At 33.1% G+C, this 60,948-nt stretch overlaps 1 protein-coding gene, 2 long non-coding RNA genes and 1 pseudogene across 4 annotated transcripts; all 4 read right to left on the reverse strand.

The window, feature by feature from the left end:
* Positions 1 to 5,456: 5,456 nt before the first annotated feature.
* Positions 5,457 to 9,774, reverse strand: LOC142634409 (uncharacterized). The gene is made up of 2 exons (XR_012844148.1): positions 9,215 to 9,774; positions 5,457 to 5,916 (listed from the first exon to the last, which is right to left on the reverse strand). It is a non-coding gene; the product is annotated as an uncharacterized LOC142634409 (long non-coding RNA).
* An 8,960-nt stretch (positions 9,775 to 18,734) lies between these two features.
* Positions 18,735 to 23,945, reverse strand: LOC142634313 (G-type lectin S-receptor-like serine/threonine-protein kinase At1g11300). Of its 2 annotated transcripts, none has more exons than XM_075808605.1 (7): positions 22,685 to 23,945; positions 21,283 to 21,390; positions 20,990 to 21,198; positions 20,704 to 20,914; positions 20,188 to 20,425; positions 19,286 to 19,436; positions 18,735 to 19,186 (listed from the first exon to the last, which is right to left on the reverse strand). In XM_075808605.1, exons 1-7 carry the CDS (start codon positions 23,943 to 23,945, stop codon positions 18,878 to 18,880), a joined length of 2,487 nt encoding a protein of 828 aa, XP_075664720.1. In that variant the 3' UTR covers positions 18,735 to 18,877. The 2 variants fall into 2 exon arrangements, with proteins under 2 accessions (XP_075664720.1, XP_075664721.1); XM_075808606.1 differs by having other exon boundaries at positions 21,283 to 21,396; positions 22,685 to 23,620.
* An 18,165-nt stretch (positions 23,946 to 42,110) lies between these two features.
* On the reverse strand, positions 42,111 to 46,733 carry LOC142634355 (uncharacterized). Its single transcript, XR_012844124.1, has 3 exons — positions 46,279 to 46,733; positions 42,745 to 43,498; positions 42,111 to 42,649 (listed from the first exon to the last, which is right to left on the reverse strand). It is a non-coding gene; the product is annotated as an uncharacterized LOC142634355 (long non-coding RNA).
* Positions 46,734 to 55,362: 8,629 nt separating this feature from the next.
* On the reverse strand, positions 55,363 to 60,608 carry LOC142634394 (G-type lectin S-receptor-like serine/threonine-protein kinase At1g11300; annotated as a pseudogene).
* Between the last annotated feature and the right edge of the window lie 340 nt (positions 60,609 to 60,948).

Consider the following 60,948-nt stretch of genomic DNA (forward strand, 5'->3'; position numbering starts at 1 on the left):
ATTAATTATGTGTTACATTCAAAACTTTCTGGTGGGTTTTGTGTTTAAAGAAGAACCTACGATTGGGTTTTGTATACTTTTGCAGAAAATTAGTTTCTTTGATTTGATATTATCCGGAAATTGATATCCCATATGCTATCATTTTGACAAAACAAAAACCGTTGAATCATGAATGTTAGATCAGGCATGTGCGTTTGTTGTATCATCCATGATCAATCATTAAAACTTAGCTGGAGAAATTATGCTGTGTACGTACAATGTCCATGTCCACATAAATCTCTTATAATATAAAAATTCTTATTAATTTTATAAATTTTTTAAGGCAAATTTTTAACAAAATTGGATAGAAGGCCTGAATTGAATATAGGGTAATACTTTCTCTCTGTGGTCTCTATGGTCGAATAATACCAAAATTGGCATGTTGTGTTGATCTCTATAGCTTTGGCAACCATAGTCCAAGTCACATTGGTTATTTTGCAATATGAGATTATAACTACCCCTGAAAGTTGTGACATTGCTTGTGTGAGCACCCTTGCATATAAAACTTTGTTTTTAATCCAATAACACTAAAGCTTTATCCTGGAAGGTTTAGTCTCATCATTTTGCTCAGTTCCTAAAACCACTTGCCTACCTCGTGAGTGAACATTTGTGTAAAATTAAAAAAAAAAAAAAATGCACATATGTAATAAACAAATTTTTAAAAAAAAATTTATTTCTAATGTATACAAACATAGATTTATGTTTAATGTTATTGTTTTATTTTTTCGAAAAATAATTATTAGAGCATATTTAGGAAAATATATATTGTGTATAATATAGTAAGTACATAGATGGATATGGTTCCCACAACTTGATCACTCGCCCTCAACGAGGAAGAAGCATGTCACTTGACCAAGGATAAAAAGATATAAGTCCTTTCATTTTATTTTATTGGGAAAAATGCCCTCAAATCCATGAACTTTAAAGCAGTGTTCTTGACACCCTTTAAACTTTTAATTTAGGTAATTTAGTACTTGAACTTCACACATGTGCTTATGTTTTAGTAACGTGGCATGCGTGTGAACAAAACAAAAATAATTCCAAAGCCAATTACAAAGGATTGAGAGACAATTGAGAGCATAGAGAAACCTGGGCTGAATTTAGAAAGAGAAACCTAGGTGATTGAGGATTGGATTAGATGGCACCATTCATAGTCTTGTAGGAGCCGGAGGCCTGGAGGTCATGGTCTTGTCTACGATCAAGCCGTTCTTGGTCTCGCTGGAAGACTAGAGCTTGAGTTGTGGGTTCAGTTTTAGCTTTTTCGTACAAGAGAGAGAAACAATTTGATTTCTTGAAGCTTGTGTCTTCATGAGGAGTATGGAGTGGAGATGAACACGGAAGGAGGATCAGATGTTTAAGATTGTGTTTGTGTTTTGTGAATGAATAGGTGGGAGAGTGATTACGAAGAGATATAGAGGAAGTTTAGGGAGAAAGGGTATGGGTTTGTGGTATCAGAGATTGGGTTTTGGAACTTGAGTTGAGGATTGCGCTTTCTGCTTGGATTTTTTCTTTATGAATTGAAAGAGCTGACCAAACATCTATGTAAAGCTTCCAAGTGATCTAGTCACATCCTTTCTTGATATCCATGAAGATCAATTTCCCCAGACCAGGTCAATCATATATTACTCTTTTGTCAAACATACAAAAAAAAGGTTTATCCTAGAATAAACCTTAAATAAATTAAATTTCTAACTTCTTAAGTTTCAGGACATGCCAATACCAGTAATTGGCTAAAATAAAAATTTAAGGGGTGTCAAGGCCACTACCCCAAAGTTCAGGGGAGTGTGAGGCTATTTTTCCCTATTTTATTTAAGCGTTCCTTGCTGAAGTGGTCATGTTGGTTTACGCCACTACCTCCATGAGCTGCCACCTATTTTATTTAAGATCCTAACCATTTAATTAGAGTCATAAGCCTTTAAGAAAAATCTTAAAATTAAAGAAAGGGAAAAAAATTAAAGAGTTTTTACTGTCACTAGGCAAAAATATCGTTTTTTTAAAAGAGAATAAAATATTTTATTTCAATCCGTTTTCCAATGATAATAACTATTTTCTCATGTTTTCATCTTTTGTGTTTCATAGTTTTCAAACTAAGTCAAAATTATTACCCAAAAACTGAGTCATACGCAATCTCAAAGAAAGTAGTCAAGTTGCTTCTATAATCGGACGTAGCTTAGTTAATGCAATGACCCTCAATGCACTAGGTAAAAGAAAAGTCCTCTTTGTTGAGGTAGAACGGATTCATAACCTTTGTGGAAATGAAGTCATATCACAACATCGAAAGCATAATGCAAGCAATCGATGTAGCCTGTGATAAAATTAAGATATAATACTAAAATAAGTACAACAATTTTCACTAGTAATTAATCGAACAATTTATGTTCTTATCTGCATCAATGGTTTTTATAATTCACTCAGTTTTAATAATATTGACAAATGTTTTGAGACTTTTCTTGCACACTACATATAACCACAAAATGATTATTTGAAAGTACACTATATGCTAACTATAAGCTGGCGACCGTGATGTTACTTGCTTATATCTAGCAAATTCTTGGATTGAGCTCTTTATCCAGTAGGATGTTACTTGCCTTTAGATTTCTATGAATAATTCTTAATCTTGAATCCCAATGAAGGTACAATAGACCTTGACCAATTCCTTTAATAATGTTGAAGTCTTTTCTCCTATCTAACTGTTTTTCTTTGTGTGAATCTAATGAATTTAGACAAAAGAAACAAAAAAGTGAAAGTGAGGATTATAATTACAATGTGAATGAACATGAACTTTACAAAAGAAGTTCATTTAGTGGAAGTCATCAGAAAGCTTTGTTTCAATTGAAGTACCAAGACAAAGAAGATTGTTCCATTGTCTCCTAATACACTAATAATATCTCTATGAACAAAATAAAATAAAAAATGTGAAATAATTTTATTATAATTAAGAATTGGTAAGTCTTTTTACTCTAATATTTAGCCCATCTTAAAATTTTCTCTATAAACAAACATCCAATCATTGACTGGATAGATATTCAAATTATTAGACAAGAAACTCTAGAAGAGCAACCATGATTCTGTACACAGGACCAAATCTACCTTCCCCATGCTTGTTAAATTCATGGAAGTTGTTTGTTGCACTCACCAGCTTTTGAAAATCGAATAGCTTCCTGGACTTCAACCTGGTTCAGATAGTCTCCAAGCTGGTGGATATACAAAATCGTGACAAATGTCTCTTTATCAAAGCCCGAAAAATAAAATGTTTGATAACATCTAATAATTTTCAGACTAAATAAAAAAAAAAAAAAAAAAACCATGAAATGAAAAAGAACAGCCACACATTTGATGTCAAAAAAATAGAGGTGAAGAATCTGAACATTAAAAAAAAATGCCAAAATTAAACGACTATTTTTGGTTACAAACCTTTATTATTATTATTATTATTATTATTAATTTATTACTAGATTATTAATTATTATGCTATAAATGAATATTACAATAGCAAGTCATAAAAAACACTTATAACTCACAAAATGATTACCATTAGTATCTTATTAATTTTCCTAACCATTCCCATTCACTACAAAAAAAATGGCCTACTGCGGCGGGCCAAAACCGCCGCTAAAGCCCCAAAAACTGCCGCTATAGGCACATTTCACCTATTGTTGCAGTTCTACCCGCCAACCTTGTCACAACGCAGTATCTCTATTGCGGCGGTACAAAAACCTGCCGCTATAGGGGTCCGTTTGGATAGAGCTTATTGCTGAAAACTGAAAACACTGTAGCAAAATAATTTTTAAATGTGTGAATAGTACCGTGAGACCCATTTTTAATAAAAAAATTCTGTAAAGTGAAGTTTGTGGGTCCTATGAACAGTACACAGTACCCACAAATGTGCTGAAAGTCAGCAAAATGCGGCTACTGTTCATGCACAGTAACATGAACAGTAGCCTTGTCCCCCTGACCGGTGCTGCAGCAGCAGAAGAAGAAAAAAAAAAAACAAAAACAAAAAAACAAAAAACGCAGACGCAGACGCGGAAGAAGCTGTATCCAAACTTAGCCTAGATATGCCCTTTAGCGGCGGTTTTGGTCTATTGTGGCGGGCATAAAACCACCACCATACGACTTTTGAATTCGTGTCAATTGACTTTTAGCGGCGGATACACGACGCCGCTATATGTGTGTACCTTTAGCTGCGGGCTATAAGCGCCGCTATAGGATTTCATTTAATACATAAATGTGCACCTATTGCGGCACTTTTTGACCGCCACTATAGGTTTTTTTTTTTTTTTTTTTTTTTTTTTTTTCAGTGCACCCGTTACAAAGAACCTGTTTTGCATCAAATACATGGTTCAGACCTGTTACAAAGAACCTATAATAGTTTTAGCTAACTTGTTTTGCATCAAATACATGGTTCAGACCTGTTACAAAGAACTTATAATAGTTTTAGCATATATATATATATATATATATATCTACAAAAAAAAATTACTACAAATTATCACTAGAGAGTAGAGAGAGAAACAATAAGTCTACTTGCACAATAAAGTCCACAACTTTTTTCACAACAGTTGAGTTTGCAAGTTGTAATGTACAAATCATAATTTGCCACCTCAACTAGCTATGAATTTGGTTGTCTCTAGCCTTACTTAGAGCAAACTCAAGCCATATAACTATGCATGACAATAGTTGTCAATTTAAACACCATAAAAACAATAACCCAAGTAATGTTTTCAGTTGAATCAAATGGACGGTATATAACAACATAGATACATGATATTACACAATTGGAGTAAACCCAATTAAACATAATGATTCTCAACCAAACACCATAAAAACAAAGACCCAGACAACAAATCTTTCAACTGAGCCAATTTTTACAAATTGGGTACCAACCCAATAGCCAAAAACACAAACACGCACATAGAGTAACAAAGAGTATCTAGTAAAAGACACACACCATTGCAGTACTAAGACAACTGAGAACCAAAGGCCTGTTCAGAATTGCTGTTCTAGACCAAGCTTTGCCCTCAACCAATACCTGCAGAGAGAGACAGAGAGAGAGAGAGCTAGTGTGTGGGGGTTAAAGAAAGAGAATAGACTAAAGGGTATTCTTGAATGTTGAAACTGACTTGGTTGTCAAGTTCATCGGTAATATTAGTGTCCAAAAGAGAATAGAGAGCTCTTGTGTGGTATTGGTTGAGGATGCGAAGACTATGAATGCGAAGATTGTTGCGCCTCAGTAACAAGGTAGCCTTAAACCTCTGCATCATTTAGCCCACCCACTCTTTCAAATTCTGCCCCAACACAACTCAAGCTCTCTACTCTCTAGTGATAAATTGATAATAAAAAATTCTAAGGAAAAAATTAAAAAAATGAGAAGAAGAATAGGAGAAGAAGAAAAATGTTTATTGCTACAAAAAAACTAACACTACAAAAAAATATTTATTTTTTTAAGGTATATTGCTACAACACTTTCTTTGATCTCTAAACTCAAACCTACAAATTAAACACCTATGATGTGTATCAATTTCAATATTGAGATTACTTACTAAAAAAAGAGATTCAATATTGAAATCAAGGATACAAACAGTTAAGCAAAGTAACCCTTGAAGGTGTATTCAAATGAAATCTAAAATGAGTCTTTCATCACAGCCTATCATTTGAATATAAGAGGGGAAACACCATTTGGAGTACCTACAGATGAACAACATAACTTTGTTCACAGCAGTTGGAAGCACTAACATACTAATTATGCCCCCATTAGGCCAAACTAACGTATGCAAGAATCAATAGAAGATATCAGGGTGCATGGGAGCGCTGCATTTGGTTGGAGTTGCTTAGCTGAATCTGTTGTAGTTGCTAGGCCAATTCTTTAATCCTCGCCTAGAGAAAATCAAACAATGGACATCAGGCTAGAGAAAATTTAGAAAGAATATTATAGTTAATTTAAACATTGATCCAATCCAAATGACCAATGAAGGTAGATTAAATGCACAATTTTTTATGAATACAAAATTCTTTCAAGACCATTCCGCTGGTATGTTGCAAAAGAAGGGACCTAAAGTACGCAGAATTATATCTGACCACAATTTAGGAATCAAAACCTGAAACTATTGTGAGATTAAACAAAGATGAGCAATAAAGATAAAATTATTTGATAATTAAATATATATGGGCAACGTGTCTCCTCATCCAAGCTCTTAGACAGCCCTTAAATTCCTTACACCCACTCCCAATATCCTCTTAGGTATCACAAATGAAGAATGATAAAAAAAAATAAAAAAAGGAAAATAAAGAAACCAAGCCCATAGATTTTTCACCTTCAATGAATGGTGTGTACATATAGAATATAGATTAAGTAAATATTACATGCATTGGAACCTTTGGATCCTATTGTTACCGACGGAGAAAGAAAAGTTAACCGTTTAATTTATTAGTTTATATTTAGAAAACTATAAGGTTTCATAATTTGAAACCTCCTTGAAACTATATGGTTTTTTTTTAAAATTAATTTCACCTTAAATTTTACGACTTACGATGACCAAGGTGTGTTCCAAGCAATCAAGTTCAACAAGTTGTCTACCACAAAACTTCCAATTTAACAAATAAAAAAACATAATTGAGCACCCCCTTCACAACCCCACCACCACCCTCAAGACACACACACCCACATATAACAAATAAAAATATACATAAGGAGTCATTAATAAAGGATTAGCTCTGCAATACAAACAAAAAGAAAAAAAGTGGGGAAATGTGACAGATGTAAAACATGCAAGATGCATGATTTCTTGGTGCTATCACATTCACATGGCCGGTGTGGTACGCTCCCTCCAAACTTTCAACACACTGTTGGGCCTCACACTAAAGGAGGATGTATTTACACAAGTGTGGTGTGTTATCATTCTAATGTACCAGAAGGATCAAGCAATTTGTCATTGTTTTGTGCTTAAAAATATGCCAATCAATCATTTAGGTAGAAGAAACACTTGGAGATTTAGAAAACTGGGAAGCTAATCAATCTTGCTAGTTTGTATTTATAACCACTTACAAATAAAGTTTGTATTTTTCGTGGCCCTTTAATTTCTCCATCACATGCTTTACTAGATTGTCTTGAGAGTAGCTTTTCCTTTATTACCATCCATAGGGTGAAAGAATGTTGCGAGAATTACTAAGGAAAACCAATAGATATCCATGTAATTCACCATAGGTTTGTTACTGCTAACAGAATTCAATGTATCACTAGAGTTATAAACTGCACTTGGAGAAGAAAGTCGAGTAATAGTCATTTTTATTATTTGAGAAATAAATTGTGGGAATATCCCTACCATTTTTGAATCCTCTAGTCTCATTCTTTGTCACTTCCACAAATTAGAGTAAAACTTAGATACAATAACTTAGATACAAAACGACTTTTATTTTAAAAAATATACTCAGAATCATAGCAAAACCCGAAACTTATACAAATAAATTCAATAAACACAATTCAAAAACTATATAGAACCTTCTCAATCACTGCAGAAAATAACATTCAAATTCACTTTTCTGGGTTACCCAACTCAAATGCATGTCTTTATGGAATTCCATCACTCTCACGCATTAACAATCAATACAATTTAATAAAAAATTCACCCAGTAATAAACAAGAAAAATAACACGGGGGTTATCTTTAGATATGAAAAAGAAAATTTTTAAAAAATAATAATAATAATAGCAACAACATCGAAAGTTCTCATATATGAAAAGGGTAAATCCAACCTAGTTACTAGAAATCCAAGCCAAATACTAGAAAGCCAAGCCAATCAAGTCTCAAGTGCCACATCCATAAAGCAAAGCTAGAAAACCAAACCAGTAACGTCCCAAGTGGGACCTCCGTAAATCCAAGCTAGTTTTTTTTATTATTATTATTAAATTGAGAAAAACCAACCTACTAGAAAGAGATTCTTATGGCCAATTTCACATGTAAATAAACAAAAATCAAAACCCCACAACATTTCCTTCACGAACAGAAGAAGAAGGGAAAAAAACTATCTTTTGTCTAATCAATAAATAATGATCCATAATCAACCACCACTCTCACTTGAAAACCCAAGCCCATGGATCTACAAACAATCACACCCAGTCCTTTCATCTTTCAAGACACAAAATCTCTAACCTTAACGGAAATCTAACCTTAGAAACAAATTAAAGAGAAGGAACTCTTAGTCACAGATAAAATAAAATCAAATATAGAGAGAGGGAGGGAGCAAGGGGGAGAAGAATAGACCTGACGGCAAAGAAGATCGGAGTCGGTGCACTGGGATGGTTGGTGACTGAGGAAAAAGAAAATCCAATTACAGCTAGAGATAGGTTTATTCAATTAGGACAAGGCTTTCAACATATGGACATGTCCGTTTATGTTTCACTTTTTCAAGGCACAACCTAACCATTGCTTTTTACAGTAAGGAAGAACCAAGTTTATTAACAAGGTAGAGTCTACTAAATTAAGTAAGTACCATTGCATTACCTAAATTAATTTAATCAGTTAACCTCTCATTCATCTTCTTCATTCTTTTATTATAATATTAAAATAAAATAAAATAAATAGAGAGAAAGAAAATCGACTAAATTTATCACTTAATATATAGTCAATGCACGGTCAGTTAACTAAATTTATAGATTGTTGGTCCAATAAAAAAATACAAGTTAGAATAACAAATCCATTAGTATTACCAATAAATAAATAGACCGAGGAGAAAACTGGAGGCTATAATTGTAAATTGAATTCACTGATATTTTTTTTTTTTTTGAGCAAATGTTAATTTTGAAAGTAGACTGAGGAAAAAGAAAATCCAATTATAGCTAGAGATAGGTTTATTCAATTAGGACAAGGCTTTCAACATATGGACATGTCCGTTTATGTTTCACTTTTTCAAGGCACAACCTAACCTTTTCTTTCTACAGTAAGGAAGAACCTAGTCATAGCACATATGTTATATATATAAAAAAAAAATCGGAATAACATAAACCAGATACAATATGAAATTCTATAACTCCAAAAAAAAAAAACTCCAATGCAGATAATTTGCAAAACTCTAGCCAAACCTTAAGCATCAGTGCATTACTACATTTTTTGTGAGAGTATCTTAAAAAAAGAAGAAGAAGAAGAAGAAGAAGAAGAAGGAGAAGACAAGTGACTGACCTGCACATCCTGAGTGTTGACGTCGAGATGATCAACGATGAGGAACCAAAACCTAGAGGAGTCGAGGTTGGTACCCAACCCAATAACCCGATTCGAAGGGAAGCCAGATAGCTTCCATGCCACGTAAGTGAGCACATCAACGGGATTGGAAACTATAAGCAAAATGGTCTCCGGCGAGTAACGAGCCAGCGGAGGAATAATACTCCTAAACAGAGTCACATTCCTCTACAGTAGATTGAGCCTAGACTCGCCTAGGATCTGGCGAGCCCCAGTAGTGACGATACAGAGATTAGATCCAACGGTGAGTGCGTAGTCGACAGAAGCCTGGATTTTGAAGATCAAGCATCAGCGTCAGCTCTGGGCTCAGCTCGGCTTGTCGACGGCTGGTGGCTAGGTTGGCTAGCGGCTGGTGGTTGGTGGCTGGTGTGTGTGTGTGTGATTTTGATGGTGTGTGTGATTAGAGTCTCATTGAGGAAAAAAAAATTGGTGAGGGCGACGGCTCTGGTGGAAGAGAAAAAGAATTTGGGGAAGGGGGCGGCTGGAAGAAAAGTAAAGAAATATTTATAGAGAAATGATATGTCCACAATATTTTTACAACAAATCCTAAGTGGCAGGATGTTACTGGTTGTTATTGTTGGGGCAAAAAAGTAATCTTAGTGTTAGGTTCAAATTTGAACCAATAACAACTAACCACCTATGATTTGTTGTAAAAATATTGTAAAAATGTTGTGGACGTAGCACCTCTCATATTTATATGATGCTACTGCTAGGGTTTTAAAATCTGAAATAAGAGTTTTAAAATTTAAAATAAATTCTAAACAAAGCCAAGCCTCGAACTAGTGACCAGTTGGGCAAAACACGTGCTGCACACCACTAAGCTAGTGATGCAAGTACATATTCAAGTTACATATTAAAAAAATATATATATTTATTAATTATATATATATATATAATAAATATATTTTACTATATTATAATAAATTATATATTTTTAATTAATATTTAAATAAATATAATTAAAATATATAAATTATATCTATCTATATATATTAAGAGGATTCAAAAAGTTAGTTATTACTTTTTTTACCGTAAAAAATACCCCTAAATTAATTAACCAACAACTTAAAAATTGAGTTAAAATAGTAAATTGACAAAAGATAGTTAGTTATTACTTTTTTATAGTAAAAAATACCCCTACCTAAAACTTAAAAATGAGGTTAAAATAGTAAATTAACAAAAATGATAAATTCCTACTTCTACGTTGAAATGCCTTCCTACTTTTAATAAATTCCTACTTCTACTCAATAGCTTAAAAAACTCCTAACGTATTTATCTTCTCCACATTTTCTGAATAGAATTTCTCATAAAAAAAGAAACGTGTACAATAAAACTTCCCTACTTTTCTTCTAAAAAAAAGAACTTCCCACTACTCACGTTTGAAAGAAAATAACTACCCGTCCAATACAATAAGGAAAAACTATCCCACGTTTAAAAAAAAAAAAAAAAAGTGTCAGACTAAACTAATTGAAAAATGAATCCTATTCTCTTTGGGAAAAAAAATCCTATCTATTTTTTCAAATTGTGATGAAAGAAAAATTATAATACTAAACCCAAAAAAAAAAAGCCCCATCGCACACGCAAAACGCGTGTAATGATGCTAGTATATTATAATAACTTATATATATTATATATATATATAATAATTTATATAAATTACATATTTTTTTAATTTATATAAAATATAATAATAAATATATAAATTATAATAAATGATTATAGTAAATATAAATTAAAATGATTATAGTTTTGGTAATAAGGAGAGGAAAAAAAAAAAGCTCTTACTATAGGTCGAACTTGGGCTGTCTGGTGGAAATGTGCATCTTTGCCACTAGGAAACCAGGAACTTTCTTGAAATAATTTGTACAAATTAATATTTAATATATTTCGTGTCATTCTTAGATTTGAAATTTAACTGTTGGATTTGAAGAATGTAATGAAATGTTCACTCTGGTAAATTATACTCACAATTAGACGACTGGATTTAGAGAAAGGAGCAGTCAAAGTTTAGTTAAAGTTGGTCAAATCCGATCAAACTGAATAGATGATCCCGATACCACTAGGCTTGGTGAAATTCATATTCAAATCTTGATCATTAGGATTCAAGAGTAAGATGACATAATGGTGTTGGTAAAATTTGAGACCAATTGGATGGTCAGATTGAGAGAATATATATACCAATATAAGTACACAACACATTCCATCACATGCCATTATTAGATTTGAAATCTAATTGTAGGATTTGAAGAGTGTAATGAAAGGTTCATTCTGGTAAATTATGGTCACAATTAAACGGTTGAATTTAGAAAAAGACGCGGTCAATAACTTATTATTGAATGTTACACCAACCAATACCTTATTATTGAATTCTTATTTTGAAAATCCAACCGTTAAATTACATGTTCTATTTGTTTTTAATAGGCATGCCAATTTTCATGCCAATCGGATGTAATTTACCATTTGATTTCTAAACTCATCTTTTATACGTTACTTTAAACTACAAAAACTTGAATTCAAACAATTGATTGATGACATAGCTATTACTCTTTGATCACCTTGAAATTTTTTAAGAATGAAAAATATATGAAGATAATGTAATCTAACGGTAAATTTGTCAAAATTCACATTGAATTAAGAAATATAGGGTTGGCTTCAAGTTACACTTGATGTAACTCTAAAAAATGTTACACCAAGAAATAACTTATTTTTGAATTCATATTTTGAAAATCCAACCATTAGATCACATTTTCTATATGTTCTTAACATGCATGCCAATTTTCATGTCAATCGGATGTAATTTACCATTTGATCTTTAAACTCATCTTTTATGCGTTACTTTAAACTACAAAAACTTGAATTTAAACAATTGATTGATGACATGGCTATTAATCTTTGATCACCTTAAAATTTTGTAAGCATGAAAAATATATGAAGATAATGTAATCCAACGGTAGATTTGTCAAAATTCACATCGAATTAAGAAATATAGGGTTGGCTTCAAGTTACACTTGATGTAACTCTAAAAAATGTTACACCAAGAAATAACTTATTTTTGAATTCATATTTTTAAAATCCAACCGTTAGATCACATTTTCTATATGTTCTTAACATGCATGTCAATTTTCATGTCAATCGGATGTAATTTACCATTTGATCTTTAAACTCATCTTTTATGTGTTACTTTAAACTACAAAAACTTGAATTTAAACAATTGATTGATGACATGGCTACTAATTTTTTATCACCTTGAAAATTTTTAAGCATGAAAAATATATATAAAGATAATGTAATTTAACAGTAGATTTGTCAAAATTCACATCGAATTAAGTAATATAGGGTTGGGTTCAAGTTACACTTGATGTGACTCTAAAAAATGTTACACCAAGAAATAACTTATTGTTGAATTCATATTTTGAAAATCCAACCGTTAGATAACATTTTCTATATGTTCTTAGCATACATGCTAATTTTCATACCAATCGGATGTAATTTACCATTTGATTTTTAAACTCATCTTTTATACGTTATTTTAAACTACAAAAATTTGAATTTAAACAATTGATTGATGACATGACTATTAATCTTTGATCACCTTGAAATTTTTTAAGCATGAAAAATATGTGAATATAATGTAATCTAACAGTAGATTTGTCAAAATTCACATTGAATTAAGAAATATAGGGTTGGGTTCAAGTTACATATGATGTAATTCTAAAAAATGTTACACCAACTAATATCTTATTATTGAATTCATATTTTGAAAATTCAACAATTAGATTACATGTTCTATATGTTCTTAATGTGCATACCAATTGGGTATAATTTACAATTTGATCTTTAAACTCATCTTTTCTGCGTTATTGTAAACTACAAAAACTTGATTTTATACAAAAACCTTACCTAGAGCGGCGGGCCAAAAACGCGCCGCAATAGGTGACATATTGCGGCAGTTTTTGCACCTGCCGCAATAGGTCTGCTGCAATTTCGGGGTCTATTGCGGCGGGTCAATCTATATCTAAGCTGAAGGCCGCTAAAGTAGGTCTATTACTGCGGGTCACTGGCCCGCTGCAATAGTACGCTGCAATATACTAGATCTATTGCGGCAGGCCGATGTCCCGCTGCAATAGATCTCATGTATAGCGGCAGGCCGAAAACGCGCCGCAATAGGCGACCTATAGCGGCAGTTTTCGCACCTGCCGCAATAGGCCAATTTTTTTGTAGTGATTTCAATGACCATTCAATAACTTTGTTAAAAAAGAATTAGCTGACTAATAATTAAAAAAATGGTAAACTACGTTTTTGGTCCATATCATATACAAATTTGATCCATAACTTTTCAATTGTGTCAATTTGGTTCTTACCCTTTTTGTACCGTGTCAATTTAATCATTGCCATTTGAATGAAAATTGATGACGTGTCTAATGGCTAAAAAAAAAAAAAAAAAAGAGCTTCCGTTGATGTGAGAATAAACTAAAATTTTATTTTGGCTGTACCACAACACTAAATAGTTAAGGACCAAATTGATTAAAAGGTTAGTGACCAAATTAACACAATTGAAAGGTTAGGGACCAAATTGAAGTATAGTGTAAAGGATATGGAGTAAATATATAGTTTACCCTTAAAAAAATAATCAAAAGAAGTTTGAACTACTAATTTAAAAAAGGCAAAAATCCAAAACTAACTCTCTAACTTTCAGTCTTTTTCATTTTAGTTCTCTAACTTTCAATTTTGTCATTTTAGTCTTCTAACTTTCAATTGTTGTCAATTCGGTATTCTGTTAACCATCTATTAATTGTCTTTGTTAAATGAGCGAAATGACGCCGTTTTGGCACCTTTTTTTTTTTTTTTTTTGTAATTAAAAGAAATAAAAAACTGTATTTAAAAAAGAAAAGAAAAGAAAAAATTTAGGGGAACAACATCGTTCCCCTTACTTGAAATCAAAAGACACATTTTGGGGGAAGAAGGGAGAATGGACGTTTGGGTTGGTAGTAGTGACAAGGTGAGACTGAGATTGAGAGAGAGAGCACCCGAGAAAACAAATAGAGAGTTGAGACACGATCCCGCTAGTTTAAGAAAACAAATAATGAGTCATCGTGTTTTGGTTTTGTTTTCTCAGGCTAGGGGGATCATGTCTCTACTCTCTATTTGTTTTCTCGGGTGCTCTCTCTCTCAAATCTCAGTTTCTCTCTCTCTCTCTCTCTCTCTCTCTCTCAATCTTGGTCTCACCTCATCATTGCTGCCGACCTAGACATCCCCTCTCCCTTCTTCCCCCAAAATTTGCAGTTTAGGGCTATGAGAAAATTTACACGATTTGTGTTTTGATTTTTGGTAAGGGGAACGACGTCTTTCCCTTAAATATTTTTTTAAATAATAGTTTTTTAAATTTCTTTTAATTACATTTTTTTAATAAAAGGAGCCAAAACGATGTCGTTTTGCTCATTTAACGAAGACAATTAACAGATGGTTAATAGAATATCGAATCGACAACAATTGAAAGTTAGAGGACTAAAATGACAAAATTGAAAGTTATTGAACTGAAATGAAAAAGGTTGAAAGGTAGAGGGTCAGTTTTGGATTTTTACCTTTGAAAAAATATACCAAAAAAATTACTGTCATTATAGTACATAAGTGTTAATTTCCTTCAATAATGCCACTTAGTAATTATCATTAAAAGCATAATAACTAAGAATTACAAAAAAATAATAATAATACCCAAAACATTCCAGAATCTTTGACAATAATGCCCTTGGTAATTATCATTAAAAGCATAATAGCTAAGAATTACAAAAAATAATAATAATAATACCAAAAACATTCCTGAATCTTTGACAATAAAGTACCTTATTAAATGCCAAAAAAAAAAAAAATCAAAAGGAGAGATGACTCATTACAAGAATAAAAGAAAAAAACAACTACGAAAACTATTTAGTCCACATTGGTCCATTTTGGTCCATTCAGTCCAATTTGGTCCAATTCAATCCATCTAATAATATCAAATTTGTTTAAAAAAAAAAATTACAGAGTAAAAAAGGATAAAGAAAAATCCCTCACAAAGTGGAGTACTCTTCCGCTCTCCAAAACCCTTTCCTTTCCTCCCTCCTCCCTCTTCACTCTTCTCTCCAATTCATGGAAGGGAATGGAATTGAAAAACTTGAGACAACAAAATGAGCTTTCTCTGTTAAAAAACTAATCTCAGTTATTACTACATTTCCTCGACACAGATAATGAGTGAGTGAACCATGTTCCCATATTTGTCCACGTGCATGTTAACTTTAGTTGTTCTTAGCCTTTATCAGTAATAAACTTCAATTTGCTACTGATATATACGATTTTTTTTTAAAGACTTTTCTATCGTTTTTATAGACTTTTCTATCTTAACACACCTTTGGGATGTAATCATATTTGGTTTGCAAGATGTGGTGGGTTATATTTATCATAATACACCTTTCTATCTTAATGCTTTTCTACAGATTTTCATAAATAAATAAATAAAAAGAAAGAAAAAAGTGCCACAAGTGCTCCATTAGATGGGTTAAGCCATACAATCATCTCAAACTCACCCCAAACATCAATGATTCCAAAGATTGGGTGTATATTTAGATACATCTAAGTTTATTGGGGACATGGGTGAGAGAAATAACAGCAAATAAAAACAAAATCAAATATGAAGATTCAAAATACAAATTTCCGAATCTAAATAGTAAAAAATAACTTGATCTTAAAGGGTCAAAAGTGTAATTTAATAATAAATTTAACTAGACTTTAAGCATATGCTCTCTTCAATTTTTTTCTTCATCTAAAGATCACTACTTTTTTTAAAAAAAAAAAAAAAAATCCTAATTCAAGGTTGATGGGCTTCCTATTTATAAAAGTACCTAAGCGCGTGATGAGTAGCACCAAAAAAAAAAAAAAATCATTGTTGACTTTATGAATTTGTTATATTGATTGTATTTATGTCAATGGAGAACAACATGAGTTTCAAATGTGGCTCAAAGTAGATACACAAAAATTAACTAGCTATGAGTACGCATTCACGCGTGTGCTGATAAGGCTCTTTTATTTTTTTATTTTGAAAATGTTAATATATTTCATTCATTATAATTTAAAGTTGCTACAATTTCTAATCACAAAAATACCTAGGGTGTGATCATGGTTTTAGAAACTGGACCGGGCAAAAACCGATTTTGCCTCCTATTTCCGATTTAACTAAGTTTTTGACCAATTTTAACTGGTTTTTGACCAGTTTTGGGGATTTTCACTATACCGGATTGGTGCTCGATTCCTGGTTGAACCGGCCGGTCCAGTCTAGTTTTTAAAATAAAGGGTGTGATTAGTGTTTATGTGAAAAATATATTTCACCCACAAATGCATAACACTTGTCACACACCTTGGTATTTTTGTGGTTAGAAAATGTAGCAATTTTGAATATGATGAATCAAAACTATTAACCTTTTCAAAAGAATAGAAGAGCTTCTGAAAAGTGTGTGATAATTACAAAATACTAGTCTTTAAGCACGCACTCAGAAGCTCTTTAATTTTTTTGGTAAAGATTAATAATTTACTTCCATTATAATTTGGGATTACTTCATTTTCCAATCATAAAAATACCTAGGGGTGTCTAAGTGTTATACGTTTGTAGATGAAATAATTTTTTCATCACACCCTTAGGTATTTTTGTAATTGGAAAATGTAGTAATCTCAAATTATAATATAAGTAAATTATTAACCTTTGCCAAAAAAATTAAAGAACCTCTAAGCACACGCTCGCAGGTGTGCTCAAAGGGTAGTAATTCTATTAAAGCATATTGAAAGTTCACTTAGTGTATAAAACACTTGTGAATGTTTAGACCCCTAATTACAAATTTACAAAGCAAGCTTATATTCAAACAATATATGTGCGGAAAATGAACTATAAGCAATACCCAAATTATCAGACTACTCTAAGCCAAATTTTAATCACAACACAGCAGTAATTAAAAGCAAAGAGTAAGGGAAAGAGAGATGCAAACACAGATAACACAAACACGTGTTATCGAAGAGGAAACCAAAGAGTTCGGTGAAAAAAACCTCTCCACCGCCCTCCAAGCAATAAATGATCCACTAGAAAATCATTTGGGATACATGAATAGCAATAGACTCTCGAAGCCTAATCTACCCTTTGCACCTAAGCCCTCCAAGCTTCTTGCTCCAACAGGGTTACGCCGAACCTTGTCTTCTCTAGCTTAGCGGATCCTGCAATTAACCCATTACATCAACCAATATGGATGGTTCTCTCTTGAACTACTTCCCAAACATCAACAACCTTCTCACTACTCTGAATTGGGTGAGGTACGGATTTGGTTTATGTTCCTCTCAAAGGTACGACAATGGAAAGGGTGAAAGTAGAGAAATTTAGAGAATCAAATGTGTAAGATTGTGGATGACTCAATCCTATTTGTCTCTAGGGTTTCTCTCTCAAAATCTTCTTCAGAAGCTCTCTACATTTTGTGGGTATAAGGGTATTTATAGTTGGGTATGAGATGGAATGTGAAAAGCCAGTTTTCAGTAAAACAAGGTGCACTGGCAAGTCACTCATGACTGGGATGAGTCACGAGTTCCAGTTGCCAGTTAACAGAAAGGCTAGATTGTACTTGTTATCTTATAGTGATCTAGCTGTCGTGACCCTTTAACTTCCTAAATGCTTTACACATGTGCCATGTTTTGGCAGGTCTACTCGCAAGTTCCAGTTTGCTCCTTGTTACACACACTTAATCAATTCTTCACACTCTCTCACATATAACCCTTACATTATTCTCACTTAAATGCATGGTTTCTAAATGCTAAATTACAAGTAAATTTGGCACGGAATAAAACCAACACATGGTTGAATAAATTCAACCTTACACATATAAATGGGATCTAAGCCATGATTTGGTCTTAAATTTAGGCACTTTGTTTCCTTCATGAATCTAAATATTGAAGATTTTTTTCTGTAATGGAAAAACAATGTACTAGGCAATATATATATATATATATATATATATATATATATATATATATATATATATATATATATATTTGTAGATGGTTTCTGCCATAATAGGTCTATTCCCTCTATTCTTTCTCTCCCATGTAATCTTTTTTTTATTTTTTATTTTTATACAAGATAGAAATTCTACTCTAGCCTTTCCTACTTGGAGACTTGAACCTTGTCCCTTGCCTCCCACACTCCACAAGCACTTATACTTGTGGAGTGACTACCGCACCAAGGGTGTTCTGTGGTTCTCTCCTATGTAATCCGATTACTGATTGTTAAGGCTATATTATTTATTACGTTCCTCTAGCTATGTAAGAGTAATCTATAGTTAGAGCATTTCCAAGATTTTAGGTTCCTTTAATGCAATCACTTGTATGTTTTAACTCCATTACATCCAAATGAATGTGAGGTTGGTTAATGATCTTTCTCTAATTGTAATTTGTGCATAACTATATATGGTCACCATTATATCTTAAACAAAAAAAAAATAATAATACATGTGATTTTTATTTAACTATCTTGTGCATTGCACAGGTTAGCAACTAGTGTACATATAACAATAAAGTCATTATTTCAAGAACACATGCAAGCTATCGACCTTGAACCATTGTAATAGCAACATTGTTAGTAGAGCATATACTTTGGTTGAGTTGAGAGGACTCCGTATCTAAGGCAAGGTTCCTTTTAGTGAATGCTGATTTCTTTGGAGGAGGCAGATCAACAATCTCACTTTTAAGCATGGAAACAACAACAGATATAGTGGGCCTGTCTTTAGCAAATTCTTGAACACACAACAACCCAACCTGTATACATCTCAAAATCTCCATTTCAAAGCAGGGTTCATATATCATCGGGTCTATTAATGCTACAATGTTGTCTGCACTCCACAATTTCCAGGCCTTCAAAAATTGAAACATGATTCAAATTGTTAGCATCAATACTAAAACTTATGTATGAAAGGTAATAGAGATTTCAAAATGAGGCAATGAGTGACTTACAAGTCCTAAAAGGCTCAAGGATTGCACATCATTATAAATGCTAGTGTTTCTTCTTCCACTAACTATCTCTAGTAATAGCACTCCAAAACTAAAGACATCTGATTTTTCTGAAAATAGTCCTTCTATTGCATATTCAGGGGACATATATCCACTGAATTTCAACGATAGAACACATTGCAAATTTTATCATCTCAAATATTAGTGGTATTGATGTAAATCAACTGAGTTAGTAATAAATAGTTCATGCATGGCTAAAAGAAAAGTGTTTATATTCATTTATTTGGCAAATGAGTCAAGATCAAGCCTAAGTATAGGTTCGATGATTAAATGATACAAGCTTAAACATAATAATGTCTTCAAGAACAAACTTAGGAGCATAAGAATTGATTTAAGTAAAAAAAACTATACTAAGTATTGGATTGTGCAAATTTGTAAATAAGTTCAAAAGATATCAAATTAATATTTTTAATTTATTGATAAATATAAATATTAAGTTTGTAGTAAAATTATGTATAATTTTTAACAATACAACATATGTGAATCTAATTAGTAAAAGTTCATAAATGAAAACTATTTTACCGAATTAACTCCAATTATATAATTTCAACTATATAATTTATATATGAATTATTTGTATAGATTTGTAGAGGTAAAAAATTTAGTAGTGGTATATACTATAAATGAGAGCATAATAAGATAATCAAGTAGTTTCGAAATAAATTTGAGCTTGTTCAACCAAAAAATGAGATAAGTTTGAACAAGTAATCGGTTGTTAATGAGCTCGAGCTCGGCTTGTGTTGGAATAAATTTGAATAAAATAATTTTGAACTTTTAATACTAAACATGGCTTGGCTTGTTTACAACATATTTCCAATTGAATTTGGCAAACCAAGGGTACTTACTATGTTCCAACAACCCTTCTAGTATTCGCCTGGTCTTCAATACCTTGAAAAATCCGAGCCGTACCAAAATCTGATATTTTTGGATGTAGCTCTTTATCCAACAAGATGTTACTTGCCTTTAGATCTCTATGAATAATCCTTAATCTTGAATCCCTATGAAGGTAGAGAAGACCTCGACTAATTCCTTCAATAATGTTGAAGCGTTTTCTCCAATCTAGCAATTTTTCTTTTTGTGGATCTAATGAATTTAAATAAAAGAAACAAGAGAAAGAAAGTGAGGGTTAAACTTATAAGGTGAATGAACATGAGGTTTGCAAATGAAGTTTTTTTTTTTTTTGATGGATTTGCAAATGAAGTTCATTCCGTAGAAGTCATTAGAAAACTACGTTCCAAGTGAATTACCACAACAAAGAATATTGTTCCACTGTCTATTAATATACTGACACTATTTCTAGGCACAAATTTAAAATTTTAAAAATATTTTGGTAACAAGAAATTGTATCAAAGTTAACTAACCGAAAAGAAATGCATCCAAACTTTTGTTTGGCATGTATTCATAAATCAATATCCTCTCTTCTCCTTCAACACAGCAGCCATGGATCCTAACAAGATTCCGATGTTGGAGTTTAGAAATTACTACCACCTCATTCATAAATTCTTCCAACCCTTGTCCAGAGGTTTTGGAAAGTCTTTTTACTGCAATTTCTTGTCCATCTGACAATATTCCCTACAAGCAAACATCAAATCATTAATTAGATATTCAAATTACTACACAAAGAACGTCTAGGAGAACAACCATTACCCTGTATACAGGACCAAATCCACCCTGCCCAAGCTTGTTAGATTGATGGAAGTTGTTTGTTGCATTCGCCAGCTTCTCAAAATCGAATAGCGGTAGCTCCTGGTCTTTAAGTTGGTTCAGGTTGTCTCCAAGCATGTTTTCACTTAGAAATTTTTTATGTGCTTCTCCTATGTTGAACAATAAGATTCCCTTTCCTTTCTTTTTCCTTGCTGATTTCAACTAAAGTTGTCAGTAATCTCTAATATGTAGCAACACTTTCTAGTCCATTGTATTAATTTTAGTCAGAATATTACCTTTATGTTTAGCTATCCACCTCCACAATATGAAAGTACAGATTGAAATCGAAACTGTTCCTATTATCACTATGATTGTGACAATTTTTTTTACATCTCCCTCTGTATCTGTAACTGAAAAATAAAAAATAAAAGAAGGTATTATACTAATTTATTGGGCATTGTATATCGGAAAAAACGTCTTTCAATAAAGGTTTATTAACTTATTTCTTGGACCAAGTTCTCAAGGCTTTATAAACTAAGCTGCTGGAATGCTTTCTATGTAACTAGGAAAACACACAATGGTCAGAGACAAAGATTATTGAAGCAAGCATCTCAAAATTATTTGTGGTCAGAGACAAGGGTTAAATTATAGCTCTCCACCTTTATAACCAAAGAGATTAATTTATGCTGTTCTTTCGGATTAATGGATAGCTATTAACCATAAACTATAAGAGTGTTGGTGGTGTACATACTAAGCTACAAAAAAATTATAAGATTGACATTGATTTAAGATTGATTTGATCATATATTATAATTTAATCACTAATATGGAAGGTAGGTGGATATTGTAAAGAAAGAAAGAAAGCAAGTATCAGAGAATGATGTGGTGGAAGTTGGATTTGGGTTCAGGATGGAAATCTTAGGGGCCGAACCAAAGTGTGCACTTTGTGTAGAAGACTACTATAACTTGTTGATCATTATAGTGGATTATTCAAAGCTCGACCTGTGGATGTACCTTCAATGTGTTTAATGATTTGTCTCTTAAATTTTATATCACATATCTTTCTTGCTTAATCTTGGTATTTGTTGGGTTCAATCACCGTTCTCCACCTTATCTCCCAAAAAAAAAAAAAAATCCACTTGTTAGACCCCTATTATAGTGCAGCTAAGGTGACCCACACTTGAAGGGGGAGTGTCAGATTAAAGGATTAAATTCTATGTTGGAAACTTCACACTTGATTAAAAATATTGGTTGGGATTTTGCTCTCCACAAGAGGTGGTTTTTTTTTTTTTTTTTTTTTTTTTTTTCAACATAATTTACACAAAATAGATTACTTAATACGTTTTCTTTACTTCTATTTTTTTGTCTTTTACTAGGATTTCATTAGCTAGGGGAACTGGGTGGGTTGAAGTTGGAAGAAAAGGTACCCTAACAACTGGACCAGCAGTTCATGATTTGAATCACCAAGGGTGGTGGTCTAGTGGTTAATGAGCATACTCTGGTTTGGCAGCTGGAGGCCCCAAGTTCGAATTTCGCAATGGAAAGCGCTTGGGATAACAGCTATGACTCACTACATCCCCTGTTAGAGATGCTACTCTAGTCATCCCCTCTTATCTCTTTTTCTATAATTAAAAATAAAAAGGAGCAGTGTATGATTTGAAGTAAAGTTAAATTTGAACAGAAAAATAAATAACTCACCAAGTTCTGAATGGGCAACACGAATGTAAAGATCAACTCCGTTGCTCGATAATTGTTGCGTGTCAATGAAGCTTTTAGTCCATGACAGACACCCTATTCCAGCATCATATGCATAAGCTATACATGAACAATTCTTTGAACACTGCTGCCTGCACTCATCTTCATGAGCATCTGACCAATCTGCAAAGTCTGGCACCTTCAGCATCTTCTGTTTCAAAAACCCATCCATTTTGTTGCCTTCACTGCCAGTACTGTTCACGCTCCCACACTGCAACGGTGTCCTCCTCACACAGCCACTAGTCCAATTTCCTCTATTCCATTCTGTCGGGTTTTTTGGCTCAAACCCCTGTAAACAGCTGCAAATTGGTGAATTCTGTGAATCACATCTTCCAAATGCACCGCACTTACCATAAAAATGGCACTCAGTCTTTAAAGCGTTCCAACAGACCTCCCAATCTTCATTATCATTATCCCAATATCTTTGCTCTATATCTCCTTGCGTAGTCAGGACAAGATATGTCAAAGACCCGTTCGTATAAAAGTAACTAAAAATCACTGTTCCATCTTGTTCAACTTCGAGACCAAATCTGCTTTGAAATACAAAATACATTTCTGGTATACCATTGAAGACCCTGCTGTTCCATGGACCACTGCGCCAACGTGGGCTACCGTCTTTCCAAATGAATCCTTGAGTATGACTTTGAAGTTGTAATCCAGCTGTGAAGCTTCCAATGGATGGATCAGAAGGGCTTTTCCATGATGTAAACAGAAAATTACTACTAACTTTCATTGTTGGCAACACTGTATGGGAAGGATGTTGGAAACTCTCCCATATGATGCTCTCTCTAATGTTTTCTCGCAAGACAAGGTTCCCTGAATCTAAAAGCTGGGCACTTACATTGGCAGAAGAGTTTGTGATATTCGATGACCAAAGAACCTTCCTCTGTCCATCTAATACTACAAGATTTCCACCCTCAGATATAGTAAGAACCCCAGAAGAATCCTTGAGGGGTTTATCTCTGTTAGCTATCCATACCCATTGGGTGTGGGAAGCAGAAGTTTTATTATACCATATTCCGACGTAACGAATGGTAGAATTTTCGGGGCTGAAGAATCCCAGTTTGAAAGTGCTCGCATTGGAGATTATGTAGTTTGGATCTTTAATGGGTTGAGAAGATCTAATGGTGTCTATGGCAAGGACTACGTTTAAACAGAGGCAACAAAGGAAAGACAATAAATGTATCTTACTAACAAGCCCCATAACTTGTTCCAACTTCCAACCAACTTAGTGTGTGAATGCCAAACAGGGGGCCATGTTTATATAACAATTTATGGTTGGTTGCTTTCTAGGGTAAATACTACTCCAGACTTTCGTGAGTCTAACAACCTACAAAATACGTTAAGTGATAAAGATTCAATAAGGACCTCATGGAAAAGTCTCCATTTGAACTTTTCAATAGCATTGTCACACGTGCGCGCGCACACACACACACATATATATATATATATATTGTATCATTTTTGCAAACAAAAAAAATAATAGCATTGTCACACATGCGCGCGCACACACACACACACATATATATATATATATATATATATTTTTTTTTTGTATCATTTTTGCAAACAAAAAAAATACGGACTAATATTCACAATCATTCTCTCATAAATGAAAAATACTGACTATTGTATATACACAAAATTTCCCACGGGGTTTCTTCGTAAAACACGTAACTTTCTAAAACTTTGAATGTAACATGAGTGAGATGCATAATACAACCTAGGTATTGATTAGGACCCCAAATTTTAATTACGACTTAATTAATTAAGACTATTTTATCAATTAACTCCAAAGCTTACGTGATTAATCAATTGATATAAGCATGTAAATAAAATGTAAAAATCCTATAAAATCAAAAGACACAATATCAAAGGTAACACCAAATGTGTTATTAAAGAGGAAAATCCAAGCACTGGGGGCAAAAACCTCTTCACGGTACCATCACCATTATGATCCACTAGAATGAATAGTTGTAATACATGATAAGTGCAAAACCCCAATTTGAGTATTCTCCTTGCAAATTTCAAGGGAAATGAGGCTAATACGTAGAGGATAAAGGCTGGTATTGTAGAGAAGTTTGTAATTAAATCCTCTCTAGTTCTGGTAATTTCACTCGTCGAAAGGTCAAGCTAAAGTCAGGCGAAATTTGGCGGGATGAAGAATCAATTTCAGTTGATTGAAATTCCTTTTGCTATATCTTCAACTTTCAACACTTTGAACCTCAACCCAATTACAAATTAACACACTAACACCAAAATACAAATATTTGAATGTTAGTTACAAGAACTGTTAGGGTCATATTTTTTGTAATTGGCTAATCTTTTGACAAAATACACTTTACTAAGATGAGTTCAGTACTTCAAGAAACATGTTGTTCAAGTCAAGTATTAAAGACATGAAGATTAATCCAAGAAACAAGTGAAGAAAAGTTGTTCATTAAGTCTTGACAGATAGCTCGACAGATGCCTGCTATTGAGACTTAAGGTGAAGCTCAATAGATAACTAACAGTAACTCGATCTGTTGAGAATTACAATTTCAGAATTTCCAAATCTGAAATTCAGTTATGTCTTAGGTATTTGTGTAAGTTTTCTTTTCTCACAACCCTAAACATTTATAAGGCTTATTTTAAAGGCCGTCATACATGGATAAAGAGACCAAGAGACTTATTTTCTTTGTATGAAGCTACTGCGTTTGTACGCCATAAGGTTTTGTAACTGAGTGCTTCTAGATCTTTATTTTTGATGAAGTGAAGAACTTTGCAGGCAATAACATATGTTCAAGTTGTTGGAGTTAGTCACATACTTGAGATTCGTGCAAAGGGTTAGTCATAAATTGGAGGTTTGTGCATCAAAGGAAAGAAGGCTATTACAAGATCAAGTCCAATTGGGTATTGGAGCAAAGGTTCAACTGTAAGTTGGTATTTTGGCATAGGTTAAGGGTAGTTAGTAAGATTCCTTATACTTGTAACCGCTTGATTGTTGCTTAGTGGATTCTTGAGAATGGTGACCCCAGTGAGGCTTTTGCCTTGCGAGATTTTCCCCATTTATCAACAAATTACTGTGTCAAATTTATTTTCCGTTACACTTAGTATTTTAGTGATTTGTTGGTGCCTTCACATTTTTGTATGCAAATTGAACTTAATTAATCAACTTTGGTAATTGAATAATTAATTGGGGTCAACCTATGTTAACCCAACAAGAACAATTTAACCTGGAATATGCCAACCCAAAATAAAACTTAACATAAAACTTAGCCTCTTTATTGTATTGTTATATGTGCAAACCATTAATTATGTGTTACATTCAAAACTTTATGGTGGGTTTTGTGTTTAAAGGAGAACCTACGATTGGGTATTGTATGCTTTTGCAGAAAATTAGAGGCTGTTTGGATGCTTTTTTTTTTGTTACTCAATCACTCATCACTCATCACTTATCACTCATCACTTTAAAATACCACACCTGTTTAGCACCATCACTCACTTCCCATCACTCAATATTTTTCACATTGTTTGTGGGTCCCATACCTATCACTCGGTGCAGCTTTTTTTTTCTGTTTTCCCAATACCCAGTGAAAGAAGAAAAAAAAAAACCCAGGAACCCGAACCCAGTGAAAGAAGAAGGGGGGAAAAGAAAAAGAAAAAGGAAGAACTAATGAGTGAAGACTGAACCAAGTGGAAAAAAAAAATGAAGAGTGAAGACCGAACCCAGTGAAAGAAGAAGGAAAAAAAAAAGAAAAAGAAAAAAAAAAAAGAACTAAAGAGTGAAGACCGAACCTAGTGAAAGAAGAAGGAAAAAAAAAAGTCGGTTGGTCAAAAGGTGCGGTTGAGTTATGACTAGTGGGTCCCCATGTGTGTTTAATTACAAAAATGCTATTGAGTTATGAGTTATGGAAACTGAAAACAGCCAAAATGTGTTTTCAGTTTTCATAACTCATAACTCAAGAATCAGAGAATTGAGTGATGGAAACAGAGTTATGGTGCTCCAAAACGGACTTCTCGCTATGGGTCCCACCATTTTTGAGTTATGAGTTATGGAAACAGAGTTATGAGTTATGAGTTATGGAAATTGATAATCCAAACAGCCTCTTAGTTTCTTTGATTTGATATTATCCAGAAATTGATATCCCATATGCTATCATTTTGACAAAGAAAACCGTTGAATCATGAATGTTAGATCAGGCATGTGCGTTTGTTGTATCATCCATGATCAATTATTAAAACTTAGCTGGCGAAATTATGCTTTGTACGTACAATGTCCATGTTCAGGCCTGGCGGGCTGGCCGAGCTCCACATATTCATTCTTCACGACAGTGGGAAATATTGACTTATGAGAGAACTGGTCATTGCAATTTATAGCTGGGACTAATCAAGTTTATTAGGTTGGAGGACAGTTGAATGAAAGGAATGTGACATACACTCATTGGACCTAATGGAATATTTTCTCGATGCAGTTAATAGGAGGATTCAATTCTCATCTTACTCATTAAGTCATAACAAAAAAAGAGTACATTTGTCCCTTTCATTTACCGTTTCCATTCTCCTTTGTCTTTGAAGGCCAGCAATTGATTGTTTTTTTGTTTTGTTTTGTTTTGTTTTGTATGTGTGGATAAATCATTAAACTTTTATGGATAAAAAACCAACAATACGAAACAAAGGCCAACATAGGCCCAGACAACAAAACAAGGGGAAAACAGAGACTCCAAGGAATACAAACAGAGTCTTTAAAGGCTTTAACCACAGATGTTGCCTATAACCCTATGGATTATGGCCATTCTCATTGATGATTCATTCTGAAACATTCTTAAGAACTACAACAATTTATGTGCAACCATGAAAGCCCTTTTCAACAGTGTTTAAGAGCTCTCCATTGGCCTCAACTTGGTACTTTTTTTTTTCCATTGCCTTACAATTTTTATAATAGTTTGATATATATATATATATATATATATATATATATATATATATATTTATTTATATTTAGTTCACTAAATCATTCAAATCCCACCAATGTTGTTTATGTATAAATGAACTATTGTAATTGATACTAACATAAAATCATGAAAGAGTGATAAAGCTAACCAAAGGAGAGTTGTGTGTACGTGTTATAATATGCTGAAGGAAATTTGATGTTGATCACTTGGGCAAATGCATATGATGAATGCAATAATGGAATTAGTTTGGAGTTTGGACAATATGAAAAAGTCATTGCCATTTTTTTTATTAAAAAAAGACTACTAATTTTTTTAGGCTAAATTACAAGTTGCATCCTCTATATTTGACTGGAATTCATTTCAAACCTCTAACTTTACTTTAAATTAATTGAATCCTTTAAGTATAAATTTTGTTCAATGAAGGCATTTTTTCCAATTCCATTAAAAAAATTACCGTTAAGTATGCAACTAACTAATGGAAAGAGTTTTTTTTTTTTTTTTAAAAATATTCTCATATAAAAAATCTATAAATATTATTATTAATTTTATATTTTTTTAATGGCAATTTTTTAACAAAATTGGACAAAATGCCTGAATTGAATAAATTTAAAACTTAGCAGATGCAATTGAATAAAAGTAAAGTTAGATAACTTAAATAATTTTTAGACAAACTTAAAGGATGCGATATGCATTTTAGCCAATTGATATTTATTCATATATAAAAGATTTGGTAATTGAAGTCTCAAAATATAAGAAATTGTAGAAATTATCATGAAATATAGAATTTTTAAACTAAAAATATCACACAAGGAATTCAAATTTTACCATCATTTCTTCTCCATCTTGTAAGTAAATTTTTTGAATTCTTATCCATTTACCTTTTTCTTGTTCCGAATTGTTATGTAACTTATCTAATTATTAATCAAAACTTGTTTTAGAGAAGAGACAATTAACACAGTTAATGCAAACGCTCCTTAATTAACTAGAATTGGAAGAATTCAATTAGAAATTTTTCATGGATGGTATGAATGAATTGATTCAAGCAGCACCAAATTAAAGGAGGAAATATTTTTATTGGAAGAGACTGAATGCACATGTTGGAAAAGATAATTGGGGTTTCGATAACGTTCATGGGGCCGTGGGTATGGAATGCACAAATTGTTTTTTGTTTGGTAATAAAAGTGATACAATTTACAAATGTTAGTCCAATAGTGTTCTTCCTCACCGGAAGGAATATGAGGTGTGAGCTCCCCAAGGCATGGCGTAAGTGCCACCATGTCTGCCAAATGAATAGGTGATGTGTGTCTATTCTAAACATAGGCATGGGAATACACCATTAACTCTTAGGTTATATATGGTGAAAAGAGGAGTCATCACCCAGGTATAGACTAATAGGTCCAAGAACGAAATTGACCAGTACCTAAAATGAAAAAGCTTGATCATTTAACCAAGAATTTTTATAAAAAAATAAAAAAATTTAATTTCATTTAAAGGTTCCCAACTGAAGTGTCCATGTTGGTGTATACCACATCTTGAAAGGAAGTTTTAATTTCCTATGATAATTTTGAAGATCTTCGTCATTATTTAATTTGAGTCTCAAAAAAATTTATTTCAATGCGAAAATTTTTTCTCCTAAAAAAAAAAAAAAAGAAGAGATTTCTTAAACAAAAACTATGCCTGAGAATAAAATCATTTTATTTCAATAATTTTTCCAAGGATAATGATAAAATTTGATTAATATCACAATGTGAATAAGAGTTCATTAGTCCATATTCTTTCTCTATCAATAGATTTAATATTTAATAAAAAAATAGATTTAATATAAAACCATATCTAGCTAACACATAGGCATCTGTGCTGGAAGTCTTTGAGGCTATCCAAGTACTCATAACTTTCAAAAATCTTCGTTCATATAATTTAAGAGGAAAAAAACAAACGACCTTTCGAAAGTCTTTTTTTGAAGCTACCTTTCAAAAATCTTACTTGTAGGAAAATTAGTAATCAAAGGTACAGTACTAAACAAGGTTTATCTGTCATTGTTTCAAGCATAAAAGCTGTTTAACCATTGGGTTTTCAGTTTTATTTATTGCTTTGCTGGTTTTTATTTTGTTTATTTTTATTATTATTTTTTTTTCAGTTCAAGTAGGTCAAACAAGGAATGAGTTGAAGCATCTTATATTGGTTAGGCAAAAAATGATTTTGTTCCAATCGATTGGGAATCTGGGATATCACTGCCAATAAAAAAGGTAGGCGACACAATATAGGAATAATACTTAGGGTCCGTTTGGATACCGCTTATTTTGCTGAAAACTGAAAATACTGTAACAAAATAATTTTTAAATGTATAAATAGTGCCGTGAGAACCATTTTTAATGAAAGAGTTACTGAAAAGTGAGATTTGTGGGTCCTATGAATAGTACATGGGACCCACTGACAATGCCATTACAGTGAAATGTGTGGACGTTAAAAGAGTAGTGGGTCTCGTGGTAGGTTTGTGTCCCGCGTGAATGCGCTTCTGGTATAAAAAAAAAGAAAAAAAAGAAACGTGAAACGCAAAACGCTAAAACATTTTAAGCTATCCAAACGCTCAGTTAAACCTTTCCAAATACGGATTTGGCTTACTTTCAGTATTTTTTTTAAGTGAAATCTCATTTTAATGAGAAACTACCACATCATCAACTAAATAAATAAATCGTAGAGATTAAAACCCACTACCACTTATTATTGTGTATTTAAAATAAAAAGAAACCCCCAGTTAAAAAAGTACTAGAGGTAGCCAAACCCCTCAAATACATCGAAACTTTTTTTTTTTAATAGAAAGTTTTAACTTATTGTGTCTACTCTTGATGATAGCTCTTTATTATTGGACCAAGACATCAATCAGTTTTTGGTGTAGGTAGAGATTGAACCCCAGCTCTCTTATTTAACCAGCAGTGATTTTACCAGTTAAGTTAATTGGAACCCACAAATACAATGAAACTTGAAAGCATGTTTGTATCACATTGCGAAAAAAGTAATGCTCTAGAATAGAATTAATAAACTATCAGTACGTTTGTGTCAAACCAAACTCTTTCTACTCTCTTTTTTTTTTTTTTTTTTAGAATACTAAATATTTTTAGCACATACACACATAGGGAGAGAGGAAAAGGTCTTAAAGAAACTTACAGTAGTGTATATTTAAAAGGACCTAACTCTTGAATATACAGTACATGTTTTAAACCTCTTTAACTTACACTCATTTTTCAACGTAGGATTTACCCACTATTTTTTCTTTTAAGAATATTAAATATTTTTAACACACACACACGAGGAGAGGGGATAAGGTTTTAAAGAAATTTATAGTGATGTATATCTAAAAGGGCCTAAATCTTGAATATACAGCATAGGATTTAAACCTCTTGAATCTACTCTCTGTATCTCTGTTTGTTTGTTTGTTAAGTTTTTAATTAATGAGACACTGTATCTCTATTTTAAGCCTATTTTTATGTTTGTGGGAGACAAACATTGAAGTTGGCATAGAAGAATCCTCAGATTGGACTAAAATCAAGGACAATTAATGTTCCTTGATTTTAGTCAATCAAGGCGATCAAATGTGTTAAATTGTGGTATGGTTAATACTCAATACACTAATCGGTTTTAATGGTTTGATATCTTAGTTTGGTAAATTCCTTTAAAATTATTATGGAGATTGCATAAAATTATTTGATTGCTTATTATTGAGATTGCTTATTTAATACACTAATCGGTTTGAATTATTTGTCCCCAACAAATTAGGCCTTGGACCATTATGAAGTCATAATTAATTTAGTAATAAAGTAAAATTCAAATAAATAGTATAACAATTCTGTAAGAATTAGCAACATTACCAAAAAATATAAAATGAAAGTTAAACAATTTTCAAGCACATTTTTTCAAATTACCTACGAAAGATAAAAAAATAATAAAGAATAAAAAAATTTAATATTAAACTTATAATTAATCCATCAAATACAAAGCATGATAACATAAATAAACAAAGATTTTCCAAATTTCACATTGTAACACCACAAAGATAAGAATCATTCATTAAAAAAATATACAGCTGGAATCTATAAAGTATAAACATAAATATTAAACTTGTCAAGTACGTAAAGTCATAATGAATGACATAATAAAACAAACTATAAATGGTTTAGTTATAATCTATATATCTATATAATATAAAAAAGTATAATATTTATTATTATTACGCTTCTATTGAGCCATATCAATGTAATATTTCAGTTCATTCAATCCACTTGGTCCATTTCAGTCCAATTATGTCCACTTCAATCAATTCGGCCCACTTAGCAAACTTTTCAAGCCAAGTTCAAGTTTTTGTGAGTTCAGTCTTATTTCTTAGAGATTTAATGCCTACAGTATATCCCTTCAAATGGAAGTTTATTGTGTGAGCTTTCTAGTTGAAGTAAAATGATATTTCATATGTTACACAAGTAGGTGCCATATTAATTAGCAACTAGAGAATTGCCCGCGTGATGTGCAGATAATGTTGTAAGCTTTTATGTAAGATGTTTATGGAAAATGTTGAACATATATTAGAGTAATAATATGAATTATTATTGCAATAGCATTAAAGTAGTACAAATTAAGGTGATAAAAAATATAGACTATAGCATAATTGTTATAAAAATTAGAAATTAGATGAAGTAGTTTGCCATAAAAAGTGAGAATTTTAAGTTGCACACATATATCCGTTACAAATTTTTTTTTTTGGGTGCTAAATTTATATGAAGCCTTCTAATTTGGAAATACACTTCAATGACTATGGTGTGCATTTTTATAAGAAAACAAATCAATACAAAACAACACAAAATTTGATTTTGGTTGTAATCCTTTCGAATTCTTTCTCAATTGGATACCTCAAAGTTACGTGCTTTAAGGGTTGAATGCCACTCATTCAAAGTTAAGTGCAAATATGAGATTAAAGATTAAATACAAAATTACTCTAATAAAGCACCATATAATAGAAATTCATATTTTGAAATAATATATATTAAATTGTTTTTATGGCTGCACATTTCCTTTGTGGCAGAATCATTATTACAAATAGTTTAACAGTGGAAGAACACCAAATGATAAAATACGGTGCTATGGAACTTAAGAGAAGATAACAAAGTGAATTATAATATATTGCACATATAGTAATACATGGTGCTAACAGGGAATTGTCACAAATTCCAAATAATTTGTAAATAAAAAAAGAAAAAAGAAAAAGAAATCATATGATTTTTTAAAGCCATATGATTAGTGATTACTACTATAATTCCATTTAGATAAAATTGCACATGTTTTTAAGGCTAGGTGACTCAATATTGTATTTATGAAAGAAATCTAAATTGACGCAAGACTGAATGGGGTCCCATTGTGTGGTCACCATCATCAACCATCACCAATCATATTCACCCTTAATTGGCATCAGCAAGCAACCAAGCACCAAAGGTCAATTTGTTTTTGTAAATATGAAATCGTTTGCTGAAATAACCCAAATAAAGAACAATTACCATGTGATATCACTATGACCAATCTTGGATTATTCCATCCATGACGTTCACTTTCTTCTTCAATGCAAGCTTCAAATCCTTAATCGTTGTGAAACCTTGACACCTGAAACACTTGGGTCCTATGGGAACAGTGTACTGACCGTCATCCCTAACATCCTTCTTCCCTTTACCTTGGCTCTTAAACTGAGAAGAACTTGATTGCCTACGGTCCTTGTCGAAGTCCTTTGCATTTGCATTCTTTATGAACTTCTTGAACTGTCGGGTGATATAGGACTTCATTTTAGAATCTTTATCGTCGGAAGACTCATCCGTGTCACTGCTCTTGGCCTTCAATGCCATGCTTTTGCCCTTGCTTAACTTCCCGATCCTAGACAAACCTAACTCATAGGTTTGCAGATTTCCAACTAGCTCTGTCAATGGAATTTTGTCAATATCCTTTGACTCCTCAATCGCTCGGTGATCTTAGCATGGAATCTATCGGACAGAGATCTAAGTACCTTTCTCACAATCTTGGGTTCGGGAATGGTTTCCCCAAGATTGAAAGCTGAGTTCACTATGTCCTTGAGCCTGACATAGAACTCATCAAATGACTCATCCTCCTCCATCTTGATTTCTTCAAAGCTAGTAGTGAGCCTCTAAAGCTTTGAATCCTTGACAGCCTTGGTTCCTTCATAGGTTTTCTAGAGAATGGTCCACGCCTCCTTTGCAGTTTCAGTGAAGGATATCTTCTTGAACTCCTCATTTGTGACTGCACTGAATAAAGCATTTAATGCCCTGCTGTTGAAATTTACCTCCTTGATCTTTGCATCATCCCAGTCGGCCGGCGCTTCCTTCGGTTTGGTCCAGCCTATCTCCACAGCTTGCCACACTTTCTCATCTAGAGACTGCAAGAAAGATCTCATGCGTACTTTCTAGTATGCATAGTTAGTACCATTAAATAAAGGAGATACAATAAGTGACTGTCCTTTATCCATGACAAACTGAGGTCAATGGATCTCACAACAAAGATTGAAACCTAATCAGAGTGTGTCTGCTCTGATACCACTTGATAGGCCAAAACATATTGACCCCTTGTGATGGATTAATTGATTAATTAACCAAGTTTATTAATAAATCACATTATTATGCAATGTACGTGGCAGCACAAACAAATCACCAAATAACTAAATATGTAGTAGAAAATAAATTGACACTATGATTTGTTTACGAATGGGGAAAACCTTCGAGACAAAAACCCCACTGGGTGATTTTAAGGTCACCACTCTCAAGAATTCACTATTATCATCACAAGCGGTTACAAGTAAAGGAATCCCACTATCTTATATCAACTTACAGTTGAACCCTTACCTAATACCTAATTAGACTTGTTCTGTAGTGACAATCTCTCATTTTGTTACACGATTCTCAGTACGTGACTAACCAAAAGATGCGCGGATCCCAGTATGCAACTTGATCACCAAATTTAGAAGGACGATGGTTGCAAAGTTCTTCAGCTCATCACACGATGAAGAATCGCGAAGTTTCTTAGTCATAAAACCCTACGATGTACAAACACAACAGCTTCTTTAAGAGAAAGAAAAATTAGGGCAAACTAGGTTTTCGATCACACTTTTCTGCACACTTGTGGAATTGTGCTCTTGTGCAATTGTGCCACTTGTGATGGCCCTTAAAATAATCATTATATATGTTTAGGGTTATGAGAAAATAAAGTCTAAACATACATTCACGGATTGGATGAAAATCAGTTCTGAAAAAATAAACTTCATAAATCTCGACAGATACCCTATCTATCAAGCAATTGTCGAGCCTCAGGCTGAAACAGATCTCTTAAACCTCGATAAATACTAGCTTTCGAGCTTCAATGAATAGCACTTCTTCACTTGATTCTTGGATAGACTTGCATGGCTTTAACACTTGAACTTGAAACCTTGTTTCTGGAAGCATTAAACACATTCTAGATCTACCTAATTACAAGTAAAGTGCATTTTGTCAAAAGATTAGTCAATTACATAAAATGTTGACATATGTTCCTAATATGAATCACATATGTCATAACATATATCATTTAACTTGTCTAGGTATCTCTCAGCAAAATGGTCGAGCCAAACAAAAACTTCGTCACATTCTTGACACTGTTCGTGCTCTTTTTCTTTCTGCCAAAGTTCTTGCCCCATTTTGGGGTGCAGCTGTTGTTCATGCTAATAATTTCATTCCAAGCACTGTCATCCATAATCAAACTCCGTATGAGCGCCTTTTGGGTCACCCCCTGATTATCATCTCCTTCGGATCTGCTTGTTTCGTTCTTCTTCACCCTCATGGGTACAACAAACTTGAGCCTCAGTCTAGACTTTGTTGTTTCCTTGGTTATGGAAAAACTCAAAAGGGGTATCGGTGTTATGATTCCGTCTCTCATCGTCTTTGTATTTCCTGTAATGTTGTCTTCTGGGAACACCACTTGTTTGTTGAACTATCTCACTTTTGTTCTTCCCTAACTACCTCCTCTGTTTTAGAAATCTTTCCAGACGAGTCTCATATTCCTTCTACAAATATTCTTGATCCTCCTTTGGACTTCTCTATCCAACCTTTAGATATTTTTGATGCTTCACCTGGACAGGTCGAAGATGAATAGGTTGATGAGGAGCTACCCCATCTTAAGCCTGGGTCCCCTAGACCTGCTCCACCTAAAGATCCTCCACAAGAAATTCCACCTTGTCACTTAATCTGGGTAAGATCCATTCCTACACATTTATTTGACTATCATTGTTACACTGCCCTTACTACACTCCATGAGCCTCACACCTATCATGAGGCTTCCACTGACCCTTTATGGCAGATTGTGATGAAATAGGAACTTGATGCATTAACCAAAAAACATACTTGGGATCTGGTCACTATCCCTCCTAGACAGTCTATGGTTGTTTGTAAGTGGATCTACAATATTAAAACTCGCTTTGATGGGTCAATTAAGCGCTATAATGCTCATCTTGTTGCAAAAGGTCTTACACAGGAGTATGAGATTGATTATGAAGAGACTTTTACTCCAGTTGCTCGTATCTCATCTGTTTGTGCCCTCTTAGTTGTTATCGTTGCTAATAAATATAATCTTTTTTAGATGGATGTTAAAAATTCCTTCCTTAATGGGGATTTGAGTGAAGAAGTTTATATGCAACCTCCTCCTGGTCTCTCTGTTGAATCAAACAAGGTTTGTCATCTTCAACGTGCACTTTATGGCCTTAAACAAGCTCCACGAGCTTGGTTTGCCAAGTTCAGCTCCACCATCTTTTGCTTGGGTTACATTACCAGTCCTTATGATATTGCCTTATTTCTTTGTCGCACTGATAAAGGCACCATTTTACTTCTACTATATGTGGATGATATGATCATAACTAGTGATGACCTCAGTACCATTCAAGAACTCAATGATTTTCTCAATCAGCACTTTGAGATGAATGATCTTGGACATCTCAGTTATTTCTTGGGTCTTGAAATCACTTATTCCATTGATGATCTTTATATTACTTAAGCCAAGTATGCTTCTGACCTTTTGTCTCGAGCTGGACTCACTGATACCAAAACTGTTGACACTCCAGTTGAACTTAACGTGCATTTAACTCCCTTAAGGGGGAGACCATTGTCTAATCATTTTCTTTACAGACGATTAGTTGGCAGCCTAGTTTATCTCACAATTACTCTTCTAGACATTTCCTATGTTGTTTATTAGGTAAGCTAGTATTTGTTTGCTCCACGATCGACTCATTATGTTGCTATTCTGCATATTCTTCGATATTTGAAGAGCACTCTCTTCCATGGCCTTTTCTACTTAGTTTAGTCTCCTCTTCTACACCGTGCATTCTCTGATGCGAGATCCCACTGATCGCAAGTCCACCACTAGTTATTGGTTTCTCCTTGGCTCCTCTTTGATTTCCTGGCGAAGTAAAAAACAAACCTTTGTGGCCTTCTCCAGTACTAAAGTATAATATCGTGCCCTTGTTGATACCACATCTAAGCTCTTTTGGCTATGATGGCTTTTTAAGGACTTAGGTGTGTCTACATCCTCTACTACTCTTTGTTGTGACAACCAGAGTGCCATTCATATTGCTCATAATGATGTCTTCCATGAACGAACTAAACACATCGAGATTGATTGTCGTTTTATCCGTTATCATCTTGTCCATGGTGCTCTTAAGCTCCTCTCCGTCTCCTCCAAAGATCAACTTGCAGATATTTTCACCAAGTCACATCCTAAAGGATGCCTTCGTGATTTGGTTAACAACCTCAAACTGGTCTCACATCCACCTTGAATTTGAGGGGGCTGTTAACGTGTATAGTGTTGTTGGCTTTAGGCCCAACTAGATTATTTGTATAGTACACATTCTTATACTACACTCTTACTTATACTGCACTCATATGCCTCCTATATAAAGAAACTCATGAATATTCTTTCAGAGTGAAATACAATACTATTGAATTCAGTATTTCTAACAAACACCAAAATACAAATATTTGGATGTTAGTTACAAGAACAATTTGACGTGGAATATGCAAACCCAAAATAAAACCTAACATAAAACTTAGCCTCTTTATTGTATTGTTATATGTGCAAACCATTAATTATGCGTTACATTCAAAACTTTATGGTGGGTTTTGTGTTTAAAGGAGCACCTACGATTGGGTTTTGTATACTTTTGCAGAAAATTAGTTTCTTTGATTTGATATTATCCAAAAATTGATATCCCATATGCTATCATTTTGACAGAAGAAAAAAAAAAAAAAACCGTTGAATCATGAATGTTAGATCAGGCATGTGCCTTTGTTGTATCATCCATGATCAATCGTTAAAACTTAGCTGGAGAAATTATGCTGTGTACGTACAATGTCCATGTCCCCATAAATCTCTTATAATATAAAAAATCTATAAAATATTCTTATTAATTTTATATATTTTTTAAGGCAAGTTTTTAACAAAATTGGATAGAAGGCCTGAATTGACTATAGGGTAATACTTTCTCTCTATGGTCGAATAATACCAAAATTGGCATGTTGTGTTGATCTCTATAGCTTTGGCAACCATAGTCCAAGTCACACTAGTTATTTTGCAAAATGAGATTATAACTACCCCTGAAAGTTGTGACATTGCTTGTGTGAGCACCCTTGCATATAACACTTTGTTTTTAATCCAATAACACTAAAGCTTTATCTTGGAAGGTTTAGTCTCATCATTTTGCTCAGTTCCTAAAACCACTTGCCTACCTCGTGAGTGAACATTTGTGTAAAATTTTTTTTTTTTTTTAAAATGCACATATGTAATAAACAAAAAAAAAAAATAATTTATTTCTAATGTATACAAACATAGATTTATGTTTAATGTTATTGTTTTATTTTTTCGAAAAATAATTATTAGAGCATATTTAGTAAAATATATTATGTGTATAATATAGTAAGTACATAGATGGATATGGTTCCCACAACTTGATCACTCGCCCTCAACGAGGAAGAAGCATGTCACCACAAATAGAAAAGTTCTATCACTTGACCAAGGATAAAAAGATATAAGTCCTTTCATTTTATTTTATTGGGAAAAATGCCCTCAAATCCATGAACTTTAAAGCGGTGGTCTTGGCACCCTTTAAACTTTTAATTTAGGCAATTTAGTACTTCAACTTCACACATGTGCTAATGTTTTAGTAACTTGGCATGCGTGTGAACAAAAAAAAATAATTCCAAAGCCAATTACAAAGGATTGAGAGATAATTGAGAGCATAGAGAAACCTGGGCTGAATTTAGAAAGAGAAACCTAGGTGATTGAGGATTGGATTAGATGGCACCATTCATAGTCTTGTAGGAGCCGGAGGCCCGGAGGTCATGGTCTTGTCGAAGATCAAGCCGTTCTTGGTCTCGCTGGAAGACTAGAGCTTGAGTTGTGGGTTCAGTTTTAGCTTTTTCGTACAAGAGAGAGAAACAATTTGATTTCTTGAAGCTTGTGTCTTCATGAGGAGTATGGAGTGGAGATGAACACGGAAGGAGGATCAGATGTTTAAGATTGTGTTTGTGTTTTGTGACATGAAATTCAATCAAGTGTCAATGAATAGGTGGGAGAGTGATTACGAAGAGATATAGAGGAAGTTTAGGGAGAAAGGGTATGGGTTTGTGGTATCAGAGATTGGGTTTTGGAACTTGAGTTGAGGATTGCGCTTTCTGCTTGGATTTTTTCTTTATGAATTGAAAGAGCTGACCAAACATCTATGTAAAGCTTCCAAGTGATCTAGTCACATCCTTTCTTGATATCCATGAAGATCAATTTCCCCAGACCAGGTCAATCATATATTACTCTTTTGTCAAACATACAAAAAAAAGGTTTATCCTAGAATAAACCATAAATAAATTAAATTTCTAACTTCTTAAGTTTCAGGACATGCCAATGCCAGTAATTGGCTAAAATAAAAACTTAAGGGGTGTCAAGGCCACTACCCCAAAGTTCAGGGGAGTGTGAGGTTATTTTTCCCTATTTTATTTAAGCGTTCCTTGCTGAAGTGTCCATGTTGGTTTACGCCACCACCTCCATGAGCTGCCACCTATTTTATTTAAGATCCTAACCATTTAATTAGAGTCATAAGCCTTTAAGAAAAATCTTAAAATTAAAGAAAGGGAAAAAAATTAAAGAGTTTTTACTGTCACTAGGCAAAAATATCGTTTTTTTAAAAGAGAATAAAATATTTTATTTCAATCCGTTTTCCAAGGATAATAACTATTTTCTCATGTTTTCATCTTTTGTGTTTCATAGTTTTCAAACTAAGTCAAAATTATTACCGAAAACTGAGTCATACGCAATCTCAAAGAAAGTAGTCAAGTTGCTTCTATAATCGGACGTAGCTTAGTTAATGCAATGACCCTCAATGCACTAGGTAAAAGAAAAGTCCTCTTTGTTGAGGTAGAACGGATTCATAACCTTTGTGGAAATGAAGTCATATCACAACATCGAAAGCATAATGCAAGCAATCGATGTAGCCTGTGATAAAATTAAGATATAATACTAAAATAAGTACAACAATTTTCACTAGTAATTAATCGAACAATTTATGTTCTTATCTGCATCAATGGTTTTTATAATTCACTCAGTTTTAATAATATTGACAAATGTTTTGAGACTTTTCTTGCACACTACATATAACCACAAAATGATTATTTGAAAGTACACTATATGCTAACTATAAGCTGGCGACCGTGATGTTACTTGCTTATATCTAGCAAATTCTTGGATTGAGCTCTTTATCCAGTAGGATGTTACTTGCCTTTAGATTTCTATGAATAATTCTTAATCTTGAATCCCAATGAAGGTACAATAGACCTTGACCAATTCCTTTAATAACGTTGAAGTCTTTTCTCTTATCTAACCGTTTTTCTTTGTGTGGATCTAATGAATTTAGACAAAAGAAACAAAAAAGATAAAGTGAGGATTAAAATTACAATGTGAATGAACATGAACTTTACAAAAGAAGTTCATTTAGTGGAAGTCATCAGAAAGCTTTGTTTCAATTGAAGTACCAAGACAAAGAAGATTGTTCCATTGTCTCCTAATACACTAATAATATCTCTATGAACAAAATAAAATAAAAAATGTGAAATCATTTTATTATAATTAAGAATTGGTAAGCCTTTTTACTCTAATATTTAGCCCATCTTAAAATTTTCTCTATAAACAAACATCCAATCATTGACTGGATAGATATTCAAATTATTAGACAAGAAACTCTAGAAGAGCAACCATGATTCTGTACACAGGACCAAATCTACCTTCCCCATGCTTGTTAAATTCATGGAAGTTGTTTGTTGCACTCACCAGCTTTTGAAAATCGAATAGCTTCCTGGACTTCAACCTGGTTCAGATAGTCTCCAAGCTGGTGGATATACAAAATCGTGACAAATGTCTCTTTATCAAAGCCCGAAAAATAAAATGTTTGATAACATCTAATAATTTTCAGACTAAATAAAAAAAAAAAAAAACCATGAAATGAAAAAGAACAGCCACACATTTGATGTCAAAAAGATAGAGGTGAAGAATCTGAACATTAAAAAAAAATGCCAAAATTAAACGACTATTTTTGGTTACAAACCTTAATAATAATAATAATAATTATTATTATTATTATTATTATTATTATTAATTTATTACTATATTATTAATTATTATGCTATAAATGAATATTACAATAGCAAGTCATAAAAAACACTTATAACTCACAAAATGATTACCATTAGTATCTTATTAATTTTCCTAACCATTCCCATTCACTACAAAAAAATGGCCTACTGCGGCGGGCCAAAACCGCCGCTAAAGCCCCAAAAACTGCCGCTATAGGCACATTTCACCTATTGCGGCGGTTCTACCCGCCAGCCTTGTCGCAACGCAATATCTCTATTGCGGCGGTACAAAAATCTGCCGCTGTAGATATGCCCTTTAGCGGCGGTTTTGGTTTATTGTGGCGGGCATAAAACCACCACCATACGACGTTTGAATTCGTGTCAATTGACTTTTAGCGGCGGACACATGACGCCGCTATATGTGTGTACCTTTAGCTGCGGGCTATAAGTGCCGCTATAGGATTTCATTTAATACATAAATGTGCACCTATTGCGGCGCTTTTTGACCGCCACTATAGGTTTTTTTTTTTTTTTCCCAATGCAATCGTTACAAAGAACCTATTTTGCATCAAATACATGGTTCAGACCTGTTACAAAGAACATATAATAGTTTAAGCTAACCTGTTTTGCATCAAATACATGGTTCAAACCTATTACAAAGAACTTATAATAGTTTTAGCATATATATATATATATATATATATATATATATATATATATATATATATCTACAAAAAAAAAATTACTACAAATTATCACTAGAGAGTAGAGAGAGAAACAATAAGTCTACTTGCACAATAAAGTCCACAACTTTTTTCACAACAGTTGAGTTTGCAAGTTGTAATGTACAAATCATAATTTGCCACCTCAACTAGCTGTGAATTTGGTTGTCTCTAGCTTTACTCGGAGCAAACTCAAGCCATATAACTATGCATGACAATAGTTGTCAATTTAAACACCATAAAAACAATAACCCAAGTAATGTTTTCAGTTGAACCAAATGGAGGGTATATAACAACATAGATACATGATATTACACAATTGGAGTAAACCCAATTAAACATAATGATTCTCAACCAAACACCATAAAAACAAAGACCCAGACAACAAATCTTTCAACTGAGCCAATTTTTACAAATTGGGTGCCAACCCAATAGCCAAAAACACAAACACGCACATAGAATAACAAAGAGTATCTAGTAAAAGACACACACCATTGCAGTACTAAGACAATTGAGAACCAAAGGCCTGTTCAGAATTGCTGTTCTAGACCAAGCTTTGCCCTCAACCAATACCTGCAGAGAGAGACAGAGAGAGAGAGAGAGAGCTAGTGTGTGGGGGTTAAAGAAAGAGAATGGACTAAAGGGTATTCTTGAATGTTGAAACTGACTTGGTTGTCAAGTTCATCGGTAATAGTAGTGTCCAAAAGAGAATAGAGAGCTCTTGTGTGGTATTGGTTGAGGATGCGAAGACTGTGAGTGCGAAGATTGTTGCGCCTCAGCAACAAGGCAGCCTTAAACCTCTGCATCATTTAGCCCACCCACTCTTTCAAATTCTGCCCTAACACAACTCAAGCTCTCTACTCTCTAGTGATAAATTGATAATAAAAAATTCTGAGGAAAAAATTAAAAAAATGAGAAGAAGAATAGGAGAAGAAGAAAAATGTTTATTGCTACAAAAAAACTAACACTACAAAAAAATATTTATTTTTTTAAGGTATATTGCTACAACACTTTCTTTGATCTCTAAACTCAAACCTACAAATTAAACACCTATGATGTGTATCAATTTCAATATTGAGATTACTTACTAAAAAAAGAGATTCAATATTGAAATCGAGGATACAAATAGTTAAGCAAAGTAACCCTTGAAGGTGTATTCAAATGAAATCTAAAATGAGTCTTTCATCACAGCCTATCATTTGAATATAAGAGGGGAAACACCATTTGGAGTACCTACAGATGAACAACATAACTTTGTTCACAGCAGTTGGAAGCACTAACATACTAATTATGCCCCCATTAGGCCAAACTAACGTATGCAAGAATCAATAGAAGATATCAGGGTGCATGGGAGCGCTGCATTTGGTTGGATTTGCTTAGCTGAATCTGTTGTAGTTGCTAGGCCAATTCTTTAATCCTCGCCTAGAGAAAATCAAACAATGGACATCAGGCTAGAGAAAATTTAGAAAAAATAGTATAGTTAATTTAAACATTGATCCAATCCAAATGACCAATGAAGGTAGACTAAATGCACAATTTTTTATGAATACAAAATTCTTTCAAGACCATTCCGCTGGTATGTTGCAAAAGAAGGGACCTAAAGTTAGCAGAATTATATCTAACCACAATATAGGAATCAAAACTTGAAACTATTGTGAGATTAAACAAAGATGAGCAATAAAGATAAAATTATTTGATAATTAAATATATATGGGCAATGTGTCTCCTCATCCAAGCTCTTAGACAGCCCTTAAATTCCTTACACCCACTCCCAATATCCTCTTAGGTATCACAAATGAAGAATGATAAAAAAACAAAAAAAGGAAAAGAAAGAAACCAAGCCCATAGATTTTTCACCTTCAATGAATGGTGTGTACATATAGAATATAGATTAAGTAAATATTACATGCATTGGAACCTTTGGATCCTATTGTTACTGACGGAGAAAGAAAAGTTAACCGTTTAATTTATTAGTTTATACTTAGAAAACTATAAGGTTTCATAATTTGAAACCTCCTTGAAACTATATGGTTTTTTTTAAAAATTAATTTCACCTTAAATTTTACGACTTACGATGACCAAGGTGTGTTCCAAGCAATCAAGTTCAACAAGTTGTCTACCACAAAACTTCAAATTTAACAAATAAAAAAACATAATTGAGCACCCCCTTTACAACCCCACCACCACCCTCAAGACACACACACCCACATATAACAAATAAAAATATACATAAGGAGTCATTAATAAAGGATTAGCTCTGCAATACAAACAAAAAGAAAAAAGTGGGGAAATGTGACAGATGTAAAACATGCAAGATGCATGATTTCTTGGTGCTATCACATTCACATGGCTAGTGTGGTACGCTCCCTCCAAACTTTCAACACACTGTTGGGCCTCACACTAAAGGAGGATGTATTTACACAAGTGTGGCGTGTTATCATTCTAATGTACCAGAAGGATCAAGCAATTTGTCATTGTTTTGTGCTTAAAAATATGCCAATCAATCATTTAGGTAGAAGAAACACTTGGAGATTTAGAAAACTGGGAAGCTGATCAATCTTGCTAGTTTGTATTTATAACCACTTACAAATAAAGTTTGTATTTTTCGTGGCCCTTTAATTTCTCCATCACATGCTTTACTAGATTGTCTTGAGAGTAGCTTTTCCTTTATTACCATCCATAGGGTGAAAGAATGTTGCGAGAATTACTAAGGAAAACCAATAGATATCCATGTAATTCACCATAGGTTTGTTACTGCTAACAAAATTCAATGTATCACTAGAGTTATAAACTGCACTTGGAGAAGAAAGTCGAGTAATAGTCATTTTTATTATTTGAGAAATAAATTGTGGGAATATCCCTACCATTTTTGAATCCTCTAGTCTCATTCTTTGTCACTTCCACAAATTAGAGTAAAACTTAGATACAATAACTTAGATACAAAACGACTTTTATTTTAAAAAATATACTCAGAATCATAGCAAAACCCGAAACTTATACAAATAAATTCAATAAACACAATTCAAAAACTATACAGAACCTTCTCAATCACTGCAGAAAATAATATTCAAATTCACTTTTCTGGGTTACCCAACTCAAATGCATGTCTTTATGGAATTCCATCACTCTCACGCATTAACAATCAATACAATTTAATAAAAAATTCACCCAGTAATAAACAAGAAAAATAACATGGGGGTTATCTTTAGATATGAAAAATAAAATTTTTAAAAAATAATAATAATAGCAACAACACCGAAAGTTCTCATATACGAAAAGGGTAAATCCAACCTAGTTACTAGAAATCCAAGCCAAATACTAGAAAGCCAAGCCAATCAAGTCTCAAGTGCCACATCCATAAAGCAAAGCTAGAAAACCAAACCAGTAACGTCCCAAGTGGGACCTCCATAAATCCAAGCTAGTTTTTTTTTTTTTTTTTTTATTAAATTGAGAAAAACCAACCTACTAGAAAGAGATTCTTATGGCCAATTTCACATGTAAATAAACAAAAATCAAAACCCCACAACATTTCCTTCACGAACAGAAGAAGAAGGGAAAAAAACTATCTTTTGTCTAATCAATAAATAATGATCCACAATCAACCACCACTCTCACATGAAAACCCAAGCCCATGGATCTACAAACAATCACACCTAGTCCTTTCATCTTTCAAGACACAAAATCTCCAACCTTAACGGAAATCTAACCATAGAAACAAATTAAAGAGAAGGAACTCTTAGGCACAGATAAAATAAAATCAAATATAGAGAGAGGGAGGGAGCAAGGGGGAGAAGAATAGACCTGACGGCAAAGAAGATCGGAGTCGGTGCACTGGGATGGTTGGTGGCTGAGGAAAAAGAAAATCCAATTACAGCTAGAGATAGGTTTATTCAATTAGGACAAGGCTTTCAACATATGGACATGTCCGTTTATGTTTCACTTTTTCAAGGCACAACCTAACCTTTTCTTTCTACAGTAAGGAAGAACCTAGTCACAGCACATATGTTATATATAAAAAAAAAAAAATCGGAATAACATAAACCAGATACAATATGAAATTCTATAACTCCAAAAATAAAAAACTCCAATGCAAATAATTCGCAAAACTCTAGCCAAACCTTAAGCATCAGTGCATTACTACATTTTTGTGAGAGTATCTTAAAAGAAGAAGAAGAAGAAGAAGGAGAAGACAAGTGACTGACCTGCACATCCTGAGCGTTGACGTCGAGATGATCGGTGATGAGGAACCGAAACCTAGAGGAGTTGAGGTTGGTACCCGACCCAATAACCCGATTCGAAGGGAAGTTAGATAGCTTCCACGCCACGTAAGTGAGCACATCAACGGGATTGGAAACTATAAGCAAAATGGTCTCCAGCGAGTAACAAGCCAGCGGAGGAATAATACTCCTAAACAGAGTCACATTCCTCTACAACAGATTGAGCCTAGACTCGCCTAGGATCTGGCGAGCCCCAGCAGTGACGATACAGAGATTAGATCCAACGGTGAGTGCGTAGTCGACAGAAGCCTGGATTTTGGTGCGAGGTAAAAACGCAGCAGCGTGTTGAAGATCAAGCATCAGCGTCGGCTCTGGGCTCAGCTCGGCTTGTCGGCGGCTGGTGGCTAGGTTGGCCAGCGACTGGTGGTTGGTGGCTGGTGTGTGTGATTAGAGTCTCATTGAGGAAAAAAAAAATTGGTGAGGATTCAAATATATATTCAAGTTACATATTCAAGTTACATATAAACAAATATATATATATATATATATATATATATATATATATATTAATTATATATATAATAAATACATTTTACTATATTATAATAAATTATATATTTTTAATTAATATTTAAATAAATATAATTAAAATATATAAATTATATCTATCTATATATATTAAGAGGATTCAAAAAGTTAGTTATTACTTTTTTTACTGTAAAAAATACCCCTAAATTAATTAACCAACAACTTAAAAATGGAGTTAAAATAGTAAATTGACAAAAGATAGTTAGTTATTACTTTTTTATAGTAAAAAATACCCCTACCTAAAACTTAAAAATGAGGTTAAAATAGTAAATTAAAAAAAAATGATAAATTCCTACTTCTACGTTGAAATGCCTTCCTACTTTTAATAAATTCCTACTTCTACTCAATAGCTTAAAAAACTCCTAACATATTTATCTTCTCCACATTTTCTGAATAGAATTTCTCATAAAAAAAGAAACGTGTACAATAAAACTTCCCCACTTTTCTTCTAAAAAAAAGAACTTCCCACTACTCATGTTTGAAAGAAAATAACTACCCCTCCAATACAATAAGGAAAAACTATCCCACGTTTAAAAAAAAAAAAAAAAAGTGTCAGACTAAACTAATTGAAAAATGAATCCTATTCTCTTTGGGAAAAAAAATCCTATCTATTTTTTCAAATTGTGATGAAAGAAAAATTATAATACTAAACCCAAAAAAAAAAACCCCATCGCACACGCAAAACGCGTGTGATGATGCTAGTATATTATAATAACTTATATATATTATAATAATTTATATAAATTACATATTTTTTTAATTTATATAAAATATAATAATAAATATATAAATTATAATAAATGATTATAGTAAATATAATTTAAAATGATTATAGTTTTGGTAATAAGGAGAGGAAAAAAAAAAAAAAGCTCTTACTATAGGTCGAACTTGGGCTGTCTGGTGGAAATGTGCGTCTTTGCCACTAGGAAACCAGGAACTTTCTTGAAATAATTTGTACAAATTAATATTTAATATATTTCGTGCCATTCTTAGATTTGAAATTTAACTGTTGGATTTGAAGAATGTAATGAAATGTTCACTCTGGTAAATTATACTCACAATTAGACGACTGGATTTAGAGAAAGGAGCAATCAAAGTTTAGTTAAAGTTGGTCAAACCCGATCAAACTGAATAGATGGTCCCGATACCACTAGTTTTAGTGAAATTCATATTCAAATCTTGATCATTAGGATTCAAGAGTAAGATGACATAATGGTGTTGGTAAAATTTGAGACCAATTGAATGGTCAGATTGAGAGAATATATATACCAATATAAGTACATAACACATGTCCATCACGTGCCATTATTAGATTTGAAATCTAATTGTTGGATTTGAAGAGTGTAATGAAAGGTTCATTCTGGTAAATTATGGTCACAATTAAAAGGTTGGATTTAGAAAAAGGCGCGGTCAATAACTTATTACTGAATGTTACACCAATCAATACCTTATTATTGAATTCTTATTTTGAAAATCCAACCGTTAGATTACATGTTTTATATGTTTTCAACAAGCATGCCAATTTTCATGCCAATTAGATGTAATTTACCATTTGATTTCTAAGCTCATCTTTTATACGTTACTTTAAACTACAAAAACTTGAATTTAAACAATTGATTGATGACATAGCTATTACTCTTTGATCACCTTGAAATTTTTTAAGAATGAAAAATATATGAAGATAATGTAATCTAATGGTAAATTTGTCAAAATTCACATTGAATTAAGAAATATAGTGTTGGCTTCAAGTTACACTTGATGTAACTCTAAAAAATGTTACACTAAGAAATAACTTATTTTTGAATTCATATTTTGAAAATCCAACCGTTAGATCACATTTTCTATATGTTCTTAACATGCATGCCAATTTTCATGCCAATCGGATGTAATTTACCATTTGATCTTTAAACTCATCTTTTATGCGTTACTTTATACTACAAAAACTTGAATTTAAACAATTGATTGATGACATGGCTATTAATCTTTGATCACCTTAAAATTTTGTAAGCATGAAAAATATATGAAGATAATGTAATCCAACGGTAGATTTGTCAAAATTCACATCGAATTAAGAAATATAAGGTTGGCTTCAAGTTACACTTGATGTAACTCTAAAAAATGTTACACCAAGAAATAACTTATTTTTGAATTCATATTTTTAAAATCGAACCGTTAGATCACATTTTCTATATGTTCTTAACATGCATGTCAATTTTCATGCCAATCGGATGTAATTTACCATTTGATCTTTAAACTCATCTTTTATGTATTACTTTAAACTACAAAAACTTGAATTTAAACAATTGATTGATGACATGACTATTAATTTTTGATCATCTTGAAAATTTTTAAGCATGAAAAATATATAAAGATAATGTAATTTAACAGTAGATTTGTCAAAATTCACATCGAATTAAGTAATATAGGGTTGGGTTCAAGTTACACTTGATGTGACTCTAAAAAATGTTACACCAAGAAATAACTTATTTTTGAATTCATATTTTGAAAATCCAACCGTTGGATAACATTTTCTATATGTTCTTAACATACATGCCAATTTTCATACCAATCGGATGTAATTTACCATTTGATTTTTAAACTCATCTTTTATACATTATTTTAAACTACAAAAATTTGAATTTAAACAATTGATTGATGACATGACTATTAATCTTTGATCACCTTGAAATTTTTTAAGCATGAAAAATATATGAATATAATGTAATCTAACAGTAGATTTGTCAAAATTCACATTGAATTAAAAAATATAGGGTTGGGTTCAAGTTACATATGATGTAATTCTAAAAAATGTTACACCAACTAATATCTTATTATTGAATTTATATTTTGAAAATTCAACCATTAGATTACATGTTCTATATGTTCTTAATGTGCATACCAATTGGGTATAATTTACAATTTGATCTTTAAACTCATCTTTTCTGCGTTATTGTAAACTACAAAAACTTGATTTTATACAAAAACCTTACCTAGAGCGGCGGACCAAAAACGCACCGCAATAGGTGACATATAGCGGCGGTTTTTGCACCCGCCGCAATAGGCCTGCTGCAATTTCAGGGTCTATTGCGGCGGGTCATTGACCTGCCGCTATATCTAAGCTGAAGGCTGCTAAAGTAGGTCTATTACGGTGGGTCACTGGCCCGCTGCAATGGTACGCTACAATATACTAGATCTATTGCGGCAGGCCGATGTCCTGCTGCAATAGATCTCATGTATAGCGGCAGGCCGAAAACGCACCGCAATAGGCGACCTATAGCGGCAGTTTTCGCACCCGCCGCAATAGGGCAATTTTTTTGTAGTGATTTCAATGACCATTCAATAACTTTGTTAAAAAAGAATTAGCTGACTAATAATTAAAAAAATGGTAAACTACGTTTTTGGTCCATATCATATACAAATTTGATCCATAACTTTTCAATTGTGTCAATTTGGTTCTTACCCTTTTTGTACCATGTCAATTTAATCCCTGCCATTTGAATGAAAATTGATGACGTGTCTAATGGCTAAAAAAAAAAAAAAAAGAGCTTCCGTTGATGTGAGAATAAACTAAAATTTTATTTTGGCTGTACCACAACACTAAATAGTTAAGGACCAAATTGACACGGTACTAAAAGGTTAGGGACCAAATTAACACAATTGAAAGGTTAGAGACCAAATTGAAGTATAGTGTAAAGGATATGGAGTAAATATATAGTTTACCCTTAAACAAATAATCAAAAGAAGTTTGAACTAATAATTTAAAAAAGGCAAAAATCCAAAACTAACTGTCTAACTTTCAGTCTTTTTCATTTTAGTTCTCTAAATTTCAATTTTGTCATTTTAGTCTTCTAACTTTCAATTGTTGTCAATTCGGTATTCTGTTAACCATCTATTAATTGTCTTTGTTAAATAAGCAAAATGACGCCGTTTTGGCACCTTTTTTTTTTTTTTTGTAATTAAAAGAAATAAAAACTGTATTTAAAAAAGAAAAGAAAAGAAAAAATTTAGGGGAACAACATCGTTCCCCTTACTTGAAATCAAAAGACAAATTTTGGGGGAAGAAGGGAGAAGGGACGTTTGGGTTGGTAGTAGTGACGAGGTGAGACTGAGATTGAGAGAGAGAGCACCCGAGAAAACAAATAGAGAGTTGAGACACGATCCCGCTAGTTTAAGAAAACAAATAATGAGTCATCGTGTTTTGGTTTTGTTTTCTCAGGCTAGGGGGATCATGTCTCTACTCTCTATTTGTTTTCTCGGGTGCTCTCTCTCTCAAATCTCAGTTTCTCTCTCTCTCTCTCTCTCTCTCATCATTGCTGCCGACCTAGACATCCCCTCTCCCTTCTTCCCCCAAAATTCGCAGTTTAGGGCTATGAGAAAATTTACACGATTTGTGTTTTGATTTTTGGTAAGGGGAACAACGTCTTTCCCTTAAATATTTTTTTAAATAATAGTTTTTTTAATTACATTTTTTTTAATAAAAGGAGCCAAAACGACGTCGTTTTGCTCATTTAACGAAGACAATTAACAGATGGTTAATAGAATATCGAATCGACAACAATTGAAAGTTAGAGGACTAAAATGACAAAATTGAAAGTTATTGAACTGAAATGAAAAAGGTTGAAAGGTAGAGGGTCAGTTTTGGATTTTTACCTTTGAAAAAATATACCAAAAAAATTACTGTCATTATAGTACATAAGTGTTAATTTCCTTCAATAATGCCACTTAGTAATTATCATTAAAAGCATAATAACTAAGAATTACAAAAAAATAATAATAATACCAAAAACATTCCTAAGTCTTTGACAATAGAGTACCTATTAAATGCCACAAAAAAAAAAAAATCAAAAGGAGAGATGACTCATTACAAGAATAAAAGAAAAAAAACAACTACAAAAACTATTTAGTCCACATTGGTCCATTTTGGTCTATTTAGTCCAACTTGGTCCAATTCAATCCATCTAATAATATCAAATTTGTTAAAAAAAAAAAAAAATACAGAGTGAAAAAGGGATAAAGAAAAATCCCTCACAAAGTGGAGTACTCTTCCGCTCTCCAAAACCCTTTCATTTCCTCCCTCCTCCCTCTTCACTCTTCTCTCCAATTCATGGAAGGGAATGGAATTGAAAAACTTGAGACAACAAAATGAGCTTTCTCTGTTAAAAAACCAATCTCAGCTACTATTACATTTCCTTGACACAGATAATGAGTGAGTGAACCATGTTCCCATATTTGTCCACGTGCATGTTAACTTTAGTTGTTCTTAGCCTTTATCAGTAATAAACTTCAATTTGCCATTGATATATACGATTTTTTTTTTAAAGACTTTTCTATCGTTTTTATAGACCTTTCTATCTTAACACACCTTTGGGATGTACTCATATTTGGTTTGCAAGATGTGGTAGGTTATATTTATCATAATACACCTTTCTATCTTAATGCTTTTCTACAGATTTTCATAAATAAATATAAAAAAAAGAAAGAAAAAAGTGCCACAGGTGCTCCATTAGATGGGTTAAGCCATACAATCGTCTCAAACTCACCCCAAACATCAATGATTCCAAAGATTGGGTGTATATTTAGATACATCTAAGTTTATTGGGGACATGGGTGAGAGAAATAACGGCAAGTAAAAACAAAATCAAATATGAAGATTCAAAATACAAATTTCCGAATCTAAATAGTAAAAAATAACTTGATCTTAAAGGGTCAAAAGTGTAATTTAATAATAAATTTAACTAGACTTTAAGCATACGCTCTCTTCAATTTTTTTCTTCATCTAAAGATCACTACTTTTTAAAAAAAAAAAAAAATTCCTAATTCAAGGTTGATGGGCTTCCTAATTATAAAAGTACCTAAGCGTGTGATGAGTAGCACCCAAAAAAAAAAAAAAAAATCATTGTTGACTTTATGAATTTGTTATATTGATTGTACTTATGTCAATGGAGAACAACATGAGTTTCAAATGTGGCTCAAAGTAGATACACAAAAATTAACTAGCTATGAGTACGCATTCACGCGTGTGCTGATAAGACTCTTTTATTTTTTTATTCCCAAAATGTTAATATTTTTCATTCATCATAATTTAAAGTTGCTACAATTTCTAATCACACAAATACTTAGGGTGTGATCATGGTTTTAGAAACTAGACCGGGCAAAAACCAATTTTGCCTCATATTTTTGATTTAACTAAGTTTTTGACCAATTTTAACTGGTTTTTGACCAATTTTGGGGATTTTCACTATACTGGATTGGTGCTTGATTCCTGGTTGAACCAGCCGGTCCAATCCGGTTTTTAAAACAAAGGGTGTGATTAGTGTTTATGTGAAAAATATATTTCACCCACAAATGCATAACACTTGTCACACACCTTGGTATTTTTGTGATTGGAAAATGTAGTAATTTTGAATATAATGAATCAAAACTATTAACCTTTTCAAAAAAATAGAAGAGCTTCTGAAAAGTGCGTGATAATTACAAAATACTAGTCTCTAAGCACGCACTCAGAGGCTCTTTAATTTTTTTCGGTAGAGGTTAATAATTTACTTCCATTATAATTTGGGATTACTACATTTTCTAATCACAAAAATACCTAGGGGTGTCATGAGTGTTATGCGTTTGTGGATGAAATAATTTTTTCATCAACCCTTAGGTATTTTTGTAATTGGAAAATGTAGTAATCTCAAAATTATAATGGAAGTAAATTATTAACCTTTTCCAAAAAAATTAAAGAACCTCTAAGCACACGCTCACGGGTGTGCTCAAAGGGTAGTAATTCTATTAAAGCATATTGAAAGTTCACTTAGTGTATAAAACACTTGTGAATGTTTTGACCTCCAATTATAAATTTATAAAGCAAGCTTATATTCAAACAATATATATGCGAAAAATGAACTATAAGCAATACCCAAATTATCAGACTACTCTAAGCCAAATTTTAATCACAACACAGCAGTAATTAAAAGCAAAGAGTAAGGGAAAGAGAGATGCAAATACAGATAACACCGGCACGTTTTATCGAAGAGGAAACTAAAGAAATCAGTAAAAAACCTCTCTACCGCCCTCCAAGCAGTAAATGATCCACTAGAAAATCAGTTGGGATACATGAATAGTAATAGACTCTCCAAGCCTAATCTACCCTTTGCACCTAAGTCCTCCAAGCTTCTTACTCCAACAGGGTTACGCCGAACCTTGTTTTCTCTAACTTACCGGATCCCACAATTAGCCCATTGTATCAACCAATATGGATGGTTCTCTCTTGAACTGCTTTCCAAACACCAACAACCTTCTCACTACTCTGAATTAGGTGAGATAAGGATTTGGTTTATGTTTCTCTCAAAGGTATGACAATGGAAATGGTAAAAGTAGAGGAATTTGGAGAATCATATGTGTAAGATTGTGGATGACTCAATCTTATTTGTCTCCAGGGTTTCTCTCTCAAAATCTTCTCTAGAAGCTCTCTACATTTTGTGGGTATAAGGGTATTTACAGTAGGGTATGAGATGGAATGTGAAAAGTCAGTTTTCAGCAAAACAAGGTGCGCTAGCGAGTCACTCGTGACTGGGATGAGTCGCGAGTTCTAGTCGCCAGTTAACAGAAAGTCCAGACTGTACTTTTTGTCCAATAGTGATCCAGCTGTCGTGAACCTTTAACTTCCTGCATGATTTACACGTGTGCCACGTTTTGGCAGGTCGCCACACTCGAGTTCCGGTCGCCACTCACAATTTCTAATTTGCTCCTTGTTGCACACACTTGATCAATTCTTCACACTCTCTACACATAACTCTTACATTATTTCCACCTAAATGCATGGTTTCTAAATGCTAAATTACAAGTAAATTTGGCATGGAATAAAGCCAACACATGGTTGAATAAATTTAACCTTACACATATAAATGGGATCTAAGCCATGAACTGGTCTTAAATTTAGGCACTTTGTTTCCTTCATGAATCTAAATTTTGAAGATTTTTTCTGTAGTGGAAAAACAATGTAGTAGGCAATATATAAATATATATATATATATATATATATATATATATATATATATATTTGTAGATGGTTACAGGCATCATGGGTCTATTCCCTCTATTCTTTCTCTCCCATGTAATCCTTTTTTTTTTTTTTTTTTTTTAGAAGATAGAAATTCTACTCTAGTTTTTCCTACCTAGAGACTTGAACTCTATCCCTTGCCCCCCACACACCACAAACACTTATACTTGTGGAGTGACCATCACACCAAGGGTGTGCTGTGGTTCTCTCCTATGTAATCCGATTGTTGATTGTTAAGGCTATATTATTTATTACGTTCCTCTGGCTATGTAAAAGTAATCTATAGTTAGAGCCTTTCCAAGCTTTTAGATTCCTTTAATGCAATCACTTGTATGTTTTAACTCCATTACATACAGATGAATGTGAGGTTGGTTAATGATCTTTCTCTAATTGTAATTTTTGCATAACTATATATGGTCACCATTATATCTTCAAAAAAAAAAAATGTGATTTTTATTTAACTATCTTGTGCATTGCACAGGTTAGCAACTAGTGTACATATAACAATAAAGTCATTATTTCAAAAACACATGCAAGCTATCAACCTTGAACCGTTGTAATAGGAACATTGTTAGCAGAGCATATGCTTTGGTTGAGTTGAGAGGACTCTATATCTAAGGCGAGGTTCCTTTTAGTGAATGCTGATTTCTTTGGAGGAGGCAGGTCAACAATCTCACTTTTAAGCATGGAAACAACAACAGATATAGTGGGCCTGTCTTTAGCAAATTCTTGAACACACAACAACCCAACCTGTATACATCTCAAAATCTCCATTTCAAAGCAGGGTTCATATATCATCGGGTCTATTAATGCTACAATGTTGTCTTCATTCCACAATTTCCAAGCCTTGAGAAATTGAAACATGATTCAAATTGTTAGCATCAATACTAAAACTTATGTATGAAAGGTAATGGAGATTTCAAAATGAGGCAATGAGTGACTTACAAGTCCTAAAAGGCTCAAGGATTGCACATCATTATAAATGCTAGTGTTTCTTCTTCCACTAACTATCTCTAGTAATAGCACTCCAAAACTAAAGACATCTGATTTTTCTGAAAATAGTCCTTCTATTGCATATTCAGGGGACATATACCCACTGAATTTCAAAAATAGAACGCATTGCAGATTTTATCATCTCAAATATTAGTGGTATTGATGTAAATCAACTGAGTTAGTAATAAATAGTTCATGCATTGCTAAAAGAAAAGTGTTTATATTCATTTATTCAGCAAATGAGTCAAGATCAAGCCTAAGTATAGGTTCGATGATTAAATGATACAAGCTTAAACATAATAATGTCTTCAAGAACAAACTTAGGAGCATAAGAATTGATTTAAGTAAAAAAAAACTATACTAAGTATTGGATTGTGCAAATTTGTAAATAAGTTCAAAAGATATCAAATTAATATTTTTAATTTATTGATAAATATAAATATTAAGTTTGTAGTAAAATTATGTTTAATTTTTAACAATACAACATATGTGAATCTAATTATTAAAAGTTCATAAATGAAAACTATTTTACCGAATTAACTCCAATTATATAATTTCAACTATATAATTTATATATGAATTATTTGTATAGATTTGTAGAGGTAAAAAATTTAGTAGTGGTATATACTATAAATGAGAGCATAATAAGATAATCAAGTAGTTTCGAAATAAATTTGAGCTTGTTCAACCAAAAAATGAGATAAGTTTGAACAAGTAATTGGTTGTTAATGAGCTCGAGCTCGGCTTGTGTTTGAATAAATTTGAATAAAATAATCTTGAACTTTTAATACTAAACATGGCTTACAACATACTTCCAATTGAATTAGGCAAACCAAGGGTACTTACTATGTTCCAGCAACCCTTCTAGTATTCGCCTGGTCTTCAATACCTTGAAAAATCCGAGCCGTACCAAAATCTGATATTTTTGGATGTAGCTCTTTATCCAACAAGATGTTACTTGCCTTTAGATCTCTATGAATAATCCTTAATCTTGAATCCCTATGAAGGTAGAGTAGACCTCGACTAATTCCTTCAGTTGAAGCGTTTTCTCCAATCTAGCAATTTTTCTTTTTGTGGATCTAATGAATTTAAATAAAAGAAACAAGAGAAATAAAGTGAGGGTTAAACTTATAAGGTGAATGAACATGAGGTTTGCAAATGAAGTTTTTTTTTTTTTTGGATTTGCCAATGAAGTTCATTCCGTAGAAGTCATTAGAAAACTATGTTCCAAGTGAATTACCACAACAAAGAATATTGTTCCACTGTCTATTAATATACTGACACTATTTCTAGGCACAAATTTAAAAATTTAAAAATATTTTGGTAACAAGAAATTGTATCAAAGTTAACTAACCGAAAAGAATTGCATCCAAACTTTTGTTTGGCATGTATTCATAAATCAACATCCTCTCTTCTCCTTCAACACAGCAGCCATGGATCCTAACAAGATTCCGATGTTGGAGTTTAGAAATTACCACCACCTCATTCATAAATTCTTCTGACCCTTGTCCAGAGGTTTTGGATAGTCTTTTTACTGCAATTTCTTGTCCATCTGACAATATTCCCTATAAGCAAACATCAAATCATTATTTAGATATTCAAATTACTACACAAAAAACGTCTAGGAGAACAACCATTACCCTGTATACAGGACCAAATCCACCCTGCCCAAGCTTGTTAGATTGATGGAAGTTGTTTGTTGCATTCGCCAGCTCCTCAAAATCGAATTGCGGTAGCTCCTGGACTTGAAGTTGGTTCAGGTTGTCTCCAAGCATGTTTTCACTTCGAGATTTTTTATGTGCTTCTCCTATATTCAACAATAAGATTTCCTTTCCTTTCTTTTTCGTTGCTGATTTCAAGTAAAGTTGTCAGTAATCTCTAATATGTAGCAACACTTCCTAGTCCATTGTATTAATTTTAGTCAGAATATTACCTTTATGTTTAGCTATCCACCTCCACAATATGAAAGTACAGATTGAAATCGAAACTGTTCCTATTACCACTGTGATTGTGACAATTTTTTTTACATCTCCCTCTGTATCTGTAACAGAAGAGAAAAAGTTTCATACTAATTTTTTGGGCGTTGTATATCGGAAAAAAGTCTTACAATAAGGGTTTATTAACTTATTTATTGGACCAAGTTCTCAAGGCTTTATAAACTAAGCTGCTGGAATGTTTTCTATGTAACTAAGAAAACACACAATGGTCAGAGACAAGGGTTATTGAAGAAAGCATCTCAAAATTATTTGAGGTCAGAGACAAGGGTTAATTATAGCTCTCCACCTTTATAACCAAAGAGATTAATTTATGATGTTCTTCCGGATTAATGGATAGCTATAAGCCATAAACTATAAGAGTGTTGGTGTACGTACTAAACTACAAAAAAATTATAAGATTGACATTGATTTAAGATTAATTTGATCATATATTATAATTTTAACACTAATTTGGAAGGTAGGTGGATATTGTAAAGAAAGAAAGAAAGCAAGTATCAGAGGATGATGCGGTGGAAATTGGATTTAGGTTCAGGATGGAAATCTTAGGGGCCGAACCAAAGTGTGCACTTTGTGTAGAAAACTACTGTAACTTGTTGATCATTATAGTGGGTTATTCAAATCTCGACCTGTGGATGTACCTTCTACGTGTTTAATGATTTGTCTCTTAAATTTTATATTACATATCTTTCTTGCTTAATCTTGGTATTTGTTGGGTTCAATCACCTTTCTCCACCTTATCTCCCAATAAAACAAAAAAAACAAACAAAAAAAATTCCACTTATTAGACCCCTATTAAGGTGCAGCTAAGGTGACCCACACTTGAAGGGGGAGTGTTAGATTAAAGGATTAAATTCTATGTTGGAAACTTCACACTTTATTAAAAAAATTGGTTGGGATTTTGCTCTCACCAAGAGGTGGTGTTTTCTTTTTCCCAACATAATTTACACAAAATAGATTACTTAATATGCTTTCTTTACTTTCATTTTTTTGGTCAAATAAATTGTCTTTTACTAGGATTTCATTAGCTAGGGAAACTGGGTGGGTTGAAGTTGGAAGAAAAGGTAACCTAACAACTGGACCAGCAGTGCATGATTTGAATCACCAAGGGTGGTGGACTAGTGATTAATGAGCATACTCCCAAGTGGTTTGGCGACTGGAGGTCCAGGTTCGAATTCCGCAATGAAAAGTGCTTAGAAGAAACCTCAATCCTGCCTCATTGCCCGCTAGTGCTCTTGTGGGATTGAGATAACAGCTATGACTCACTAGATCCCCTGTTTGTATGCCTAGATGGTGGCACCCAGGTAGGGATGCTACTCTAGCCACCCCCTCCTATCCCTTTTATTATAATTAAAAGAAAAAAAAAAAAAAAAAAAAGGAGCAGTGCATAATTTGAAGTAAAGTTAAATTTTGACAGAAATCAATAACTCACCAAGTTCTGAATGGGCAACACGAATGTAAAGATCAACTCCGTTGCTCGATAATTGTTGCGTGTCAATGAAGCTTTTAGTCCATGACAGACACCCTATTCCAGCATCATATGCATAAGCTATACATGAACAATTCTTTGAACACTGCTGCCTGCAGTCATCTTTAGGAGCAACTGACCAATCTGCAAAGTCTGGCACCTTCAGCATCTTCTGTTTCCAAAACCCATCCATTTTGTCGCCTTCACTGCCAGAACTGTTCACCCTCCCACACTGCAACGGTGTCCTCCTCACACAACCACTAGTCCAGTTTCCTCTATTCCATTCTGTTGTGTTTTTTGGCTCAAACCCCGGTAAACAGCTGCAAATTGGTGAATTCTGTGAATCACAGCTTCCAAATGCACCACACTTACCATAAAAATTGCACTCAGTCTTTAAAGCTTTCCACGAGACCTCCCAATCTTCATTATCATTATCCCAATATCTTTGCTCCATATCTCCTTGCGTAGTCAGGACAAGATATGTCAAAGACCAGTTCGTATAAGAGTAACTTATAATCACTGTTCCATCTTGTTCAACTTCGATTTGAAATCCACTTTGAAATATAGAATACATTTCTTGTACACCACTGAAGACCCTACTGTTCCATGGACCACTGCGCCAACGTGGGCTACCGTCTTTCCAAATGAATACTTGAGGACGACTTTGAAGTTGTAATCCAGCTGTGAAGCTTCCAATGGATGGATCAGAAGGGCTTTTCCATGATGTAAACAGAATATTACTACCAATTTTCATTTTTGGCAATAGTGTATCAGAAGGATGTTGGAAACTCTCCCATATGATGCTCTCTCTAATGTTTTCTCGCAAGACAAGGTTCCCTGAATCTAAAAGCTGGGCACTTACATTGGCAGAAGAGTTTGTGATATTCGATGACCAAAGAACCTTCCTCTGTCCATCTAATACTACAAGATTTCCACCCTCAGATATAGTAAGAACCCCAGAAGAATCCTTGAGGGGTTTATCTCTGTTAGCTATCCATACCCATTGGGTGTGGGAAGCAGAAGTTTTATTATACCATATTCCGACGTAACGAATGGTAGAATTTTCGGGGCTGAAGAATCCCAGTTTGAAAGTGCTCGCATTGGAGATTATGTAGTTTGGATCTTTAATGGGTTGAGAAGATCTAATGGTGTCTATGGCAAGGACTACGTTTAAACAAAGGCAACAAAGGGAACACAACAAATGTATCTTACTAACTAGCCCCATAACTTGTTCCAACTTCCAACTAACTTGGTGTGTGAATGCTGAACTGGGGGCCATGTTTATATAACAATTTATGGTTGGTTGCTTTCTAGGGTAAATACTACTCTAGACTTTCGTGAGTCTAACAACCCAGAAAATACGTTAAGTAATAAAGATTCAATAAGGACCTCATGTAAAAGTCTCCATTTGAACTTTTCAATAGCATTGTCACATACAAGCACATGCGCGCGCGTGCGCGCGCGCACACACACACATATATATATATATATATATATATATATTGTATCATTTTTGCAAACAAAAAAAATACGGCCTAATATTCACAATCATTCTCTCATAAAAG

This window comes from Castanea sativa, chromosome 5 (genome assembly GCF_040712315.1).
Source record: "Castanea sativa cultivar Marrone di Chiusa Pesio chromosome 5, ASM4071231v1".
Lineage (NCBI taxonomy): Eukaryota > Viridiplantae > Streptophyta > Magnoliopsida > Fagales > Fagaceae > Castanea > Castanea sativa.

Bases quoted from the DNA above. Each gene is read 5' to 3' on its own strand.
- LOC142634313 (XM_075808605.1), bottom strand. From the start codon at position 23,945: ATGGGGCTTGTTAGTAAGATACATTTATTGTCTTTCCTTTGTTGCCTC. The intron at 19,437-20,187 runs GTAAGTACCCTT...GTTGAAATTCAG, and splicing joins AGAAGGGTTGTTGGAACATA to TGGATATATGTCCCCTGAAT. The intron at 19,187-19,285 runs GTAAGTCACTCA...CAATTTTTGAAG, and splicing joins CCTTGAGCCTTTTAGGACTT to GCCTGGAAATTGTGGAGTGC.